We start from the raw sequence: 72,089 nt of genomic DNA on the forward strand, positions 1-72,089 counted from the left end.
TTGTTTTCTTTGGTGGATCATGTTGCAGGTATTTGATCTAGGAAAAATGTCTAATTCAAGGTCACACAATTTCCTTTTGAACTTTCTTCTGGAAGTTTTATAGTCTTATGCATTTTACAAATGTGCTGAGTTGATTTTGTTCTAAGGTGTGAGGTTGAGGGTTAATCGAGTAATTAATTGCATATGGATGCATACTTTTTCCAGGCATTTGTTGAAAAGACTGTCCTTTCTCTACTAATTGCTTTGCACCCTTGTCAAAAGGGATTTGACTATATATGTGAGGGTCTATCTCAGGCTCTGTCTCTGTTCTGATGATCTTTGTGTCTGTCCTGCCACTGACACCACACTGTCCTGTTCACAGCAGCTTTGTAGCAAGTCCTAAAATCCAGAAATCTGAGAAATCCAGTTTTGTTCTTCTCTTTCAAGCGTGTAGTGTCCTGTATTATTTACTTTGCCTTTCCACGTGCATTTCTGATTTGACATGTGTGTGTCTTCTTTAAAAAGTCTGTTGGGGGCAGCCCCGGTGACTCAGAGGTTTAGCTCTGCCTTCAGCCCAGGGCATGATTGAGGAGACCCGGGATCGAGTCCCGCGTTGGCCTCCCTGCATGGAGCCTGCTTCTCCCTCTGCCTGTCCCTCTCTCTCTCTCTCTGGGTGTCTTTCATGATTAAATAAATAAAATCTTTTAAAAAATAAAAAATAAATATAAAAAAATAAAAAGCCTAGTGGGATTTCTGTTGTTATTGCATTAAATCCGTGGATGAAATTGGGTAGAAGTGCCATCTTTACATTCAGCCTCCTATGCCATAAATCCTCCCATTATTTAGATGCTGTTTGATTTGTTTCATCAAATCAATGTCTTTCATTGCCAGCATGCAGACTTGCACATTTACAAATTTATACCTAAATATTTCATTTTTGGGTTCTATCTTTTGTGTATTTGTTTTTAATTTCAAATTCTGATTTTCATCACTCATATAGAGAAATGCATTTGATTTTTGCTTGTTGGCCATAAATCTTACGACCTTCCTATACTCATCTATTAGTGTTAGAGCCTTTTGGTAGATTCTTTGGGATTTTCTACATAGAAATTATGTTATCTTTGAGTGGAGAGAGACGTTTATCTTGTTTTCTCCTTCCTTGCATTTCTTTTGCTTGCTGTGTTGCACCAGCACCTCAAGCACACTCAGCTTGATCCTGATCTTAGGGGAAGCCCTCATTCTGTCACCCTCCAGTAGTTGTTACTGCCAAGGTGCTTCTTTAGGGAAGGAATTCCCTACTATTTCTAGTTTGCTGAGGATGTTTTTCACCATGAATAGATTTTTAATTTTGCTCAATGTCATGAATAGATTATTGTGATAACCTATAACTTTTCTTCTATAGTGTGTTAACATGATTCATCCCATTGATTAATTAAACAGTTTTAACCACTTTTGTCTTTCTGGGATAAAGCTTGGTCATGAAAAGTTTTATATATATATATATATAACTAGACTCAATTTGCTAATATTAAGATTTACCTACATATTAATGAGAAATACTAGTCCATAGTTTTTTTGTGATGTTTTTGTCTCCTTTGATTTGGGGATATTTCTGGCCTCATAAAATGAATTGGGAAATGTTTCTCCCTTATCCTATTGAGTAGGGGAGACTATGTTAAATCAGCATTATTTGTTCCCTAAACATTTGTAGAATTACTCAGTGAAGTCATCTAGAGCTGGACTTTACTGCTTTTTGGTCTTTCTTTCTTCTTCTTTCTTTCTTTCTTTCTTTCTTTCTTTCTTTCTTTCTTTCCCTCTCTCTCTCGATATATATATATATATATATATATATATATATATATATATATATCTTATTGAAGTTCAATTTGCCAACATATAGTATAACACCCAGTGCTTATTCTGTTAAGTTTGTAAGTTTTTAAGCAACAAATTCATTTTTAAATAGATATAGTGCTCTTCAGATGATCTATTTCTTGTTGGGCAAGTTCTGATAGTTTGTTGCTTCATCTAAATTATGGAATTTATGGCTACAAAGGTGTTGTTAGCAATCTTGGTCATATTTTTGACATCTGTGGAGTCTCCAGTGATAACCACTCTTTTCTTGCTGGTATTAGTATTTCTGTCTTATCTTTTCATTTTGTATTTGTGCTAGAGATATTTATATCTTCATATCTTCTATAGACAACATGAAATTTATTCTTGATTTTTAAAAAATCAAATCTGACAATCTCTGCCTTAATTCATACTTACTGTGATCATTGATGTGATTTGATTAAAACCTACTATTTTGGGGACACCTGGGTGGCTCAGTGGTTGAGCATCTGCCTTTGGCTCAGGGTGTGAGCTTAGGGTCCTGGAATTGAGTCCCACATTGGGGTCCCCACAGGAAGCCTTCTTCTCACTCTGCCTGTCTCTGCCTCTCGTGTGTATCTCTCATGAATAAATAAATACAATCTTTAAAAATACATAAATAAATAAAATCTACTGTTTTGCTATTTTCTTTTATTCCATTTATTTTGTTTCTTCCCCCCTTTTTATTGTCTTCTTTTGCGTGTGTGTGTCAATTGAGCACTTATATGAGTCCATCTCATCTCCTATACTGAAGGAATTTTTTATACCTCTCACAAAAACTTTCAATGGTTGCCCTTTGGTGTATATATATATATATATATATATATATATATATATATATATATATATCATTAATGAGCCAGAGTTTACCTTCAAATGATACTGCCCCACTTCCCATGCAGTGGGAGCACCCTATAACTGTGTATTTCCAACCTCTTCTCTCATCTTTTGTGTGATTGCTGTTATATCTCTACTTCTACATTTGTAAGATGCACACTATTGCAAGTTTTGGTTTAGACAATATATCTTTTAAAGTAATTAGAAGTTGGGGGAATGAGTATAATTTCACCATCCCTTGTTCCCCACGACAGTCTTCACTTCACTGTATGGATCTGAGTTTCAGCCTAATATCAAGGGTTTTCCACCTGAAGAGCTTCTTTGGCATATCTGTAGGTCTGCTCAAAATGTCTTTCCCTGGGGCACCTGGGTGGATCAGTAGGTGATGCATCTGCCTTGGGCTCAGGTCCCCATCTCAGGGTCCCAGCATTGAGCCCTGAGTTGGGTTCCCTGCTCAACAGGAAGCCTGCTACTCTTTTTCCCACTCCTCCTGCTTGTGTTCTCTCTCTATGTCAAATAAATAAATAAAATATTTTAAAAATATCTTTCCTCAATTTTTGCTTATTTGAGAAAGTTGCTGTTTCTTCTTTGTTTCAGCAAGGACACTTCTTATGGGCTGTTTTTTCTCTCTTTCAGCACTTTGGAGTGCTTTCCATTGTTTCCTCTTCTCACAGGTTTCTAGTGAGAATTTTGCTGTAAATTGTGTCTATATTCTTCTGTATAGGACCCTTCTTTTTCTCCTCTGGCTGGCTTTAATATTTTCTCTTTGTCTTTGGTTTTCAGCAACTGGAGTACAATCTGCCTAGATGTGGTTTTGTTTGTTCGTTTGTTTGGGTTTTGATATTTAGTTTGGTTGGTGTTCTCTGAGCTTCTTTTCTCTGTCTTTTTTTTTTAAGAGCAGTTTTAGGTTTACAACAAAATTGAGATGGAGTTACAGAAATTCCCTATATATCCCCTGCCCCTTACGTGCACAGCCTTCTCTACTATCAACATCACTCACCAGAGGGGGTATTTGTTACTAAGCCTATACTTATGCTGACACATCATAACTGCCTGAAGTCCATAGTTTATCTTAGGGGTCACTCTTGGTGTTGTACATTCTGTTGGTTTGTACAACTGTGTAAATGCATGTATCCACCATTATAGTGTCACACATAGTAGTTTCACTGACCTAAACACCCTCTGTACTCCACCTGCTTATCCCTTCCACCTTCTCTGAGCTTCTTGGATCTGCATTTTGATGTCTGTCATCATTGTAGTATATTCTTGGCTATCGTTTCTATAAACATTTCTCCTGGGATTCCAATTATGCTTATGTTACAATGTTTGATATCATCTCACAACTCTTGTATGCTCTATTCAGTTTTATTTTCACTCTTCTATTTTTTCCAATGTAGTTAACTTTTTTGACGTGTCTTCAAATTTGGTGATTCTTTGCTCAACTGTGTAGCATCTACCGATCAGCCTGCTGAAGGCATTATTCCTCTCTCTTTATGCATTTTTCCTTTTGAGCATTCTCATTTGATTCTTCCTTAGAGTTTCCACCTCTCTGCGGAAGTAACTAATAATTCATGTTGTCTCTCTTTTCCATTAGAGCCTCCAACATATTATTCATAGTTATTTTACATTCCCTGTCAGATAGTTCCAACACACACATCATATCTGAGTCTACTTCTGATGCTTGCTTTGTCTTCTTTGAGGGTGTCTTGTTTTTCTTGTCCTTTCGTGTGCCTCAGAATTGTTTGTGGAAAGCCATACAGCTTCTGTGGGCATACCTTCTTTTTTGCTAGACCTGTGGATTGGGGCTTTAGGTTACTCCAGTTATGGGTTGGACTGTTTTGAGATTTGTCCTGCTGTGATTACCTTTAAGTGCTTCAAACTGCTGTAGATACGGGCTGTGTTTAGCAATGTGTGTCTGGTTCTGAATTTCAGGTCTTCCTTTTGCCAGTGGGGTTTGCAAGAAAGAGCTTGTAGAAGAGGGATTCCTCCGAATTCCAGAGCTCCCTGTGGCCTGACGCTGTGCTTCCTACAGCACCTTTGCCAGCCTGTGTCTTATTCTTACTGCTCTTCATACTGATGTCCAATTGTGTCTTCCTCGGGGGAGTGTGTGCTCACATCTCCTCTTCCTACAGGCACAATTTCACCTGGAGTTTTGAGATAGTTGGTTGTTCCATGATCTCAGCCATTTGATGGGTGTGGGGAAGAACTGCAAATTTGAGGTCAGCCTGGCTCCTTTTTTGTTGTAGAGGTGGGAACAATGCTCCTTCTCTGTACATCCTGAGCTAGACAGAGGAGTCCATGAATGTGCTCTTTTCTTACTTTTTAAAATGCCTCATATATTTTTGCTGAAAGCAAACAGGAGAGGAAAACCATTTTCATACCTCGAAATGGGCATAGCCTTCCTTCTAATAGGCTGGTAACCCAGAGGTTGAGTTAACTGTTTGAGAACTGGGCTGAGCTGGAGGCTTCTTGTTGCTGTGGTTGCCTTCAGTGCCCACGGGCTTCAAATTCTCCCACAAGTTTGTGTTTTTGGGGGGTGAGTGTTGCTGGGCTTGTTTCCCAGAGGGTTCTGTTATTTATTTATTTATTTATTTATTCATTCATTCATTCATTCATTTTTAAAGATTCTATTTATTTATTCATGAAAGACACAGAGAAAGGCAGAGACATAGGTAGAGGGAGAAGCATGTTCCCTGTGGAGAGCCTGATGTGGGACTTGATCCCAGGACCTTAAGATCACAGCCTGAGCCAAAGGCAGATGCTCAACCCCTGAGCCACCCAGGCATCCCTGTTGTTATTTCAAATGTCTGACCCACCCTCAACTCTTGGTCTCCCATTTGCAATGGAGATTCAAAGAGGGGCACACCCTTGTCCATCCCCAGAAGTATCCTGCTGCTACTGGTTATTTGATGCCCATAAGCTTGGCAGTGGGTGACAGTGAGGACAGTCTCTTTCATTCTGATTAAGCTCCAGACTTAGATACATGTAAGGCCTCACATCTCATTTTCTCTGCAGTTGCCTGTTTCTCCTTAGATTTTGGGACAGCTGGTTGCTTTGCAACTTTTGCTTTTCTATTGATTTAAGAAAACCTGTGCATGTTCAGTCTGTTAGGCTCTGGTCAGCCTCTGCTAGGTCATTGGCTCTCTGCCTCTCAGAAGGGAGAAATTTTGCAGCCACTCTTGAAAGCATCTGCTTTAACATAGCACATGTCATATGTTCCACTGACCAATGGTCATCAGAGGGCCAAACCTGACAACGGGTGGCTGGACCCTCTACCCATAGGATGGCTCTGCAAGTCACATACAGAGAGCAGTGATGCCCCCAGACTCTCTGACATGTGACTTCCCAGGGAAGGAATAAAATACCCAGCAGCCACATTTTCTAGCAACTCACTGCCCTCCCTCATCACTGCCCTGCAAGGACTCATCTCCGTGAATGCAGGGTGGTGCACATTCCTGCAGAGGGACTGCCGGGAGTCCCAGTTTGGAAGCACTGTGAATGGCACTATGTTACCACACAGGCCTCTCCAGACTGCGTCACTGGGATGGAATTGCTGGGTTGAGGACTCATCAGCAATAGGAGATAATGCTAGATCGTCTTTCCCCAGGGCTGGACCCGCAGGCAGCGTAGAGGTTGCCACTGTTCCATGTAGAGGTTGCCACTGTTCCATGTCTACATGAACACAGACCTTCTGTTACACTCATCATGAATGAGTAGCATCAAGAAAAAGAAGACAAAGGCCCTGATTGTCTGGCTTTGCACTGCCTTATGGTGCTGACACTCAGAGGCAGCTTCTGTTTGGGGTGGAGAAGCCCTGGGTCCTCCATCTGCCCCCCTGGCTCCCACGTGTGTTCGAGCTGTGTTTGGACAGGTGTGAGACAGTGCCACTGCGCACAGAGGCTGTGAAGTGCAGCTCTTCTGTCTGTGGAATGGAGCGACAGGACCGCATGTTGTGGGTCTGGAGCAAGCAGGATGACTAAGCTCCTCTGAGCATGTCGGGCTTGGCTTGGGGACCGTGGGCCTCTATGCTCCATGCCTGTGGCTCAGATGGCAGCAGAGCCCAGGGAAGGTGCTGTGGGGCGTCCCTGGCCCTCCAGAGCCTCTTCTCCCGGCTGGTTCCAAGGAGGCGATGCCATTATCATGCCCATTCTCAGGGTGAGGAAAGCATGTTCTAAGGAGGCTTAGGGTTCACTCAGAGAGGCTCGACCAGGATGAAGCAGTTCCGAGGCCCTGGCCTCCCCTACTTTCCCTTTAGCCACGGCTGCGTGGGCAGCAGCAGCAGGTCGGGACAGCACCGAGCTCCCCGCCCCCGCAGGGCAGAGGGGCACCACCGCGCTTAATCTGTCTCGGGGAGATGACCCGTACGTGGAATCTGTCGGGCAACCCAGGGCTCTCCAGCTTAAGGGATGCCCGATTTCACTCCGGGTCAATCATCCCCCAGGCTGCCTGAGGCTTTGGGGCCCAATGAACAAACGCCTGCTCTCTTCCCACGGACTGACTCATCTGGAAGCTTCCATCTGGGCGGTGGGCTGGGCTGACTCTGGGAGGCCACGTGGCACCATCTCACCCGATTCCCTGCACCCCCGATGAGGCCTGTGCCACTCACAGGACGTGCCTGAGCCCTCAGGTTCCTCCAGATAAGGAGGGCCTGTTACACAGGGGCCAGGCGAAGGTGCCCCCAGCGGGGACTCCCTGCGCGTCCTGCCGCTGCGGGTCGGCAGCAGCCCGGGCCGGGAATCTCTCCTGCATTTTACATGACTGCGGGGCCTGTTCCTTGCGCCTGTCTGGTCGCGTCACGTCATGGAGTTTTCTTGGGGCGGCCGGCTGGCTCTGAGCACAGCTGCCGCCCGGGCCTCCTGGCGGAGGTGCCCGGCTTTGGCCTCACGGGGGCAGAGCGGCAGGGCTGTCAGCACAGCCTTTGAATATGGGCACTCGCCCAAATTGTGCCCATGAAGAGGGGCAGCAGTGGGCTTCTCGGCTTCTCTGTCTCTGGAGGCAAACCTATGGGGAAGGGCTGAGAGTCATGCAGGACCATGCGTGTGTGCATGTGAGCATGAGCGTGCACGTGTGTGTACATGCAGACCTGCATATGTCTGCATGTCTGCATGTGCCTGCATGTCTGTATGTCTGTATGTGTGTGCCACGTGTGAATGGGTGTGCATGTGTGTGTACATACATGCCCATGTGTGCCTGCGTATCTGTGCACGTGGATATGTGCTTGTGCTAGGCATGCATGCGTGTGCACGTGTGTACACGCACACGTGCTTGTGCCTACAAGTCTGTGCACATGTATGTGCCCTTGTCCATGCTTGAGACACAGAGAGAGAGATTTTCACAGGTGCCCTCCCAAGCCTAGTAGGGCCCTGATGTGGGAATCATGATGATGAAGGAGGGATGTGGCTCTCGTGGCCACACCCCAGCCTGCCCCACATGGCATCACACAGAGCGCTGTTCTGTTAATGGGGTGTGCGTGACACACCCCACCCCCCGGGTTTCCTATTTCCAAATTATTAGACTTAATGGGTATTTCATTACTCAAGATCTTCAGATATGGTTTGGAATGTGAAGCTTCTGCTCCAGAGCCCTTCAGTGGTTCTGGAAACACAGACCTTGAAGTCCTCAGCCCCACGCTACAGGCCTCCTGTGAGCTTGTCCCGGCTAATCTGAGGCTCCATTTTTCCACCTGTTTGCCTTCCTTGCTCAACAGCCAGGACAAGGACCGTGACACACCCAGTATAGAGCTGCCATACCTGAATACAGGTTTTCTTTCCTCTTTCTGCACACCTGTTTTCTCAAGGAGGGACTTCCGCCCTCTGTTTCTGTGTCCCCCTTGCCATCAGACCCTGCACCTTGCAGACAGCAGACACACAATCTGCACTTGCTGAGTGAAAGACAGCAGGCTTGTCCTTTCCAGGAGGCACAAGATTTCAACAACAGTTCCACCTGCAACGTGACAGGCTCCCAGCCCCCGAACGAAGTGGATACTGCGGAATTCACCCAGCAAAGGAGTTCTGAGCCCAGGACTTTGGGCCAGGCTGTGCAGGGGGCAGGAGTCCTGCTTCTCGAGACTCTTTTGCTCCGATGGTCAGGTCCACGGGCTGTACGTGTAATCCAAAGCATTCGGTAGCGATCTAATTAAATGTTAACACATCATTAAAGTGATTTGCAATAAGCACAGTTAACAGTTTGATAATTCCGTCCTGGCTGACTCCATGCTGAAAACAATCGCTCCCAATCAGCTGTGGGCTGCTGACATCCCCCGGATGTTGAGCGGACACACGTACGGGCTGCCACCTGGGACCTTCCATGGGCTGAGCCCCGGCGCTGGTACCCAGGGTTGCAGAAGGGTCATATGTGGACATGAGATGCTGTGGTGGGATGTGGGGAGCCGTCAATTTCCGGGGCAAACTTTAACTTGCTGGAGTCTGGGTGTCCAGGCGGCAGCCAGCAGGCCTTCTGCGGGATTAAGGAAGCACTGCTCTGCCCTGGTTAACACTCTGTAATGAAGGCGGTCTCCTGGTTGAAGGCTGTGAATCACTGTTTGTTAATGGGATTAATTGCGTTGGAATTAACTCTGCATTTCTGCACACCTGATGATATGGGTGGAGGGATGGGAGCCGTTTCTGTCTGAATATCAACACTGACTGTGGGGGCGGGGGGGGAGGGCAGGGGACAGATGGCCCGGATGAGTGAAGCATGTTTGCTCAGCGGAGCTGACAGCCTTGGAAACACAAAATGGTCTCGTAGCGAAGCTCTACGTGAAGGGGGGTATAGTGATCATCCTCGCAGACCAAAAGGAGCCCACCAAACATCATGGACAGTTAGAACTGGTGGTCCAAACTCAGCTGGGAAACTGAGGAATGGCAGAAGGCAGGAACATTGGTGCCAGGGTGGGGGCTGGAGCCAGGAAGCCCTGTGGCCGGTAGGCAGGTCAGTCCAGGCTATGAGTCAGGAGGGCTGGGCTGCTCTGAGCCTCAGTACCCTCATCTGTGGTAACTTGGCCTCCGGGCCTGGAGGGAGGATTGCATTAAGTGGGGAGTTTCAAGTGCATGCACAGGGCCTGGCATGTGGTCCCTCCATCTTCCCTCATCCTGTGACCAGGCCTGGCTGCAAAGCTCCAAATGCCTGGAAATGATATCAAAAGCTTGTATCCAACCAGACTTTCTTTATCCTTCGGTGGCTGGAGCCCTGGCAAGCCCACTTTGGCTCCTCGATAATTCACCGAGCACAACCATGTGCCAGGCCCTCAAACAAAAAGGACATTGATGACACCTTCCTGGCTGCATTCCTCTCTCACCTCCTGCTCCTCACTCTAACTCAGTTACAGAAGTCATGCAGAAACTCTGCCCATATTGCAGGCTCTGTCCTACTAGTTCTGTACACAAGTCACTCCCACAGTGGAATGCTGTCCACTCTCACCCCTCCAGCTCCTAACTCATCCATCCTCTGGGTCCAGGGGTAAACACTGCCTCCCTCCAAGACCTTTCTTATGCCTCTCCAACTTTTACTTGTTAAATACATGTCCCATCACTAGACTGTAAGCCACTGCAGAGTGCTTTCTAGCCAGCAGTCCTGGGGCAGCTTCCTTATCTGGACAACAGTGTGATAATAGCTCCTACCTCATAAAGTTCTTTTAAGGATGAAAAGATAGTCTTTTCAGGATGAAATAACACAATGCCCGAGAAGCCCACAGCACAGTGCCTGGCACCTACCCAGTGCCTGGTGATCATAGCCTTGTCATTCTTACAATAACTTACTTATCAGCCTAACAATTCTTGGCAGGGAGTGGAGCTGCCAGGTTCTCATGTGAGGCCTGCCCTGGCATCCCATTGCAACAAATGGACACAGGCTCCCTCATGGGGACAGCGGCTGACATGGGAAGAGTGGTGGGGAGGCTAGAGCAGAGTGATGGAAGTATTTGTGGGGTGTGCAGTCACATGATCTGGATCTCAGGTCATGAAGCAGAGCATATGTGTATGTATTTGAGGGGCTGGGAGGCAGCTGGGGATGGGACATTCCAGGTAAAGTAAACTGCTCAAGTGAAGACACAGAGGCCAGCTTTGCACATTCTGGTGTGTCTGGTGCATAATGTACAAAGAAGGGTAGCATCTCCGGCAATACTTGAGAGGTGGATAAGGACTAATGGGTGTGAATTTGAGATCTCTGCTTGGAGGGGGGACTTCGTCCCATGTAGGATATATGGCTTGCAAAAGGTTTTATCTGGTCCAAGAATCTTATACTTTTACTTAGACTATTTACTCCATTTACATTTAATGTAAGCACTGACACAGATTGTAACTATCACCTAACATTTGTTCCTTTTCTCTCTTTTCTTGCCTCCTTTGAATTAGTCTTTTCTTTCTTTCTTTTTTTTTACATAATTATTATCCCATTTCCATCTACTAACTTAGTATTTGTGGCAGCCTAGAGCTTAAAACACATTCATGATGATTGAATAGAAACCATGTTTTTCACCACTGCCTGATGATCTGAGAACCTGAGAGCACGTTAAGTGCATTTATTCTTCCCATCTTCTGCGTTATCATTGTCCTGCTCTTTATTTGTGTATTTTAAATCCCATAATGTATCATTACTGTTGTTCTGAACAGCTGATACTCACCTGCATTTATGAATGTGTTTAACTTTCTTCACTCTTCATTCCTGCCTGCTTTCATGTGCTTTAGCCAGATGGCTTTCCTGTTCCTGGTTGTGTCCTTTTCAGTATTTTTTTGACTGTCAGTGACAGAGAAAGCCACCTTTTTTATTCTTCTAAACATGTATCTCACACTCATTGTAAAGGATACTCTGTCTGGGTATAGAATCCAAGGTGGGCAGATAATTTCCGCCAGTGTTCTGAGGGGTCCGTTTTGCTGTGTCCCAGCCCAAATGGCCTGTGGAGAACCCTCATAACTGTTACTCCGAAGGTGATGTGTGTGACATATTTCCTCCCTCCAGATGCTCTCCAGATTTTCTCTTTGCTTCCCAGAGATTTTACTCTGATGCACCCAAGCATATTGGTTTTTTGGTTTTGGTTTTATTGTTTTTTTAAAAAAAATCTCTTTTGCTTGGGGTTGGTGGGAAGACCCTTTTGAATTTGTGGTTTATTTCTTTAAATTATTTTGGAAAACTCTAGGTCACTATTTCTTCAAACTTTCTTCTGCCCATATTCTCTCTCTTTTCTCTTTCTGGGGTTCTGATTACAAATATATTAAATATTTGTAGATAAAGATTAAAGATTTGTAGTAGTGTGTGTAACTATCATAAATAAATTTAAAAAAATTAAAAAAAATAATTTTTTTATTTATTTATGATAGTCACACAAAGAGAGAGAGAGAGAGAGGCAGAGACACAGGCAGAGGGAGAAGCAGGCTCCATGCACCGGGAGCCCGATGTGGGATTTGATCCCGGGTCTCCAGGATCACGTCCTGGGCCAAAGGCAGGCGCCAAACTGCTGCACCACCCAAGGATCCCAAAGATTTTTAAAATTTGTTTGAGAGAGAGAGAGCATGAGTGGGAGGCAGAGGCAGAGGGAAAGGGAAAAGCAGATTCCCCACTGAGCAGGGAGCCTGATGCAGGATTAGATCTCAGGACCCTGAGATCATGACCTGAACCGAAGTCAGATGCTTAACCCACTGCGCCACCCAGGTGCCCCTTATTTACTCTTTCCTGACCTTCCATTTTATAAATCCCACCTTCTGCTGTGTCTATGCTACTATAAAAGCCATCTATTGAGTTATTAATTTCAGATTTTTTTCATCTCTAGGCTTTTTCATTTTTTTAGTCTCAAATCCTCTGTTGAAATCCCCCTTTTTTAAAAAATGGATTTCCTCCCTAATTTACTCTCTTTGAGCATATACTAATGATCATCATTTAAACTGCTTTCCAGCTAATTCCAGAACGTGGATAAACAGTGAGTCCATCTCCATTCTCTGTTTCATCCCTTTTGGCTTTCTTTCCTGTGGCTTTATCTCTTGGTATCCTAATAATTTTTCATTTATTGGCAGATATTGTATATACAAATTCTAGGGGATCCCTGGGTGGCTCAGCGGTTTAGTGCCTGCCTTTGGCCCGGGGCGCGATCCTGGAGTCCCGGGATCGAGTCCCACGTCGGGCTCCTGGCGTGGAGCCCGCTTCTCCCTCTGCCTGCATCTCTGCCTCTTTCTCCTCTCTCTATGACTATCATGAATAAACAATAAAAAAAATTACACAAATTCTAGTGGCTCAGGTGACTTTATTTCCTACTTTAGTGTCCCTTGTTTCCTCTGTTTGGCAGACGAAGTGTGGGGCTAACCCCCTAAGGGGCAGGTGCGTGTTAGTCTGGGTGGCTCAGCCTCCCTCTAGCTCCCCCCATTCCTCCAGGGCAGCCCTCCAGATATTCAGCAGAGAGCTTGTTGTGCTCATTAACTCTCATCCTGGCACATCTTTTTCTCCTTAGCCCCATAAGACTGAGGAAAATTCTGTCCTGTTCTTCAGAAGTGTTAGCCTAGCTTTCGAACCTCCCTGCCCACTCACTCAGGCAGTGTCAGAAGTTGGCAAAATCTTGAGGAAAAAGTTGTCCGTGTCTTTGAAACCCCAAACCTCCAGTTTTGTCACTTCAGCAAATCACCAGAAGCTCTAGTGGGTCCTCTGACTGTCCCCCTCCCCACAGGACCGCTTTCCTGGGACAGACCCGTTTGCTCAGCTTCCTATCCTGGCCTGGAATCAGTGAATGCCACGGGGAAAAGTGGGGTGAGCTCATGTTCTGCCGCCATCTGAGAAGCACTGTTTCATCCTGGGAGGATACCTTCCTCACCACAAACCCCCCCCCCGCCCCATGCGGAGACTGCCATCGATGGGGCTCAAACAAGGAAACTGCACCAACTTTTGGGGGGGGCATTTTCTTTATTTACATAATTTACACACCCTTTCACAAGAATTACATGATTTGATCCTCCCAGCGACATTGGAAATGCTTGTCTGTGAAGATTGCACCCTCCTCCCCCAGGGCTACCTTCCAAAGTCCACCTTCTCAGGACGACTCCCCCATCAGGCTTCATCCCCATGCCTTGTCACAACCCAATACAGTATTTATGTCACCGACTTCTTGTATTGTGTTTGCCTACCCTGGGAAATAAAAGTTCCACAGGGCGGGGGATGTTACTGGTCTTGTTCATTGCTGAACACCGTGCCCACTTCAGGACCACGCACATAATACATGCTCAATAAACACTTGGTGATTGAGTGATTAGTGAGAATCCGATTTAACAGATAAGAAAACCAGGGACAACTGTCAAAGATCTAAATGAATGAGGTCTCCCTCACAGGTGCCAGGGTTCAGACAGTACATCTTTTGGGGAGAAACAGCTCAGCCCACAGCAATGGCAAGAAGAGCTGTCAGCTTTTTCCTGCAACTCCCCTCCCTTGCCCAGCTGTGCACTCCTGGAGTTCAGTCCCTGTCAGACTCCTTTGTGCGCCCTGCCCAGGACACACATTTGCTTGCTTCCTTGTCCACTGAGCACCGTCCATTGCACCAACGACTCCAAAAGGATGAGGCTGCTGAGGGCCTGGTGGGGAGGCAGATGCATACACCCGTCATAGGTAAGAGCTGGTGGGTGCCAAGCCCCCCTTGGGGACAGGTGCACCCCCATGGTTCCAGCAGAGTCTGGAAACATGAAGGGGAATTCCCCAGAGAGTGGGAGTGGAGGGACAAGCCCCAGGAGCCCGCACACCTCCTCACAGGGAAAGGCATGTGCAGGCAGAGGCTGGAGCTGAGAGAGGCTGGATCCCGGAGACTGGCGGGGGTCAGATCACAGTGGGGATCACATTTCCAGCCCCTGCCCAGGCCAAGGAAGCCTCCCTGATGGGGGGGTGGGGGGGTGGGAGTGATGCCAGCACCTTCGGAGAGAATCGTGCTGTGCACGGAGGACCGGGGAGGGCGGCGCCAGCCAGCGGGTGGGCTGGGCTGAGGGATGCGCCCTGGTGTTGGAGCAGGTATTGATCTGCTGTGGCTGGGGCAGGAGGGGGCCCGATTGATGGATGAAGCACTTGAGTCCCTCGGCACGCAGGCACAGCGCACCCACATCAGGCCACTGGCGCCAAAATGGTCTAGAGAGCCCATCACAGACGGCGGCGTGCGGCGCGCACTGCAACAGCAATTACAGAGACAGTCATTAATTAAATAAGACCTGCTTTCTGTAGCCACACGCAGGAAGACATGCTGCTCATTCATCTGTTTGCTCACTCACGTTTCCCGGGCTCAGAGCATGCAGGAGATGGCAGGAGGCAGGGTCCCACAGCCCCTCGGCCCCTGCAGGACCCACTACACTGAGCCTGGCTCCCTCGTGGGCAGGGTGGGCTGCAGCTCCTTGCTGGGTGGCTGTGTGCGTGAGCGAGGTGATGCAGGCATAGCGTCCTCCCCAGGGGCTGGCGCAGCGGTCCCGGATCCATGCAGATCCACTCATCCCCCGTGGAGGACCCCGGCCCACCCAGAGCAGCCCCGAGACGTGACTCTCAGCCCTGTCAGGCACAGAGCCCGGAGCCGGGCACCAAGGGGTCGTGCTGGACTCGGCCGGTGAGGATGGTGCGGGGAGACGTGGCACAGGTACCTCCAAGTCCTCGATCTGTGGGGCCCAGGCGGCACTGGTGACAGCTCTCCCTAAAACTCTCGTGTGCTGGCTGAGTCCTCTCTGCTCCAACCGCCCAGTCCTGGCCTTGTTCCTTGTTCCTCTCTGAACTCCAGGCATCACAGGAAGGACACATCGGCCCGGGGACTCTGCCAGGGGGGCCTTTCCCATTCAGCTCACTTATCAGCTGGGAGGGTCCCCTCCAAGGCACAGACAAGCTTGAGGTGCTGCTCTGCCCCTCAGCCCTCGGGCAGTGCTCTTCTGGCCCTTTCTGGCTTTCTTAACCTCCACCTGCCCTTAAGTGCTGGTCCAAGGACACAGTCACCTGTCCCTAAATGCTGGTCCAGGGGCACGGTCACTTGCCCTTAAGTGTAGGTCTAAGGGGCATAGTAATCTGCCCCTAGGTGCTGGTCCAGGGAATGGTCACCTGCCCCTAGGTGCTGGTACAGGGACACAGTCCCCTGCCCCTCCTATAAACACCTTCCTATAACATCCTTCTCTTCTCCCTCCCACTTTTATACCTATGATGGCTAGAAATGCTTAGGAATTTTAAAAATTGCTTTTTACAAAACTATTTGTCTCTATTTTTTTTTAAAAGCTGCGAGATCCTGATATGTGTTTGAAAACTTGGAAAAGCAAAGGTAAATTAAATCCTAAATTCAGTTTCCGTAGGTGAGATGACCAAAGGCAGCTTTGGAGATGTTGCCGGAGTTGCTGGCAGCATGCGGGTCAGTGCTGGGTCTTATCAGCTGACACTGGACACACCAAACTGATGCTTGGATGTAACAGCAAATATAACAGGAAAATTTACATAGTACCTTTGATCTAGGTCTCAGAGATATTTTGGAAGATAAGACTATTGACAGAAATCTATGAGATACTGGACCATCATCACCCTAGAATCAACTCTGATAAAAGGAAGGTGGGTGGAAGCAAGGATCTCTGCAGGTCTGTTGTAGAAACCATGCATCTGGGGGCTAAGGCTGGTCAAGGGAAAGATGCCCTCCGCTTGCCAGCATCTCAGGGGCCAGGGCCCGGCTTCTGCTGACGTCATGGACCACAGCTCCCTGGGCCTCTCACCAGCAAGCCTCTCCTCTGGCACGCCTCCAGCTCTGCCCAGCACCCTCACTGCACATGGCACTGAGTCGGTCACCCTGGAGGGTGTGGGGCAGCGACAGGAATGCCTGCAGCTCACCCTGCATGGGTGTCCAGGGTGAGCTGCCACCAGCTGGGCCCTGGGTTTGGTGGAGAGCAAGGGAGGGTGGCTTTGGCAGAACTTCTGTGCTGTTAGAGGGAGAAGACCAGCAATGAGCAAGCAAAGAAGACACCCTGGTCGATGAGCTGAGGAGGGAGCAGGAGCTGAGGCCAGGGCGTGTCGCGGAGGAGGGGCCTGGGAGCTCCCGGGTGTGGCAGGCATGGCACAGGCCCTGAGGTTAGACCAGCAGTCACGAGCGGGGCTCAGAGCCCAGGCTCCCAGTGCAGCTTCCAGGGCCCAGCACCCCGCAGCCACCCTCCTCTGGCACACTGGGCATGTGGCTGCTCCCGGGCCCAGGTGAGAATGCGGGCAGGTGGCAAGGGGCTGGAAGGTGGGAAGCATCCCTGTCACACCTGAGCATGGCTCCTCCTCACACTTACACCTGCCTGAGTTCCCATCCCAGCGAGATGCAGGCCCCGGCGGGCAGGTATGGCCCCTGTGGCCTGCCACTCGCCTTGCCTGCCTCGTTTGAGGCACTGTGGCAGTGATGCCACCGTTCTACAGCCTGGTTTTTATCAGCTGTGAAATAGGGCAAGACTCCCTGGGATTGTTGGGAAGATGGGGTCAAACTATGCCCAGTGCAGGGCTCGTAGCAGCCCAGCCAGAGCGTGCACTAAATGCATGAATACAAGCATGCATGTGGCTCCAAGCCCCCAGCCAAGAAACAGGGGATCCAGGAGCCCACTGAGGGCCTGGTGGCCCAGATGACCCTCTCGGCCACCCCGACTGCCTGCAGGCTTGAGGGGAGCTTGTCCTCTCCGCTGGCAGGCAGGCAGGCAGTGCAGCTGGGGGGGTTGGCGACAGAGACCGCTGTGAGCTCGCACCTGATTAGCCGAGCTCTGATTGCCCTCCCTGAACACCATTACAGCAATTAGGAGCTGAGCGCTCCACTTAACGGCCTGAGTGAAATCGCAGCGCTGGGCGGGTGCGGGCTGGAGAGTGTCTCGCCAGCCTGGAGCCCCCAACTCATCTGGGCCCCGGCGTAAATCCAGAGGGGCACCTGGGTCTGACCTGCAGCCTGGTGGGGCTCAAGGGGCTCAAGGGGCTCAGCCAGAGGTCAGGGATGGCAGGAGAGGTGCTGGCGGACCACCATCTCACATGCAGGGGAAGGACCTCGGGGCACCGTGGGACACCTCGCAAGGTGTGTCCACTGCATGCCTGACCTCACAGGTGAGACCCCAGGCTGGGCTTCAGTGCCTGCTGTATTAGCTCGGCCTCCATAGCACATCTCCACAGGCTGGAGGTGCAAATGGTGGAAATCTACCTTCTCCCTGTTCTGGAGGCTGGGGGTCCAGGACCCAGGGTGGGCAGGTCGGTTCTCCAAAGCCTCCCTGCTTGGCGGGTTAGACAGCCGTCTCTCCTGTGTCCTCGCATGGTCGTCCCTCTGTGTGTGGGGGCCGTGATCTCTTCTTGTAAGGACACCAGCTGGTTGGCTCTGCACCCACCCTGGTGTCATCATTTGGCCTTAGTCACTGATATGAAGGCTCTATGTCCAAACAGAGTCACATTTGGAAGTATTAAGGGCTATAACATATAAGTTTGGGGGTGGGAGGGACATAATTCAGCCCATGACACCTATCGTACTGGACTCCACAGCTAATAAATAGTGGATGTGGGGTTTGGACTCAGGCCTTTGGCCTGGGATCCTGGATTCCTTCCGGGCCACTGCAGAGCCGTATAGGCCAAGGTGGCCCCACGTGGGGGTTCCTGCATCGCGACCTGCTCTCAGAGACTTCTGGATGTGTCAGAGATGCTGGCCTCTTCCGGATACTCGGGGAGCACTGTCCTGTGAGTCTCTCACACTCCTGCCTGCACAATAATATTTGCTGGCTTGACGTGATGGGGAAGCGAGGACATGCTGTGGTCTCCCAGAGCAGGGGAAGAACCCGGGACCCTCTCACTGGGCCACCACCAGAGCTGCTTGCAGTCCCACCAGGCTCAGGACCCACCTACTTTTCTGTGGTCCTACAGAAAAGGACCTACATGGTGACATTTTTTCCCTGGGAAGCATTGTAAGCTTTTTCTTGAAACGTTCCTGGAATCACTCTCCGGTGGCTTCAGGAAGCATTCTCTTGAGCATCTGTCACTGTGAGAAATATGCGAATGTCCGCAAGCCCTGCCCCGTAGCCCGGGCAGCACCAGGAAATCACCTCTTTAGGAAAGGACATAATTATGTACAGCTATTTTCGGCTGCAGGATTTACTCTGCTATTAACTTTCTGAAACGTGTCTAGACAATATGTAAGAGCACTGGACAAGACAAATTCATTAGTTGGCCTGAATAATTTAGATAGGTTTGGGAAGCAAATGAGCACCAAGGTGTTCCCTCACGGTCTCTGCACATATGGATTTTCCTTTAAGAGCCAGAACATAAATGAATAACAGCCTGATTGTCCTTAATGATGCAGGCATGTCAGATAGCCACTCATTAAGGAAAGCACGCCTTTTCCCCCTGGACAAATTTGTTGGTTAAGTTCTAGAAGTAGCCCATCGCACTGGTCAGAGAGAATCATTTGGATCGTGGATCGCAGGAGCAATCTGACCCTGGAGGCGCTCTCTGGAGGAGCTGCTCTGTTTTGGAAACTGTCTGGGGCAGAGTCACAGAATCCACTCCACGCAGCCCACCACTGCCCATCAGCAGGTCCTAATGAGTGAATGGGGAAGAAGGTGCCTCTTTTAATGGGATAGCGAGTCTTCAGCTACGGAAAGAGCCTTTCCTCCGGCAAAAGTCAGAAACGCTGATGGTGCCAGCTGTCTGTGTGTCTCTGTGTCTTCTGAGCCTGCACCAGGGGCCTCGGTCACACCAGGGACCATTCTCACACACACCTATAGCTCTCTGCCTGAACACCCACATCTTCTGCCCATGGACTCTTGCTGCCCCGGGAGTAAATTCAGCACCTCTTAGGGCAGGCCAGCAATACCAGAGGATTCATTTCCAAGAGCAGCCTACAGTCAGCAGTGGGTTGAGTGAATGCCCCATGCAGGACAATCCTGGGTTGTCCCGTATATCCCTCTTGGGTCCTCGGCAAGGCTGAGTCTATGTTCACGGCAGTGACTCCCTCCTCAACATGGCTTTCTCCGTCCCCTCCCTTCCCAGCCTCACTTCTACGTACCCACAGCAGACTTCTTGGGATCACCTCCCAAAGAAAGTCCTTGCCCATCCACACATGGCCAAGTTCCAAGTCTATGAGCAGAGACCCAATCAGGGTGCCACTGTGTGGCCAGGGGCACGTGCCCTCCCCTGCTCCCCCCAAGGGGCTGGAGCCATATGATGGGATGTGCACTGCAGAGAAGAAAATGCAAGCCTGATTAGTCTGGCTTCTCCAGAGGAACAGAGCCAGCCAGGTGGAGATATGTGGAAATGTATCATAAGGACCGACTTATCCGGCTATGGAGGCTGAGAAGTCCTGGGGTTTCAGTAGGTCAACTAGAAGCCCCGAGAGCCATGGCTCTGTTCCCATCCAGAGCGGGGAAGACTGCCATCCATGTCCCATGGGCACATGGGTGGCTTCTAGTTCTGAGGGGTCTCCAGGTCACTGGAGGGCACCCTGGCCATGGACGGCCACCGCTATCTCCAGTCCACCCATTTAAGCATCAACCCCACCTGGAAACACCGTCACAGACACACCCACCATCATGCTTGACCAGAATGTTCAGGCATCCCTGGCCCAGTCGAGTTGATGCATAAAAGTAACCATAACCAGCAATTCACAGGGGTTAGCGATCTGAGTTTTTCCATTGCCACGTAGCCTGAGCTGTCCTCAGGGTCTAGGGATCAGGATGCAGACATCTGGGGTAGGGTGCTGTTATGCTGCCCCACACCTCCCTCCCAGGTTTCCGGTGCTCTTGCTAAGCCTGGCTGCCTCCAGCAGGTGCATCAGTTCTGCTCCATTGGGCCCAGTGTGGTCCGCACACGGGTGAGCTATTGGCATATTTGTGTCCAAGAACAGTGTCAGCCACACCAGCTCGGGCCACTTTCTCTCTGTTCCCAAGGCTCGGTGTCCTCATCTGTAAAATAGGCACAGAACACCCACTTCACAGGCTTGGGTGAAGGTTGAGAAAATGTATGAGGCTCACAGGAGAGGCCCCCTCCCTCTGCACACATTGAAGACCCTGCAGGGGTCCTTCTAGAACCTCCTCTCTGGGCTCCAGGTAGTCGGTCTGGTGCAGTCTGGGCATTCCCCCAGCCACTGGCTGCCCATAGAGGGCATGAGGTCAAAGCAGAATGTCTAGAGAGCTGGCCAGGGGAGCTTGCCATTGTTAAAGAATCATTAAAACAAAGGCTTCATAGACATAATGAATTGAATAACATACGTGGATCATAAAATCCAAACAGCGACGATGTGATTTTAATGAAGCAAGGAAGTCGTAGCAAAGGTCAAAGGGACCGGCATAGCCCCATGTGACCTGCTGTAACAAAGGCTCCCGAACATCTTGCCCCTCGTGCAGAGGGTCCCACTTTTGTACCCAGCCTCCTAGCAGCCAGAGCAAGGGCCCCTGTACACGCACGACACAAACACGCTGTGATCTGGGAAAGGCCTTTCTGGGAGCAGCACAGCTCTTCCTGGTGCCAGGGTTGGCCCAGCCCATCGAGGAAGGGGCGCGGGGGGCGGGGGGAGGCTCCAGGTAGGGTGGGGCGCACCCTGAGTGCAGAGCCCAGTTGCTGCATCTCTGGGCCTGGCCCAGGGACCTGCCCCAGCCTCTGCTACCCCTGCTCACCTTCCCACCTGCTGTGGTGTGGCCACCGCAGAGCTGCTTCCCGAGCAACGTCTTCCCTTTAGAAACGGGCGGGATTGTGCCACATGGACACAGAGTGTGCTGCCTTCTCCTACAGGCATGACTTTGCTGCCAGGCTGGACCTCTCTCCCTAAAGCCAGACTCACCAGTGTTCACATCTGCTATGGGCTGAACTGTGTTCCCTGGAATTCATCTGTGGAAGTCCTTGTCCCAGCTCCTCAGATGTGACTGTATTTGGAGATCAGGTCTCTAAAGAGGCGATCAAAGTAAAATGAGGTCACTACGGTCCTGGTCCATTATGATGAGCGTCCTTAGAGGAGATTAGGAGACAGACATGCACACAGGGACAGCCATGTGAGGACATGGGGGCCAGCGGGAGGGGGAGGATGGTGTCGATAAGCCAGGCAGAGACATTAGGTCAAACAACCTGCCCACGCCTGGATCCTGGACTCCCAGCCTCCCGAAGCTCAGGAACTACTTGGTTAAGCTGCTGGTCTGTGGCTTCGCCATGGTGGCCGAGTTGGCCAGTGCTGGACCTAAACCCCTGGCCCACCTGGATGGACCACCTGCAGGAGCCACCTGCATGGGCCACTGCATGGACCACCTGGATGAGACACCTGGATTGGCCACCTGTATGGGCCACCTGCATGGGCTACCTGCATGGGCCACCTGCATGGAACACCTGGATGGGCCACCTGGATGGGCCATCTGCATGGGTCACCTGGATGTCTAACAGCATCTCAGCCCAGCTGCTCTGACTCAGCATGTTCGGCACCCAGCTGATGTCGCCCACCCAGAGACATTCCCCCAAAGCCCCTTCATCGCTTCCCTTGCTCTGGCCCAAACTTGATGCTACTGTTGTCCTGCCCACCTCCAGTCTGTCAGCGAATCCTGCTGGGTCCACCCTCACATCACTGGCAGGTCTGCTCCTTGTCCCCTGGTCTGGCCCCCACAGCGTCCTGACCAGCAGTCCCCAGCCCAGCGCCCCAGGATGCAGCCTTACTACCGTCATAGAGGGTAGACAATGCCAGTGGGGTTTGGCCTGCAGGATCAGGGGTGCTGCTCACGCAAACCCAGTCCAGGCTCTGCCCTCCGGTCAGGGTGAGCACTCCTGGCCATGGTCAGCCAGGCTCAGCCACCACACTGCCCACCCACCCCCACCCTTCTCTGCTCCAGCCCCTGGCCCTGAGGCAGCCCTATAGACCTTCGTGCTGGCCGGTCTGCTCCAGGAAGGCCCTTCTAGAACATTCTATGTGGCTCCCCCAGTTCTGTCATGTCTTCCTCTCCTGGATGCCCCCCTGACCGCTGTGTCACAGCTGCAGCTGGTGTCCCGGACTGCTCAGGCTCTTTCTATGCTCTTGCCCCTGTGCTTGTTTCCTCCATGGCTCCCATCCTCTTCCAATGGACGCCTGATGTCGGCAGTCTTTGTATTTATTACCTGTCTCCCGCCCCACCCCCCACAAAGTGGGAGCTCCCGAGGGCAGGGATGTGCATCCACTCTGCTCATCGGGAGGTGCTAAGCACTTTGTCTAGGTGTTGGACAAACACTTGCTTGAATAAATTCATCTGCATTGTTCAAAAGAGAGGAAACCATCATGCACACAAGGAGCAAATATAAAGAATGCCGGGCCGGGAAAGCAAGCCCGCCAGTGTACTGCAGGCGGCCTTGTTGGGAACTTCTTACAGCCCAGCTCCGCTTGGGGCCTTCCCTGTTCCCATCTAATCCTGCGATTCTCCTGGGGCATACGGGGGGGGGGGCAGGTACGTTTTCACCCCCCTTTACAGACCAGGAGACTAAGATCCAGCGAGGTGAAACCTCTTACCCCAGGCCATGTAGTGGTCCAGGGAGGAGAGAGTTTAAATACTGCAGTCCGGCCACCTCCCCACTCTCCCCACCGTGGGGGACGTGGGGAGAACCCCAAATCTCCATGCAGGGAGCACCTCACAGAGCTCAGGTGAATGTGACAGGCTCTCCCCACCCACAGCCTTCCGGCTAGCCCCGCTCCTCCCTGGGGCACGATGCATCTCCTTCAGGAAGCCTTCTCTGCTTACCACCCCTCCAGCAACCTGGCACAGTCCCTCCCCCGAGCTCCAGGCCACAGGTAAGACCAGCACCCTCTGCGCTCCCACACTCCCGCCCTGAGGGCTGCAGGCAGGAAAGGACTCTGTCAGCCCATGTGAGTGGTGGGACCCAGGCCCGCCTTGTCCAGCAATGACGGCTCTGCAGAGGCGGTCAGGGGGGTTAAGCCGGCAGCTGACTTTCTGTGACTCATGGAGAGGGGAGGCCCACATTCATGGCCTTTGGGAAAGTCCCCATGTGCAGTGTCTCTCTGCCGAGCAGCCCCAGCAGCAGGAAGTTACAGCCTCTTGGCCTAATTACTTCCAGGAAGTGGCTGAGCCGCACTCAGGCCCGAATCCCGTCTCCTGAAAGGCGAGGCTGCTGGGACAGGCCCCTGGGCCTCTGGCTCTGCAGCTACCTCTGTGAGCATGACCCCTACCCCACCCCAGAGCAGGGAACGGCATGTCACGGCTCAAAGAGTGTCTCCCCACAAAGGAGGTATCCAAGTCCTGGCCCTGCAGCTGTGAGGGCCACCTTGCTTGTAAACAGGGTCTTTGTAGATGCGATTAGTTAAGAGAAGGTCATCGTGGAGCAGGGTGGGCCCTGCATCCCATGACTGGTGCCCCTACAAGTGGAGGAGGGGACCCACAGGCACAAAGAAGTAGGCCAGGTGACAACAGAGGTGGAGATCCAGTGGGACATCTACAGGCCTGGAGCTGAGACAGCCCTGGAGGGAACCAGCCCTGCCGACACCCGCATCAGACTCCTGCCTCCGGACTGTGAGAGCATGTGGGCCGGTGTTCGTTCTAGAAGGGCAGCAGGCTCCCACACAAGGTCCCACACAAGGTCCCACACAGCAGTCAGGACTGCCAGTATCCTGCATCTTTTCTGTAAAAAGCAAGTAAGAAAATAAATGTAGGGATAACCTACATTCATTCATTCAGCAAATGTAACTGAACAGTAATTTATCAGAAATTATTTTAGACTTTGGGATCATGATGAGGACCACACAGCTTACACACCGCACAGCACACAGCGCACACTCTCACACACACTGCTTCTGGTCTGAGTGGGCTGTGCTGGCACAGTCTAACAGGAGTCCTGGCAAAGGAGGCGCAGGGTCCAAGGAGCCCAGACAAGGCACCTCATCAGTCTAAGTGCATCAAGGGAAGGCTTCCTGGAGGAAGTGATGCACCCAAAGAGGCAAAACATTTTGTGACACAGAAACATCAGCTTCAAAACCTTTTCAATATAGATTGCTAACATCACCCAGTTCTCTCTTGAGTAAAACAGCACAGTGTTCAGGAGCTGTTCAGTTCTGGGACCTCCAGACAATGAACACCCGGGCATCACCCTGGGGGGATGGGCCTGGGAGCTGAGGAGGAGGTGGGCAGAGCAGACCATCCTGGGGTGGGGGGTGTGAGTCAGGGGGTCCTTTGCAGGGCTGCGTGTTGCCCATACAACCCCTCATCTTTGACGGAGCGCCAGCCCATGGCAGCACAGCGGGGATGAAGAGGGTCCCAGGGAGGGTGGGGTCCCCCCATTTGCAGAGGAGACCTCGGGGCTGCAGGAGCGGCACTGGGCTGGGCTCTGGAGAGGGCTTGCAGAGGGAGCTGCGGCCTGTGCCCCGGGGATGGGGATGGGGGTCCCTGCAGGCTCCAGGACCCCTTCCTGTCACATAGACCTGGCACCAGGAAGCCCGGAGCCCTGCCTAACCCATCGGAGACCCCGTGGCAAGGGGCGGGCTGCACACATTTCCAGGTCCCCAGTGTGCCGTACACCATGGCTCGTCACCTGTCCCCTGACCCAGCCTCAAGGGACTCGGAACACGGAGCTGCTCTGGGGCGCCTGCCCCCGCGTGTGCCGCCGTGTGGTCTGCACACTGGCCTCCCCAGGCTGGCTGTCTTTGAGGTTTTACTTTGACAAATTTCAGACTTAAGGAAAGTTGCAAGGAAAGTACAAAGAATTCCTGTACACCTTTCATTCAGATTCCCCAAATGTTAACACTTGCCATATTTGCTTTATCTGCCCGCTTCTCCCGCCCTTCCTCCCTCCCCTCTCTCTCACACACTCACAGACATGCACCTTCTCACCCGTGCACGCACACACATATAAGTGTGTGCACACATCCTCACATAATACGCACTTGCCCGTGCACACACATACACAACACATACATACAGGCGTGTGTACACACACGTTCACACAATACACACTTACCCACTCACATACATGGACACGCTCACGTACATGCACACATATATACATGTGCGCACACGTGCACACAATGCACCCGCACATGTACATAGAGGCTTCCACACATGCTCACACACATATACACACACACACTCGTCCACTTTCCCCAGGATTCTCTCATGTGTGTGGTCACCGTGCTACAGGAGAGTCAGTGTGGGGAGGGGATGGGCGAGGGCAGCAGTCCCACAGGCCGGGACCCCTGGCCGCGGGCTGCTGAGACTGCGAGCGGCCGTGGTTGAGGCCAGGATGTCCCGTGGACGGCAGAGCTGTCTTGGCTCACGCACGCAGAGCTGTCCCAGCCAGCCTGGGCCCTACTCCTCCCGTTGCTGGGGACAGTAACAGAATGGGATGGTGACAAGAGTGGCTGTGCTGTCGGACTCCGGCTCTGTTCTTCATCCTTCATCCACGCTAACCCTCTCACACACCCCATGGTGAAGACTGACTTCACCTAGCTTGGGGACAGGCCGCCCAGCCCCGCGTCCAGGTGGTGACCATCATGCTGACCACACCACCCGCAGTGCCCGCTGCTGCTGCTGTGCCCACTACACCCACCCCCCAGCTGGGCCCACCACCCACCCCTTCTGTCTCCCATGCCCCGGGAAGCCTGGGGGGGATACATGCATGCACAGAGGGGGACACAGAACCCAGTTGCCAGCTTGGACCCCATGCCTGGCCTCAGGCTCCAGGGCCAGCTCTTCATGTGAGAACGAGCAGGGTGGGGAATTCTTGGGCAGAGCACTTACCATGGGGGGTCCTGGGACAGTCTGGACCCCTGTCATGCCCTGGGTCAGGGCCTAGCTGTCCTCCCACGCTGCCTTGTGCTGCTTTGGGCCGCAGAAAGTTGGCTCGTAAGTTCCAATTATTTAAATCAGGAAACGTAACCAAAATAAAATAGATTAGAAGAGAAGAGGGGAGGGGAAGGCAGGGAGTGTGACATGGGGAGGGTGCCGTCATGCTCTTTGGGGTGCCATCTGAGCCTCCCACCCCCACCCTAGGTCTCCAAGCACACCTGGGGGACGCCTGTGTTCCCGAGGCCGAGGGGGCAGTGGGGGCTGGTTGGTGCCCAGAGCTAGGGGCTGGGAGGAGGGGGTCTTCCGAGGGTCTCCTGTCTGGTCTGTGTCCCGAGTGGGTGGTGTTGGGGTACACCTGTGGGCCGGGGTGCGCGGGTGTTTTGCAGCAGTGCTGGGGGATGGGTCACAGGGAACCAAGCTCCTGCCCACCCCCTGGCCTGGCCTCTCCTGTGTCTGCCCTGGGGCGGGTGATGAGAGGTGGCTTTGAAAGGGAAGTGGTGGCCCGGCCGAAGCTGTGGGGGAGGGCAGGGGTCCTGGGAACACTTAGGCCCTTATCGCTGATCAAAGCCGGGAGGTGCCGCCCGACAGGCGAGGTGTGGCCCCACCTGGCTCTCATTAGGGCGGCAGCCTGGTTCCAGCCGGGGTCTGCTCTTGCTCACAGGCCCTCCCAGACAGACAGACCGCCGCATGGCAGCCCTTCCACCGCACCTGGCGGCCACACCGGCGGGCCAAGCCGCGGGCACTGGGGCGGTAGGGAGGCCAGCCCGCCCGCCGGCACCCGCCCTGCTCAGGCCCTGGCCTGCGCTGTCCTTCCCCTCTTCCCTCTTCCCATCCGTGGGGCCCACTCCTGGTCACCTCCAGAGGAAACCTGTCTGTGCTGCAAGGCTGAAATTAAGCTTCATTTCTACGTGCTTCTGGATGCCCAGGCACATCGGGGCACCCCTGTAGGGCCTGGCTGCAGCTTCCCCGCCCCACGCTGCCCATGGATAAGGCTCCTCGTCTGGGCACCAGCCCCATGACTGCTCCTCTGGGACTCGGGGGCTTCCGTCCCCATCAGCCCGAGATGTGATTCCCATAAGCCGTCACAGCCTCCTTGGGCACCGGGACACCCCTCCTGTTTCTGCCCGCCTCCTCCCTGGCCCGAGGCCCCTGCACCCTCGCCACACCCGACCTGGCACGGGGTCCTCTTTGGGCTGCGAGTTGATGCAGCAAGTGTACTGCTGTCCGTGCCACCTGCTGGGGCGGGGCTTCGGGGCCCATCCAGGACAGAAGTTCCAAACCCACCCTGAGCCCTTTGCCCCCAGGTTCTCCTGCAGGTCATTCTGTAGGACTGAAATGGGGCCCCCCCACCCACAGCAGACCGAGGGGGACTTTGGGGCCGTGAGAACTGTACAGGGACTCCGGACTGTTACGCAGGTCCTGGCTTTGCTCGCTCACCTCCCTGGTCTCCACCCACCCTTCTAGAATGATCCACTGGCAGCCCTGGCAGGCCCATCCACCTTCTCCTCATCGGAGCCTGGATGGACACGTGGGACTCAGCTGTCCCCAGGGGCTGCCTGGCGCTCCTCTGGGTTCTCTCATCCACAGCACACTCTCCAGAACATTCTCCAGGGTGAGCTCCAATGAGGTGGGCAGGATTTGCCTGGGATTTTAGCCCCAGCTGGACCTGCTGATTGATCTAGGGCCAGTGGCTCGGCCTCTCTGGGCTTGGAGTAGTCTGTGCATTCAGAGGGAATCACAGCTGGAGGCAAGCTGCTGACGATAAAGCTCTGTGTGTGGATGTGAACGGCTGTTATTCCCTTCCATGGGGATTTGAGTCTGAGGAACGGGCAGGGTCAGAGAACCCCCTGGGAGCGTGCTGGGGCCAGGTGTGATGGTCACCTGGCTCTGGGACGCACACCCTCTTGTCTGTCTTCCTGCCTCCATGGGCACTCAGTCTCCTTTGCGGGACCCCAGGGTCTCCCAGCTCCAGCCTCAGCCCACGCGGGTGGCCCCTTTTCTGCCATCCTGCGGCTCCCGGTGTCCTACACGCATCCTGGCTCCTCTGCCAATGCCCCGGCCTGGGCCCCCCTGGGCTGGAGACCCACAGGCCCGCCCCTGGCTCAGGGTTCCCATGGGGTTACTGGAGCGCCTCAACTCATCCCATCCCCATCCGTCCCCTCCCACTGCCTCTTCAGCCAGGCCTGGGGGCCCTAGGACAAGCTATGTCCTGGGGCTGCACTCCTCATCCCCTCCTCTCTGCTCCAGGACTCACTTGGGTCTGTTCCCCCTCCTGCTCTCTGCCTCCTTGTCCTCCTCTGGTTCTCTCAGAAACATTCTAGAACAATGATGCAGCCCCCAATTTAGTGTGGCCTTGGACCCTCCTTCTAAAGTCCCTCCCCTTGAGGTTGCTTATAGCCTGATTCCTATAAGAAGGGAGGCTTGGGTGACCCCTTAGGGTGGATCCATTGGCTTGGCCCCCAGAGGGATGCCCCAGGGAACCCCCAAGAAGAGGGCTGACCGGAGCATCCCTGCATGTCCCTGGTCCCCTCTTCCATGGCTGGAATGGCCTTCACAGGGAGGGGTGAAACTCAAAGGGGGAAACTGAGGCACAAATGGGCATCTCAGGGGGTGTGCTCCACCTTGCTCCTCATGTGACCCATGTGGGGGCATCAGGTGGTAACTACACACACCAGAGGTCAGATCTGCTTTGGCCCTGCCACACACCCCTCCTGTAGGCCCAGCTGCCCCCTAGGGAGGCCGCCTGGGGCAGGGCTGGCCCTCACCTCGGGGCACCAGTGGTGTGTGGGAAGTCTGAGGAGGAGCTCTGCAGTTTGCCCCATGGGACCCAGGCAGGTACCCCACACTGCCCCTGGCCCAGCCTGCATCTTTCTGTGAAATGAGAGGCATCATTGTACTCTGCCCAATCTGAGAGTTTGCTGACAAGAAAGCAGGTGGCCAGAGGGTCTGGGGACTGGCCCAGGTCTCTGGGCAGGTGGGCCTTGGCCCGGGCTGTCATCTGAAGGCTGACCTGGGTCAGATGGTGGTGGTCCCGCTGGTCCAGCAGGCCTGGCAGGTCCGACAGGCCATCTCTTCTCCCCAGCTCCTGTCTGTCTGTCCCCTTCCCGCAGGGAGCCTCTGGCTCCAGGCTGGCTGACTGGACACCTCTCGGCATAGTAACTGCCTCTCAACACCCCTCATCTGAGTCCTCCCCGGGGCACAGCAGGTAGAAAAGCTTCAAGGTCAAGTGTGGCCCCTCCATTCACAAAAAGAGGACTGGTGGGTGGGCGTGGCTGAGCCCCGAGCAGGTGCACGCCTGGCGAGGATAACGCAGGGGTGGCGTTAACCACAGGGGACCTGGGCTGTGGCTACACTGGGCGGGGGTGAGGGGGGTGGCTCCTGTTCCCAGCACGTGATCAGGATAATCCAGCTGCTGTCAGGCCTGCAGTGGGCTCCACCCATCACCCTCAGTCTCCTCCACGACGTCTAATCGTCACCCTTGGGTGACAGCTGAGGAAATGCACCCCTGTGTGTTCTCCATTCTGGTGTGGGGACCCTCGGCGGAGGGGGGAGTGTCGAGGAGAAGTCGGGGGTGGCCGAGAACACACGTGGGCCAGAAGGAGATGCTCAGCCTCCTTCCTCCAAGCCCGTGGACTCTGGCAATGGATGCGGGAAGATGAGAAGCACCCACCACTGGCCGCCGTTTCCACAGAATGTGCATTTTAGCCTTTCTGTCTAGACGCTTTCTGACACAGAACTTTCCACAATCACAACTGTGATACCCATACCACGGCTCAGCTTTTCAGCGCTCTTCCTACTGTTTAAATACATTGCCTCGCAGTTGTAACCTCGGATGGCGAGTGAGGATGCTCTCAAGTACGAAGGCTCTTCCCATCGTTGTGTGCGCGGGTGGAGAGTGCTAATGAAGCGGGTTGTCTTCCGCGTTCTACATGACATTCTTCAACTGCATTCCTTGGGGGTGGGTGCTGTGGATCAGTGTTAGCACCCCGAGAAAGCGTGAAGTAAACACCGCATCCGAAAGCGAAGCCCAAATAATAAAATGAAATAACATGGGTAATTGACCAAGTCACCCTATTTTCTTCACAAAAATGGAGAAGCAGCCCAAAAGGCATTGTCGCATGCTGAAAAGTGTTGACGCCAGGGTTTTTTCAGCCTCCTCTCCTTTGGGTTTCTGGGCCATGGAGTTGGGGGCTGCACCAGGCGACAAGCGCTCATCTCGCAGGCAGCGAGCAGCGCAGGCACCGCTCGGAGCCCCTCGCACGCAGTGCTTGTCAAGAAATTGGAACAAATGTTTAGTATTAAAGGGGTCTAAGTTATGGGGGAATTTCATATGTTATGATTTATGCATCCGTCATTCCAATCACCTTAATAAGAAAAATGTTGGTTTTCAATTGCCACTGAGAAGTATCTGGTCTCCTTTAAATGAAGATTAACCGCGCGGAGTGACGTCTCGGCTCTGCAGGCAAAGCTAACACTTTCCTTATTATGTAACTGATAATTCGGACAAGATTTAATCAAACAATCCATTTCTAATACCCATTTGGTATTAGATTTCTGTTTTGAATTTGCCTCTATTCGTGCAATATCCACAGAGACTATCTGTCTTCTGGGAAATGTTTTTAAGTTCCACATTTTCAACTTATACATAAGAGATAATCCAATAAGGGAAGTTAAACCAGTGGAAGCTGGTACAATGATCAGAGTATTTCTTCCAGGAGGTAAGGAGAAAGAGATATACAAATCTGTTATAAGCAAATAATAAATATATTAAATATACTTGTCATATATTTAGATTTTTATTAATATAATTTTATTATTATATTTTGTATGATGGTAGATTTGGGTCAAAAAAGTCATTTTTTTTAATTCTCTCATTTCTCTAGATTTTTGTGAAACAAAACACATCTCTGTTCAGATGTGTAATAATGTTGCAGTCCAAATGTAACCATATTTGGCTGTTTCATAGGTTCAGTGATAATCTACTTGGCCCCACTTTGGGCCAATCCTGATTAGACACCAATTCTCAAACACTGACGATGCAGGTGTGGATCTGCGGGTGATGCGGGCCAGCGCAGGGGCCACATGGCAGGCTCACTCCATCTGGATGTAGGCGTCGGTAGAGGCCTGACAGTTGTCTGCTCGGTGAGGCAGGACCCATGGGCTCTGCTGTTCAGAGCAGGACTGTCTGGGCTGGCTCTGGGGAAGGAGGAATTGGTCAGGAGTAATCACCAGTCCCAACTCCAGAGAAGCTTCAAGCCTTTTCCGCAGGCTCCACTGCTCAATCCTTAGTTTTGAAGATTCCATATTCCTTCATCTATTTATTGATAACTGTTTGCCCAGAGTTGGCTGTGCACTAGGCACTGGTCCCGGGAGTTCTGGGTGGCAGTAAAGAGCATTTTGGGAAAGCCTATGACATTTCAGGGGAGGGGCATTTTTAAATGCAATACATATCAATCTGCTTTTTAAGTCATTTTGAATATGTTGAGTTAATTATGCAGTCACCGATTCATCTTCCTGGTTTTCTCCATCCATTCAAAAATATCTGTCGAGTGACAGACATTAATAAAAATACAGAGCTGCTTCAAATCACTATCATTTCCTGACAAGTCTGTATGTCTAGACACAATCTCTGGGCTTGAATTTCAAGGTGGAAGCCTTGGTTAGGGTCCTTTTTAGGAATCTCCCAGCGACAAAGACAAATGAGTGGTTGATTTTTATGGATAGCGAATATTCAGCACAGGTTCCAGAACATCTGGCCTATATGCTGTATGTCCTGAACACTCCGAGTGATGAAGGAGCACCTCTGGGTTTTTAAAGTGGTTTCTCTCCCCTGTGAAAATTTCACAAAAACTGGAGCCACTGAAACAGAATCATATCTTGGCCCAACTGGGTGCAGAGACTGAATAAGAGACATCCCTGTAGATCTTCCAGCCTCTTCCCATCCAAAAAGCTCTGGACCACCTTTCCCAGCATGGGGAGAGGATTGCTCTTATTTGGAAGATCTGTGTCTCTGGGTTTGGGGGAAACGCGTTTCTATCCCTTTCTGCTTGACCTGATGGGAGTATCTGTGGCCAGCCCCCTGTGCCCACACCGATTCACAGGCATTATGTTCATAGTTTTCACTCCCTAATTTGTTTTGACCTGGAGACCAGCTGGAATGAATTTTGAAGTCATTCAGTGACACAGTTTCTCAAGCGTCAGGGTTCACGCATTGCCAGATTTTATGGGGATACTAATCATTCCTGGTTCACGGACCCATCCTATTGATTTTGGGAGAATCCTGCGTATTTGAGGCTTCTCTTCCAACAGAGTAGAGAGAAGGAAGGGTGAGCAGGGGAAGTGTGGACCCAGGGGAAGGCAGTGGGTCACCACAGAGGGTGTTGGATGATCACTTGATCTGTTTAAGTCTTAGTTTCCTCATCTAAGGGAAAAATAGTATATGCAGCATTATACCTTACAGGAGTATCATGACATTCCATTGAGATGATAAACATAAAAGTTCTATGAAAACACTAAATTCTACAAATGGGAGGGATGATCATTAATGAATTAACACCTATATTTACTTGACCTATTGAATACCTACTATGTCCCAGATTGGATCATAGGAAACAGGAGTTTCAAGCTTAGGGAAAAGTAAAGTGAATGTGGATACCTTGGGATTTTCACTTCTGGCCATGATGGAAAAGCTGACACCACATCTGCCCTCCCAGTGTAAACAGCTACAGAATGACACAGGGTGGGTGAAGTTGGTGTACTTAGGCAGGGGCAATAGGCAGAGCCAGCTTGTGGCTCCCAAGAGAAGGAAAACAATGGGGGATTCCATACTTCCCTCTCATTAACTAATCAAACTCACGGACAAAAGTTCAGTAAGATACAGAAGATCTGAACATTATCACCCTCCCCTTGACCTCACTGACTTTGTACCCAAAAACTGCAGGATACACCTTTTCTAGTGCACAGGGGTTGTTTACTGGGATAAACCACACCTAAGATGAAAGATAAGTCTCCATAAATCTCAGAAAATTGAAGTCTCACAGAGTATGCTCTCTGACCATAGCAGAATTAAATAAGAAATAAAAAACAAGATATTTAGAAAAGCCCCCAAATATCTGGAAATTAACAGTCAAATCACCCATGGGCCAAGGAATAATTCACCAAGAAAATTAGAAAATATTTTAACACAAATAACATAACATCTTGGAATTTGTGAGATTATAGCTAAAAATACTTGCAGTGGAATATATTTCTTTAAATATCTCCACTAGACAGGAAAAATTGTTTAAAATCAGTAATTTATGTTTATACTAAGAAGTCAAAAAAAAAGAAGAGGAAGGTAAATGCAAAGTAGGTGGAATTAAGGAAATATTAAAGGTAAGAACAGAAATAATGAAATAAAAATGAAACAAAATTATAAGGCAAAAATTTGTTCCTTAAAACATTAAATAATAAACTCTTAGAAAGGCCAATCAAGAAAAAAAAGGAATTTTTTTTACCAATGTAGAAAATGAAGATAAAATATCACTACAGATCCCAAAGTCAGTAAAAAGGTAATAAGCAAATATAAACAAACTGAGTAAGGTGGTAGAAGGAAATTTCGGAGGTGTAGATTGTGGTGATGGTTTCACAGGTGTATGCTTATGTCCAGATTCTTTAAATATATATATTAGTTATGTAAAGCTTTTTGTCTATCAAAATTTTTAAAAATAAAATAAAGCAAAAATACCACCCCACAACTGTATGCCAATAAATTTGATAACTTAGATAAATAGACAAGTTCCTTGAAAACTATGTTATCAAACTGACTCAAGAAGAAATAGAAATTCTTAATAGCTCTATTGCTACCAAAAAATTCAATTGGTTACCAAATACCTTCCTACAAATGAAATTCCAGGTCCAGATGGCTTATCAAATTCTTAAGAAATAATGCCAATATATCACAAAATTCCAGAAAATAAAAGAGAAGAAAGGAATGCTTACAACTCAATTTTTGGAGGCCAGAATTGTCCTGATATCAAAACCAGACAAAGGAATTACAAGAAAAGAAAACCAGACCAATATCTTTCATGAGGATGAACCAGAACATATCTTTCATAGAACAATCTTTTATGATACTCAAAAAAAATATTAGAGAGATTGAATTCAACTCTACACAAGATGACCAGTGGGGCTTGTTCCAGGAATGCAAAGTTGAATCAAGATTTGAAAGTCCATTAATGTAGTCTCTATAGTAGCAGAATAAGGAGAAAAATCACATGGTCATTTTAACAGAGAAAACAAAGTCATTCTGTAGGATCCATTCTTCAAAACTCATTCATGATAAGAACTCTCAGCATACTAAGATGGGAAGATATCGTCCTCAGTTTCGTGAAGGGCATGCATGAACACCTACAGACGATGTCATCCTTGATGGTGGGTGGCTGGGTGCATCCCCTGAGCTTGGGAACAAAAGATGATGTCTACTCCACTACTCCCACCTGTGATTGTACAGGAAGCCTACCCAACTCAGTAAGGGAAGAAATAAATAAAAATAAATAAACAAAAAGCATTTGTGTTGGAAGGGAAGACGTAAACTCTCTTTATTTGCAGCAGCATGTTTGTCTACATAGGAAATCCTAAGAAATCTTAAAAAAAAACTGCTTGACTTAAAGAGTGAATTCTACAAGCTTGCAAGATACAAGGTCAATTTACAAAAATCAATAGTATTTCTTCAAACAAGCAATGGCTTGGAAGTTGATATCTTCTTCAAAATTGGAAATAAAAATAAAATAATTGTAAGTACCATTTGAATTAATATAAAAGTAGGCATAAATTTAATGAAAAGTTTGTTAGACCTCTACACAAAAACTCAAAATATTTATTTTTTAAGATTTATTTATTTTACAGAGAGGGGAGGGGCAGAGGGAGGAGAGAGAGAATCCTTAAGCAAACTCTCTGCTGAGCATAGAGCCTGATGCAGGACTTGATCCCAGGACCCTGAGATCATGACCTGAGCTGAAATCAAGAGTTGGGCGCCCAACAGACTGAGCCACCCAGGTGCTGCCCAAAAATTCAAAACATTTCTGAGTGACATTAGAGAAGATCTACATAAATGAAGAGACATAACATATTCATGGATTGGAACATTCAATGTTGTTGTCTCTTTCCCCTTCATTGACCTATAGCAGGCAAACTATGACCCTTAGGCTGGTTGCCTGTTTCTGTAGGTAAAGTGTTATCTAAATACAGTCATGCCCATTAGTTCATATATTATCTATGCGTGTTTTGAACTTCAGTGGCAGAGTTGACCATTTGTAGGAAAGACAGCATAATCCTCAAAGCCTAAAATATTTACTCTCTGTCAAGAAAGTTTTCCCACCCTGATGTGTAGGTTTAATGCAATCCCAATCAAAATTCCAAGCCCTGTTGTTCACTGTAGTATTGGTTTTACTTTGTCATGATAGTTAACATGTATGAGCTCTTCTGTGTTTTTTGAGTGTGTAAAACTTAACTCAATGCTACTCTCATCTTTTTATTTAACTATAATGTCTCCAATCCCAAGGATTTTAAAATTTTAATCATCCTTTATCAGATTTTTTTCAAAAAGTTATCTTGCCCACAAGAAGGATCATAAATGCCATATTTTTAAAAAATTCTTGCCTATTTGCATATTGACATTGCCTAGGTTTTGCCTTTACACCAAGGGCCATCTTGGCTGGGTATAGAACCACTGAGCCACATCTCTTCCTCTTAGACCCTGCCAGTCATTGCCCTGCTCTCTTCTGGCATCGCACGCTGCCTTTGCTATAACTTCTTTTATCTACAGTTGGCTTGACATGGTCATGAAGTATTTCTTTCCAAGATGGACTTATGGCTGCTCTATGCCCTGAATTATCTCATGCTTGGGACTGTCAGACTGCTGCCTTTATGCTGGAGCAAGTTTATACCATCTGCTTTTTTTTTTAACATTACAATCTTTTCTTCACAAGTTCCTTCCCCCGGAGATTTGTGTTGTGGCATTGAGTGGTGCTACAGAGTCTTTTGATAACAGTCTAACTTGTTTTGGCAGCCTGGCTGTCTGAAGACATCTCTTTACCTTTGGAACTCAATAATTTGACCAAGATGTGTGTCAGTGTGACCCATTCTCTATCACTTCAGCCTGGAGAATGATTGGGAGCTCAGTCTGCAAACTAGTCTTTCCCTCATTTCAGGAAAATATACTCTTGTTCTATCTTATACCTAATATCTAATATCTTGTGTCTAGTTTTGTTCCACTGATGGGGTCTCTTGTTCTGTAGGACAGTTTCATCCCTCTATTATCCTTCATTTTGACCATTTTCTCAAATCCACACAAACCATTAAAAAAGATAAGTAAGCCCTAGAACACTTTGTGTCTTTTGAGACCCTGACCCCCTTGCTCTCAAGGGGGTTCCTCCTAGATGTCCCATAATATGGCTTCCACCTTGCCAAAGTGTGGTCAGGAGCCAAGTCACGACGCTCTGCAGTGTGTGTCTCCCTTGGCTACTTCCATGGAAACATTCAGTAGGCCCATAAAGTGACTGCCCAGGTGCCACCAGTGAGCTTCAACCAGTTTTCCTCTTTTGTGTGTGTTGTTCATGGCACTTACAGGCTGGAAAGGGGAAACCCAAGTCCTCATCCCTGTCCCCAATCATTACCTGGGTATCTGAAGAGCATGGACAGTGGGTTGCAGGGAGGTCAGCTGACTAGGACACAACGCTTCCAGTAAGAAGTGATGATGCCACAGAGATGGAGAGGGGGCACTGGGCAGTGGAATGGTGGCCTTGCCTGAGTGATGGGCAGGAGGGCCAGGTGGGGTGTGTGTGATGCTAAGCTGATGGTTGGTTATACCCTGCCCTGGAAGCATCTCCTTGGCTGTCCCTTGGATCTGCTATTTACTTAACTCTGCATGCGTCTGTGTCCTGCTTCCCAGTGGTGCTGCCAGCTTCTGGTGGGCAGGACAGGCTGTCAGGTCTGCTTTTCCTGCAGGCCCCAGCCTGGGTCTCATCACCAATTAGTGCAGGGCATGCCCTGCAGACTGGCTTTGGCTCCCATCTCTGACTGCTCAGCCCTCGGTCCCGACACAGCCCTGGGGTAAGGGCACTTCCCAGAAATGGACGGCCTGTGTGCTTCTAATTAGACCTCTTGCTGCTTGCCAAGCTCTGTGCCCATCCCTTGGCCTCCAGCTGTCTGCTTTCTCTTCATTCTACATCATAGAGAACTGAGCTCCTGTGGGCTGGGAGATGGGGGCATAGACCTCTCAGGGGCTGAGAAGACTGATTCTTAATCCCACTATCAGCTTGGCATAAACCACATACTTCTGTGTTAACTATTCTGGGATAGCTGTCATAAGAGGGATGACTCAAAATCATAATTATTTGCAACATTGATATTCTTTCCCTGCCCAGCATTTGCCTGGCACCTGCTCCATGCCAGGCTCAGGTATGATGGATCAGAGATGGATGAGACCAGTCTCCCATCATTAAACACACAACCCATGTGGTGACATGGCCTCTCAGGGGCAGCGAGTCCTGCTGCACAGAGGGGATGGGGACAAGTGAGGGAACACAGTCCTGCACATGGTCCACCCACTGTGGAGTGTGGGGTTCAGGCCCCACTCCCTGTAGGAAGCCCTATCTCTATCAGGCAGGTCTTTGGCTGCAAGCAGCAGATACCAAGGCTGGGTAGCTTAGTAACTGAAGCATACGGGAGCTTCCTAGAAGACCATGGAGGAACCCATGGGACTGAAGGGACGGCTGAAAGTCAGGGCCTTGGGGAGGGGCCCAGACCCATGGGTGCTCTTTCCTCCCAGTGTCCCCAAGCCAGTTTCTGGGAGTGAGTCTGACTTCACACCTGTCCCTTGGCCCCGTGGGTACAGAAAGACAAGGTGGACCCTGGGAAGAGGGCAGAAGGCCCTTGGTCTGCCTGGCCCCTGGCCGCTTGCAGAGCCTACAGTGCGGAGAGACCCCAACCTGGGGTGACCTCAGAGCTCAGCATCTCGTCCCTTCATCTTGTTAGGTATCGTCCCACTAAGAAAGGCTCCAGCCAATTCCAAGCTTTCTCCCCAGCCTAGTGGGGACTGTCCGAGGACGGGGCAGTGTGGCTCACAGCCTTGCCCCAAGCCCGGCACAGGAGGGCCTCCACAAATGCCTGTTTACTCAACAATTAGTATTAACTTCTAACTGGCATTAATCTGTGCAGTGCAGGGACAAGTAAATTGAGTCTCTGAGCTGAGAGAATTAGGAAATCAGTGAGCCCTGATTTGCTTCCCACAGGGTGCTGTGCGGGCCTGGGCCAGCGGCCTGCTTGCCCATGCCTCGGTTTCCTCCTCTGTAAAGTAGAGATGATAATGCTACAAGTGTGTTTCACAGGGCGGTTGTGAAGGCTCCCATTGTCCTGAGCCGCAGCTGAATTCGGCAGCAGACAGTCCTCCCCTTCAAGCATTTGCAGGGTCATTGTGCTCTTACTGGCTTGTGGCTCCACGGGGCAACCTGAGTGAAGTCCACGTGCCCGGCCTGGGCCCGGGCTGGCAGTCCGGGGCTGGGAGGGTGGAGGGTAGTCTCGGGGGGACTGCACCTGGGAACTCTTCCCTTGGGGACCAGGCACTGGGCCAGCCTCAGCATCTCCCGCACACCCGTACAGATCACCAGACAGGGGGCTTCAAACAACAGACATCGACTCTCCCACAATTCTGGCTGCCAGAGTCTACATCAAGGTGTCAGCGGGGCCATGCTCCCCCCAGAGGCTCCAGGGAACAGTCCTTCTGCCCCTTCCCACTTCTGGGGGTAGAGGCGATCCTGGGCTGGTGGCCGCAGTTCGCCATCTCGCCCTCCCCTCTACACGGCCCCTGTCATTCTGCATCTTACAAGGACACCAGTCCCGGACTCACACCCTGCTCCCATCCTTACCTTCACTACATCTACAAGACCCAGCTTCCAAACAGGGTCACAGCCTGACCTTCCAGGTGGACTTGAACTGGGGATGTGACTCACTGCACTACGGCTCCTAACACTCCGAGCTGCCGATGGAACGTTCCCCATCCCCCCACCCCCTTCACTTCCTCAGAGCTTGAGGGCCTGCCCTTCTGCCCGGGGAACGCCAAGTCCTGTCTGCCAGATGCCACACCCATCCTGGGACCTGACCCTGGCCGTGCCACCTCCTGAGAGGTGGAACGTTCCAGATTATGCCAAGCACCAAGTGCCCAGAGATGGGACAGGTGAGGTGACAGTGACAATGCCACTTCGGCCCACGCCCAGGGCTGGGTATGAAGTGTGTTCTCGGCACAGCCCCAATCCCAGTGGCCCTGGGGATTGACAGGGGGTGGGGGGTGGGTGGAGGGGTGGACACGGCCTCAGGAGAGTGCTCTTCCCGGCAGAGGTGCACTGGGCAGGGGTCGGGACAGTGGGCTCCCAGCACCCCTTCTGCCTCGAGGCTGTGTTCATGTGCAGGGGTGTTCCTGTCAGCTCAGCCTCCATGACGAAATATCACAGCTGGGACTCACGGCAGCCGCTCTCTTCTTACCATCTGGGGGCTCATGGCCAAGACCAAGGTGTCCGCAGGCTGGACTCCGGGGACGGTCTACGCCCAGTTTGTAGAAGGATCCCTTCCTGCCGTGTGCTCACACGCCAGAGACAGGGGGAGACCTCTGATAAGACCAGCAGTCCATGGGATCAGGGCTCTCCCGTAGGATCCCATGGCCTTAATGACCTCCTCCAGGCCCTGTCTCCTGGGCTGGGGCTTCCACTTGCGGGGACACCATCCAGTCCATACAGGGGGTGGATCCCGGGGTCCAAGGCAGCCCTTTGCCAGAATGGGGGGGTGGGTGAAAGCTGTCAGGACTGACAACCCGGTTTCACTAGGGTCCCAGCCAGTGTCCACGGTGACAGGTGGGTCCCTTCTACACCCTCCTTGGGTTGGCTGCCACATGCTCACAGGTGGGTCCCCATAGCGGCTTCTGTTGAGGGCCGCAGACCCTTATGCCAGGGTCTCATCGAATCCTTGATACCACCGGACCAGGGAAGCGCTCCTGTCTCCATTGAGCAGCCACAGACACGGAGGCTCAGAGGGGCAAGTGGCTGTGTCCCCAACTGGCCCGCCCCCTCCTGCAGCTTTGGCTCTGGTCCTGCTCCAGCACTCTGATGACTCCGGGACTCCTGGGACCCAAGAGACTCCAGGCTGTTGCCCCCCAGACCTCCTCCTTGCTTTGAAGCCAGACCCCTCCCGGTGGTGGCTCTGCGGCTTCAGGAATTTCCTTGTGTGGCTGGTCTGCACCTCTCAGCAGCCTGTGGGGAGGAAGCCAGTGGGCCCAGCAGGCTTGGCAGGTGGGTGTCCTTGGCTCTCAGCCCCTCCTGGCACCAGATCCTACCCAGCACTCGGCAAAATCGCTTCCTTGACCCCCCCAGAAGAGCAGTGGACCCCCGTGAGGCCAGGATATGCTCCCCACCTCCTGCCTGCAGGCACCATTAGGCCTAACGGCTCGGTGCTGCTTTGAAGGACACAGCCCTGTCCCCCGGCGCTGACCCTGATGGCAGCCAGGCCGTCCCCGACCTGTCATCAGTAATCGAGGGTAAATTAATATTTACTGAGCAGAGTCCCAAGCAGAGAGCTGGGCATGAGAAGCCAGGGGGGCGCGCGGGTCGAGAACCTGAGGCCCCCCTCCTGGCTTTCAACTCCGTGAGGCTGCAGACCCCCAGCGGAAACCCGATCCTCAGCTAATTGCCGGGGCGGCCTTTCTCAGAACTCTCCTGCCCCGTCTCCTGCTCCAAGTGCTTCAGTGCCCTCTCTCCTCCTCCCGGGATGCACTCATGCACATCAAAGGGAGGCAGATGAGCCTCTTCACACCCCATTTCCCTCAGAAGGCCCCCCCCACCGCTGGGCCAGAGCAGCACCCCTGGTGGAGAGAGGCTTCTAGTTCCCACTCTCCCACCACCAAGGCCTTCGGTGAGGGAGACATTGCTTCTCCTTTTTTCTGACCAGGACACTGAAGCTCAGAGAGGTTAAGCAAGCGGCCCGAGGTCACACAGCTGGGTTTGTGGCAGAACTTTGCTTTGAAACCAGACTCTAGGTGTGTCCTGGTCAGAACACACAAATGGACAAAGCACCACAAATGAGGGGTGGAAAGCAATAGAAATAGAAATAGCAATAGAAAGTTCTCTCTCACAGCCTGGAGGCCAGAGTCTGAAATCAGGGTGTCGGCAGGTACCTGCGCCTCTGAGACAGGGTAGGATGCTTCTGTGCTTTTGTCCCAGCCGTCCTGGGCCTGCATCCTTGCCTCCACTGTCACATGGCCTTCTCCTGAGCGTATCTGTGTCCAAACTTCTCTCTTTTCGTGAAGACACCTGTCACTGGACGTAGGGCCCACTTGCTCCGGGATGACCTCATTTTAACTTAATTACTTCTGCAAAGACCAAATCCAAGTAAGATCACCTTCTCAGTTGTCAGGGTGAGGTCTTGCACAGGTCTCCACCTTCAGCTTACTGGGAGAGTCGCCTTTACTTTGTGTGGGACTTTCATTTCCTTAAAGAGAGTGATGGTGAGGATGGCGAGCTGAGAGGATGAAGTGCCTTAGGCTCCTGCTCGCAGCCCTGGGAAGCAGCCTCGGTGGGCTTCGCCATCGTCAGGGTCCTGCCTTTGCCGTGCCCGGGACAGTGGGCTGAGGTGGAAATAGCGAGTGACATCTGGCATGGCCCCGTTAGGACGCCGTCTCGGGGGTCTGCTCCTCACACTCTGTGCAAGGTGGGTGGCATCAGACCCTTTGAGCCACGGCATCACAGGCCAGGGGTTAAGTGGTCGCCCCAGGGCACGGGAGTCCTCGGTGGAAGGCCGGACAGGAACAGGGGTCACCTGACCCCAGGCCCAGAGCTCTTTCCAAAAGCAAATTTGGCAGAAAGCTGCCCGATCCGGGAAATTGTTTCAGAAGCCACTAGAAGACTGCGTTGGCTGAGGATCTGCTACATAAGTTTGACAGAGCCGGCACCTCTGGTTTATGGGAGGCTGGAGCAGAGGCTGGGGTGGGGGCACTGAGAGAGGAAGATTGGGGCTGAGGACCCCGGCGTGGCCCAAGCTGGGGGAGCACGAGGAGGAGGGCACTTGAATGAGCAGGGTAGTCCGGGGAGGGAGACCCTTGGAAAGTGATGAGCACCCGTCCCTGGAGACACTCAGGCAGGACGTGCCCTGCAGCAGGGCATTTGGGCTGAGCATCCCATGGGGTCCCCTCCAGCCCTGACGACTGGTGATCCTGTGAAAGGTGGTTGGGTTGAGGGGCACAGGCTGGGGGGGCCAGGGGCAGAGACCCAGCCCCCCGCTCCAGGATCTCTCCCAGGGCACAGAGGATGGGCCCCGAGCCCCAGGCCAGGTCTCTCTGGCACTCCTGGTACGCACGCATCAGCGCTGTGCCATGGGGACCCCAAGCTGGCAGGGATCTGTACAGGGGCTGCAGGGATCTGAGATCACAGGACCTCCAGGACTAGAGGGAGTAGTGAAAGTCAGAGGACAACCCTCTCTACAGATCAGCACACCGAGGCCGCACTGTGGCCGGGCTGGCAAGTGAAGGAGCCAGTGTCCTGGTCCGGCTGCCTCTGGAGACACCGTCTGGGGTTTTGTTATTGTCATTCTGTAAAGAAATTAGCTTGAGCATTATGGGGAAAACAGAACAATTGAACCCAAAGTACATCAAGTGCTGAGGCAGAAAGAGGTTGGGAGGGGGGTGGGGTCCGGGCTTTCTGATGATGCTCCTGGACTCCCAGGCTCATCGGGGCGGTTTGGGGCATCCAGCCCCATGGGGGGCTCCGGGGCTGGGCTCCTGGGGTTGGTGGTGGTACTAGAGCCTGTCGTGCTGAGTCTGCTTCTCCCATCACCCTCGGCCAGGGGACATTCTCTCCTACGGTTTCCCGGGCTCCCAGACGAAGGAAGAGCTCTGCACCAGCGAGGCAGTGAGCACTGTCCAGTTGAGCCAGTGCTCAGTCGCCTCCCCACCCACCCTGGTCACCAGCACTGCCAGACCCCCAAGGTGGCTCTGACATGTGCTCAGGAGGCACCCGAGGAGCACTGCCCCTCAGTCCAGGGTAAGTTCATTCTACAACCTGAGAAGCTGCTGATGCCCCAGAGCAACGTATCACTTAGACTCTGCAAAGTATCAGCGACCCCTCCGTCCACAGGGCCGGCTTTCCTTAAGACACAGCTCCAAACCCCCCTTCCTCCAGGAAGACCTCTGGATTACTCCCAGCTCAAGGGAGCTCCTGTCCTCTTAGGATACATGGCCCTGGATCTCGCCTCCCCCAACACCTGCCCTCTGCCACCTGGCTTCAGCCCCACCCTGCCACACCTGTGCTCCAGTCCCCAGAAGAGCCGAGGGGGGCAGCCGCCTTGTTCTCGGAAGGAAGGGCTGGTTGTCAGTGAGCTACTGCTACGTGCCAACTCCTTGGAGGCCTGTCTCCCAAATGCTAGGGATTCTGGGGCATCCAGTGGGCTCAGCTTCTGGGAGATTCCACGCTGTCCTCTGCCCAGCATCTGCCTGGGCCTTCCCCTCTGCATCTCTTACTCCCCACTGGCCCTCACCCCTGGAGGCACCTTCCACTCACTTGGCTGTCACTGCCACTCACCCGCCAATTTCCAGGGGCTCTGTGGCTCCTGGGCCCGGAGACTCTCGGAGCACCTGCGGGCTCTGAGGACCCACCCAGTGGGATGAGGAGCCGGACAGCGCTGTGCCCAAGCCTCCCATGGAGGCTACATCCACTTGCCTCTGCTCACGGATGCAAGGCCTCCGTCCTGCCCTTCCAGCTGTGCCCCTCCAGCTCTGCACATGCCTTCCCACCTCCCGGGGTCTTCCCATCTGCTCTCTCCTGACACTGAGCTGGAGCTACTGAACCAGCTTCTAGGTCTTGGTTCTGCTCAGAGCTAACTGGGGACACTGGCCATGTCCCTCTCTGACACTCACAGTGGCCTGGAAAGTTCCCGCATTTCCCCTGGATTTGGGGGTGCAGAAGCCAGGGTTGGTCTTGTAAATCCAGCAGCAGGCCAGGAGGCAGGAGGGGAGGCTGAGGCCAGCTCTGCCTCCTTCGCGCCCTCAAGGAATAACCTTGAAGACCCTCCTTTCCTCCTGGGACTTCAGTTTCCTCCCTGAGAAATGAGGACCTGGGGCCAGAGCAGGGTCGCCCAGCAGAGGTCCTGGGACGCTGGCGCAGCCCTGCTCAAGAGGGACAAAGGGTCTTAGACTTCCAATCTGGGGCGACTTTACTCCATAGCATTTTTCTTCACACTCACCCAGAAGAGGACAAGCAAATGAACCAACAGGAGGTGGAAATGAACAAAATTAGAACACTTAACACGAGATCTAACAAATATTCTCTTAACAAATGTTTGTGAGCACAAGACTGAGTTGTTGGCTACAGGTGCTATGTTGTGTGGCAGATCCCTGGACCGCATCTGTCTTCAGTACCTGAACCGTTTACCCAGCGGAGGGCAGCTGCCCCTCCCCTGGACCTGCCCCCTGCACCCCCGGCTGCCCCTCCCCTGGACCTACCCCCCCAGGGCCCCCAGATGCCCAGCTGCCCATCCCCTGGACCTGCCCCCTGCACCCCTGGCTGTCCCCCCCGGACCTGCCCCCCAGGTACCCCCAGCTGCCCCTCCTCTGGACCTGTCCCCAGGTCTCAGCTGTCCCCCTTCCCAGGGACTGCCCCCTGCAACCTCAGCTGCCTCTTCCCTTGGCTTGCCCCCAGAACCCCCAGCCGCCCCCCCCCCAGCTATCATGTGTTCTCTAACTGCTCCATATCCCTCTCACAAATACTACGCAGTAGTATTTGTCTTTATGTGACGTGTCTTTCACTCAGCAGTGTCCTGCAGATCCCGATGGTGTCACAAGTGATGGAATTCCCTTTTTAAGGCTAAATAATCCTCCATTATCTGGGGGGACACATTGTGTTTGCAAACTCACCTGTCAATGGACACTTGGGTTCCTTCCCATCTTGGCTGCTGTGAACGATGCCGCTGGGAACGTGGGGGTGCAGGCATCCCTCTGAGACCTTGCTTTCCATTATTTTGGGAAAATGCCCAGACGTGGAGCTGCTGGGTCATGTGGCGATGCTATTTATGATATTTAGAGGAAGGGCCATGCTGTCTGCCCCAGCGGCCGCACCGTTCTACGTTCCCACACACAGTGTTCGAGCGTTGCCATGTCTGGAAGAGCTGAACACATCTAGGGATTGTTTGTGCAGGAAGGGGGGGCTGGACTTGTCCCCAGACCCTCACCACCCTGACGCCTGTGTTCATAGGGCACCTCTACTTCCCCCTCCCCAGACCTGGGGCTGCAGCCTACCCCCCCCCCAGCAGTCTGGGGTACAGGGTCCTGAGTCCAGGAGGAGAGGCAGTGGGGCAATTGCTGGAGGCTGGGGAGGGAAGGATACAGGGGACACAGGGGCCCTTGTGGCCACGGGCACCATCGTGTCCCTCACTCCCTCCCTCCAACTCTCCTCCCTCCTTCCCTCCTTCTCTCCCTCCCTCCCTCCCTCCTCCCTCCCTCTCTCCTTCCCTGCTCTCTCACTCCTTCTATCCCTTCTCCCTCCCCCTCTCCCTCTCCCTCTCTCTCTTTTTGGGGGTAAAATGGCAACATTCTTATTCCTCAAAAGCATGTCTGACCTGGAGTCTAGCAGGAGCCCTCTAAAGTGGGATTTCCTGCCTCCCCTCCCTCCCCACCCCAGGACACCCCCACTTCATCCCCCTGAATTAGGACAAGGCAGTTTCGAGGCCCCCACTTATTGATGAACTTCTTAATCCCCAGGACATGCAGGACAAAACTTCCCTTTCTTGAGGTTCTAGAATGTGGGGTGGGGTGGGGGCTGAGGGCATCTCAGGGACCTGGGATGAGCCCAGACTTCCCTTCCCATCCGGGGAGGAGTCCCCTCTACCGTCGTGTCTCTCTCTCTCATGCACACACACATTGCTACTCTTTTTATTTTAAGGAAACTTCTGCGAGAGATGATGCTGCCATGCGATGGGACTACAGGGGGCAGGATCACGTTGGATCCCCGCTGGCCTCTCCACCCCCCACCCCCCCACCCCGGCAGGCAGCCACATCGAGGTGCCAGGGAGGTGCCGGGGACCCCTCCCAGCACAGCCAGACTCCCGCCACGGAGGGGGGCCTGGGAACGCAGGGGCTCCGCTTTCTGAGGTGAAAGCCCACGTGTCTCGAACTCGCCGCCCCCACCCCAAGCTCGGCCAAGCCAGTCTCCTGCGCAGAAGGAGGAATTCGATCAAATGTTAATCCTCTCCACATGTAGAATATTCCAGATAGCCTCGAGCTTGTAGTGCCTTTTGAACTTGTGAACAGAAATTGATTCAAGGTGACGAATTTGTAATCAGTTTATGATTGATGGGCCGCGTTTCCAGAAAGGCAGCTCCGTGTCCCTTCCTCCTTCCCGGGAAGCAAATGTGTTCCACTGCATCTGCCCCCATCCCAGGACCCGGAGGACCAGCAGAAAGAAAATAAAGTCAACTGCAATATTTAACTTGTGTTAGAACAGATGCCACTTAATTAAGGGATCAGGGGAAGGAAGTGCTAAAATAGAGCTTTTGGCTACTCCCCCTCCCTGTCTGGACAGAGGGCAGATCGGATGTTAAACTATTAGCGTGATTAGGTGAATAATGACTTTGGACCTAATTTCACGGGATTGGAAAGAGAGCAGGACAGGCTGAAAACAGAAACATCTGTTTGAATATTCTAATTTCAAAGGGTAATTGCGGAGCGCTTACACCCTTTTCTCTTCTCCTCTTCCTTCCTTTTCTTTCTTTCTTGGTTTTAATCGCCACAGCCTTGAAGTGACTGGAGTTCAGGCCTCGCAGAGTTCAGCTGGAAGGTTCTCAGGGCAGGAGTGCAGGGAGGCGCCCAGCACAGGAAAGCGAGGGGTGGGTGGGGGATGAGAGGTGCAGGGCGCAGGCGGCCGCGGGAACCTGCCCCGGGTCGGGGTGGCTCGGAGCCTCTGCAGGGCCACAGACCCCCGCACCCCACGTGGTCTGAGAATGGGCACCCCCCCAACAACCCTTCGGGGGGTTCACAGGCCTCTTGAACCCAGGGCACCATTTCCAGCCCCGCTTCCTGCAGCCCACTGGCTCCTCCTCCCGTCTCCCCCAGAGCTGCTGGGGAAACAGCTCCCCAAACCACAAACACCAACACCAACCCCACAAAGCAAACCTTTATTTGGAGCATCCACCAGTGTCTGTGATGTAAAGACCCGTCTGGGCCCAGGTTCACTGGTGTCACTGAGCTGAGGGCACTAGGGAGACGGTGGGCGCGTTGGGCCCCCGCTGGCCGCTCCCAGGCCCTGGCTCATGCCGCTGCCTCTGAGACTTTGTCCTCACCTTCCCCACTCAGAGCACGCTTCCCGGACCGTCCCAGCCTGAGAAGGGTCTGCTGGCTCCTCAAGGGCAGGCTGGGGGTACAGGTTGTGTCAGGGCCTCCTTGGGTAGACTTGTGCCTGCTCCATCTCTGCTCCGCAAGCCTGGAGCCCCATGTCCCCGTGGGACAGCGTGTCCTGATTTCCACGCCACCTGCATCAACCCCGGGGACACCATGCTTTTCCTCCCCGTTCTCCATCTAGACCCACTCAGCAGCCATGCTTGAGTGACCCCTCTGTGCTGGATGTCAGAGCAACACAGGGCTGACCTGGCTCCTGGCCTCATGGACCTCACCATGGAGTGGATGGAGGGGCACTCCAGGAGCCTCCCCTGGGGGACAGCAGGAAGGGGCTTTCCTGGGCCTGAGCAGGAAGTGGGGATAGCCAAGGATCCTTGGGAGAAGGGAGATTGTGCAGGCCTAATCATGGTGGGGTTATCACAGGCTCCCAGGTGGACCAGCGTGGAAGGCAGAGCAAGAGGATGGCATGCATGATGGCAGATGTGGGGCTTGTGCAAAGGCCCTGGGGTGAGCTCTCGTCGGCACTAAAATCATTCCCTTATGGGGCAGGTGAAGGGGTGAGGCTGGCCAAGTCACCACTAGCGTGCAGGAGGCACTGGACTTTGTCCTCAGGATGACATAGAAACCCCAAAGGGGCTTAAGGAGGTTGGGGGGACATTCTTTGACATTTGAAATCAAAGTTTATTTTTGCAAAGATCCAGATACATCCAGGTACAGAATTCCAAAGGGCAATGAGGAGGGTGAACTTCTTCCTCCCAAGCTGTAGATGCCACCCTTCGGATTCCCTAAAGGCTGGGCCTCTCAACTTCCCCTGGGTCTCTGTCCAGAGACGGGCCCGGTGTGTCAGAGTACATCTGTGTAAATGCAGCCTGTCTGGTCTCTCGTCCTGGTTCCACACCTGGCTCTCCTGCCCTTACACACCGCGTGTGTGTTCATGTGTGGGAACATGTGGTTGCATGGCACGTCATGCACAATCGTGTCTGAGAGGCCACTGCAGGACTGGATGGAGGCCCCACGGTGGACTCCACTGACCTTGGCCAGGCCCTAGGGGATGGGGACATGGGCCAGCTCACTCCCCAAGTGCCTGCCTACTGACTTTCCGTGCAAATGTGAGCAGGGTTCAGGATCCCACTTTGGCCAGGGAGAGAAGGGCAGAAGAAACACAGGACCATGTGGGGCTGCTTATGGTAATGGGCTGGGGGCAGTGAGGGGGGCTTGTGGCGGGGAGAAAATGAACTGATGAGCATCATCCCCACAGCCGTGCAATCGTCTCCTAGGCTCACGGACCCCCCACCCCCAGGCCCAACACAGAGCAAGCCTGCAGCCACGGCAGGGGCACCCCAGGGCGTGCCTGAGCCCCTCCTCTGGCTCACCCTCCTTCCACCCTTGATGCATGTCCGCCCAGCACGGTCTTTACCCTGGGCCCTGGGAGCTTCTCCCACAGTCACCCTGCTCTGTGCCGGGCTTGGTGCTGAACGAGGCCAAAGGGGAAAGCGCCTCTGGAGATGCTCTTTGGGCTTTAGCACCTGAGAAGCACTGAGGTGGATGCCCTTTCTGTTCCAGGCAAGGCTTTCAGGTACTGAGAGGCAGGAGGGTCACCCTCAGGCTTGTTTCAGCTTCTTCTTTTTTTTTTTTATTTTTTTGTTTGTTTCAGCTTCTAAAAGTTCAGTATTTGTTTTTAAGATTCTATTTACTTACTTACTTACTTACTTACTTACTTACTTACTTACTTGAGAGAGAAAGGGAAAATCTCAAGCAGTCTCGGTGCTGAGCACAGAGCCCAATGCGAGATTCGATCTCACAACCCCTAAGATCACGATCTGAGCTGAAATCAAGAGTCGGATGCTCCACCGACTGAGCCCCCCAGGCGCCCCTAGAAGGTCAGCAAGTATTATGTGAGCACCTACTATGTGCCCAACTCTGTGCTGGACCCTGAGCAGAGATGAACAGAAAATGCAGTCTCCACCCTCTGGAGCAAAAGCTCCCAGAGGCAGGAACTAGTGTGCAGGAGGCCGAGAGGCATGGTGGCAAATGGACCCAGGGAAGGTCCAGATGTCAGAAGCAGTGGCCATGGACAGGTCACTTCTCCCTGTGTCCTCATAGCAGCAGCAGGAAGATCTCTGAGACCTTCCAGCTACAGGAGGGGGACACGGTGAAAGTGTGCATGCCAGGGAATGGAGGGATAGGGTGAGAGACACCCTGTTCCTACTCAGTGGGCAAGCACTCATGGGGTCCTGGAGGTGAGGCCCTCAAGGACATGTGGAGTGGGAGACAGAGAGAGGCAAGAAGCCTCCAAATAAGTCAGGGGCACCTTTGACAAACCAGGAGCGGCGCTAAGTGCCTCAAGACTGCTTTTCAGTCATCTGAAAAATTTTTGTTGTTTTTTTTCAAGATTGACTTATTTATTTGAGAGAGAGAGAGAGAGAAGGCAGGGGGAGGGGCAGATGGAGACAGAGAAACCCAAGCAGACTCCATGCTGAGCGCAGAGCCTGATACAGGGCTCAATCTCACAACCCTGAGATCATGACCTGAGCTGAAACCAAGAATTGGACACTTAACTGACGGAACCACCAAGACGCCCCCAAAACTTTTGTTTTTATTTTACTTTATTTTTTATTTTTTAAAGATTTTATTTATTTATTCATGAGAGACTCACAGAGAGAGGCAGAGACGCAGGCAGAGGGAGAAGCAGGCTCTCTGCAGGGAACTTGATGTGGGACTCAATTCCAGGCCTCTGGGATCACGATCTGAGCTGAAGGCAGATGTTCAACCACTGAGCCACCCAGGCATCCCCAAAACTTTTGTTTTTAAACAGAAGGACAGGTGCAGCCCCTAGAAACAACATACAGTTTCCATGTGACCCAGGAAATCACTCCTGGGGATGCACACAAGAGAAATGAAAGACGGGAAACTTGTACACAAGGTATTGCAAGAGCAGCACTCACAGTAGCCAAGGAGTAGCAACAATCCAAATGCCCAGCAGTGATGCAGGGACGCAGGGCCGGGGCGAGTTCGGGCCACGGAATACCGCCTGCCCATGGAAATAAATGGGGTACGGATATTTGCTACCACGTGGATGAACCTCAAAAACTTTATGCTCAGTGAAAGAAGCCAGTTGCCAAAGGCCATGTTGTATGATTCACATAAGTGAACACACAAAGTGCCCAGAACAGGGAAGCCTGGAGAGATCAGATCAATGGCTGTTAGGGGTGGACGTAGGAAGGACGGAGAAGTAATCACTGAAGGGAAGGGGTTTCTTGGAGGTGAGTGTCCTGCTGGAGGCAACCACCCGCCCCACGGTGCCCACCTGCACTGGCCCCTGCCCCAGTGTCAGCCCGGTGAGAGTCACGGTCTGTGCACTTCATGCCAGGCCTAGCACTATGACCAACACATCCTGGGAAAGTGAACAAGCAAGTGAATGTGGGGATCCCAGAGGACTTGGCCTGTAGCAGACCTGGAGGGCTTCCTGGCAGAGGAGGTGCTTGCCCTGTGCCCTGGTGAAGCAGATCAGGGGATAGTCCAAGTCATCACCCTAATAGGAGGAAACAGGGAGAAGACAAGTGACTCTGGGAAGACCACCTGCACCCCCCTGCACCCCCCACCTGCAACACGTCTCCAGTTGGTCATCTGCCTGAGATATGCTGAGTATGTGGCGCTGCCCTGGAGGGAAGGACATGAGTCTAGGACATCTCGTAAGGGATCCTATGCCCACCCTACCCCAGGGCTGTAGCTGATTAAGCTAGCCATTGATTTTTTCTTTTTTTAAATTGGATTATAAATGGTTTAGAAAAAAATGTTTCCCTTCCTTCATTTAGAAAGTGTCTGCATTAACAGAGTGGAGGACCATGGAGGGCCACAGGTGGGGACCGCAGCCGTGGTGAGGCAAGAAGATCCCTCTGTGTGGAGCATGTGAGTGCATGTGTATGTGGTGTGCGAGTGTGTGCAAATGTACATGTGTGCACCTGTGTGAACATATGTGTGCACATGTGAGCACACAGGCATGGATTATGTATATGACGTGAGTGTGTGTGTTAGAGCATAAGTATAGGTGTGAGTGTGTACATGTGTCTATGCATTGCTCTTACATGTGCATGTGTGTGTGTGTGTGTGTGTGTGTGTGTGTGTGTGTGCAGCAGACAGCTCCTGAGTGCGTCGACTCCTTTCTTCCTCCTTGGGTACCTCTTCTTGAGCTCCTCGGGACTCTCGCATATGGTTGTGTGCAGGTGTTAGCAACACTGCCGATATGGGCGCAGCCTTCCGCAGAGCCTGGGTGTCCACATCTGGCATCTCACAAGAGCCTCAAGCCGTCCTCTCTGGTAAGCTATGTGAATGCTATATCCCTCCAACAATTATGGAGAAGACAGCCAGCGCTCAGAGAGGGCAGATCACCCTCCTGATGTCCCACAGCAGCAGGTGGCAGGTGGGCCAGGAGCCAACAGACCTCGGATGCCTGGGCTCTCCCCCATCCTGTCGCTCACACAGGTGTGGGAACTTTCCCTTGGCCCCAGCTCGCCTCACAACCAGAGGTCGAAGCAGCTCTGGTGGGAGGGGAATCCTCCCCCCAATCCTCCACCCCGCCCACAGCTTGCCTGGGCTGCTGTCTACCAGGCCCTGAAGTCCCTTTGAAGTTGGCCCTTGAAATCTGATGAGGCTTGACCCACCTCTGGATGCATCTCCCTTCCAGGGCGCGGTGCTGGTGTGGTTGGCCCTGCCTTCAGGAAACAGCCAGCACCTTCCAGGTGGGGTTCCTGGGCCCACGAGCTTCACGGAGTCCCTCGAGGCCAGAGTCGGCCCCAGCCAGCTGCAAGTGCTCTGGGAAGTAGCCTGTGGCACTCTCAGGCAGTCTCAGCTCCGTGCAGACACAGGCAGGCCTAGCCACTCTGCCACCCGCTGATCCCTCTCTGACAGCCCCCCCTCTGCCCCCGCCACCTTGCCAACCTGGCTGCTGGCCCTGGTGCCCCCCTAGCTTGCACAGGGGTCACCTGTGAGACCTGGTCTTGGGAGAGCCCTCTGAGGTGCTTCACTCCATGGACCCTCCCTTCACATATAAATGTTCTCCCTTCCTTTCCAAAAGCATCCCTTGGTCCTCTTCTTCCACCTAGCTGGCTGCTCCTCACTTTCCCATCCTCTGCCTGCCCATCACATGGGGCAGTTCCTCAGGGCTCCATCCCTCTCCTCTTCCCTACTGCTCACCTGGGGCCATCTCCTCCCCCTCAAGACATCATCTCAGTGAGCTCCAGCTATCTGCCGGGCACTTCTACCTGGATGGCCCACTGGCCCTGCAAATTCATCAAGGCTGAGACAGAATTTCCTTCCTTCCTCTCTAACTCTCCAGATCTGCTGCTTCCCCAGCCCCCTAGATGGCATCGCCAACCCCATCTTGCTCCCTTCCAACCCTCCCTGAGCACCTACTGCCTCCATCTAATCAGCAACAAGTCCTGTGGCCCCATCCCCTCTTCCACAGCTCTTGGTCACCATCTTTTTCTTCCCATCTTTTCTGCCCCTGTCCATGGCAGTACCCCCTTCCCTGCTTCCATATGGTCCTCTGTAATCCATTCTCCAGGCATGGAGATCCATTCTGGCTATGATGGAGAAGCTTGTAGTAGACTGACATCTAACTGAGAACTACTAGAAAAAAATTTTTTTTAATGTTTGGAGACATCAGAGTGTCTCCCAGGCTACTAAGACTTGAGATGGCAAGATTTCAGATAGAAATCTTGAAAAGATTTCAGTCTTGAAAAGACTGCCTGATGCTTGGCAGTTTTCCCTTTGAGACACTTGCCAAATCCTTAAGTTTCTCAAGGGGAAAAAATTAAAAAAAGATAGCTGCAGATAATCAGAGTAGAGTTTTAGCGTTACCATCCTAGAGAGATAAAATCTGATGTTCAAGGTCAGCAGAAGAGTAGGGATCCCAGAAAACACCTTTAAGTTCTCACTTGGAATGCCTGGTGGGATGCAGTCTGGAAGTGAGGGTGAGATGGAGAGAAAAATAATATTTGCAAACACTGTAATCCAGCCTTGAGGCAGCTCTTTACCCAACTGGTTGAAGTCAGTTGCCTCCCTTTCTAATCACCCATCAGAGGATGCAGTAAACCCTCTCTGGAGGAATATAACACCATCCAGAACCTCTTCAATGTGTTATTCACAATGCCTCACATTCAGTTCAAAGTTACCAAGCAAAATGAGAAGCAGGGTCAAGAGAGAAAACAGACAATAGAAGCAGGCCCATGACGACCCAGGGGTTGCAGTTACAGTCTTGCATTTAATAACTGTGACCAATATGTTCAAGAAAATCATTGACAAGGTGAATAAATTTAGCACAGAAAAGAAATCCATAAAGACTGTTCAATAGAATTTGAAGAACCAAAAAGTGTAAACACTGAACTCAGCTGATGGGCTCACCAGCATAGTGGGCAGAGCAGAAGACAGCGATAATAAACTGGAAGCTGGAGATGTAGAACATGTTCAGCCTAAGACAGGAAGACAGGAAGGAAAGGGGTGGGAATCACAGACAAAAGCAAACAACAGCCACATTGGGGTGAGATGGAGGGGCCAAACAGAAAAGCACTGGAGTCCTGGAAGAGGAAGGCAGGGAGAGGAAGCTAGACTGGAAGAAATAACAGCTGGGATTTTTCCAAAATGGAAGAAAACTACTGATTCAAGAACTTCTAAAAGTCCTTAGAAGGACAAATGAAAAGAAAGCCTCACACACACAGAACTGGTGATCAGAAAATATAGAGAGAAAGTATAAAATGTGGCCAGAGAAAGAAGACACAGTGACTTTGGAAGAACAATAAAAAATATTGAAAGCAAAAAAAAATTTTGAAAGCTGACTTTTCAACAAAAGCATCATCTTTAAAGTGATAAAGGGAATAACCCTGCAAACTCAGAATAATACTATACTTAGCAAAATATCCTTCCCAAGTGAGGTGAGGTAAAGTCATTTCCTAATAAACCAGATTTGAGAGAATCCACCATTGGCAGACCTGCACAAGAAGAAATATTGAAGAGGGGGTCTTTGGGCCAAAGAAACAAGCACAGAAATACAGAAAGGAATGGAAAGCTACAGAAAGGGATCTAAATATAGAGTATATAAACAATACCCATTAAAAATATATGTAGAATTAAAGTGAGTATCAACAGTAATACGTAAAGCGGGACAAGGATGAATGGAGTTAGTATGTTCTCCTAGCATGTCGTAGCATTGTCTGGGGAGGGGGTGAATGTATAGTTTGAATTTGACTTTGATAAATCAGGAGCACAATAAAGAAGAGGAAAAAAACATAAAACAGGAACAAGCAGAAAACAAACTGGGATATGATAAGATATAAATGCCTTAATAATTACACTAAATAAAATAGGCTAATATGCCAAAGACAAAGGTTGGCAGACCATATTCAAGCACATAAGCTGTAGAAAAGACACATGTTACAATATAAGGATACAGAAAAATTTTAAGGATGGAAAAATAAATACTACACAAACACTACCCTCTCCAAAAGCTGGCATAGCTACACTACTATCAGGTAGCACAGTCTTTAGGACAAGATTTGTTACTAAGGATAAATGCATAATGATTAAATCGTTCCACTAGGAATCTAAAATAATTCGTGTGCGTAACAATACAACTTCAAAATACAATGAGCCCAAACGGACAGTACCAAATGCACTACAGACCAACTTCAGTCACGGTAGGCATCTGGGACCCTACGGTGTTGACATCTCATTCACACATTGGCTCTGAAGGCCTCCATGGTCCAGCCCTAGTCACCTGTGATCTGGTCTTACAGCTCACTCCCCAACTACTCTATCGCAGCCACACTGGCCTCTAAACATCTCAAGAACATGCAGGGCACCATCGTACCCCAGGATCTTTGCCCTGGTGGCTTGTTCTGCCTGTAACACTCTACCTAGGTGCCTCCTTTGACCACTTGAAGTCTTGGCTCAATGTGACCCTACGTTCCACCCCCAGGTCTCAGGGCAGGGGATGGGTAAGGGTGTGGGTGCTTGGCTGTCCCAAGTGAGGGACACATCTGGCAACTGGTTCAGGATCCCAGGATCCTGACGGCTGTGGGGTCTATGCTGAGGATGCTGGGGGATCCCAGGTGGGCAGGGGACAGGTGAGCAACCCCCCCCCCCACACTCCAAGGGACAGAGGAAGGGCTCTTTCCTGAAGCATGCTGCTGGGTGGACACAGGCAGGGCCCTGGGCTGGGGCAGGTGAGATCAGCTGGCTTATCTGGGGCTGGGAAACAGCAGGAAGCCCCTAATCTCTGTTGGGACCTCTGACACCTTGGTAAACAGTCCACCCTTCTACATTCACTCAGGGCACATAGGGGGTTAAGGCGTCCCCGTTTTACAGGTGAGAAAACCAAGGCTGGACAGTCTGAGGATTAAATCTGTGGTTGAACAGTGGTCGGCGTTGGAGACAGAAGGTGGGCCCAGTGATGTCTAACTCCCAAACCATCCTCTTCTACTATACTGCGCTGAGGGCCACAGAGCATCCTTGGCCTTGCCCTCCCTCTGTGCCCAGATGTACCCTTCATCTGGATGTTCTTCCTCCATCCCTTGTTTGGGTGGTCCTTAGCCCCCGTCCATCCTTTCAGACTCAGATCATAGGTCTGGGAAACTGACCCCCAAGGAGGGGCCTCCCAAGCCCCCACTGTGCTTCCAGATGCTCCGGGCCTGGTCAGTGGAGCTGCAACCCAGGGCACATTTGCCTGCAGTCCTGCTCTGGACTTTGTGCCCCAAGAGTCAGCACCAGCCCCTGGCTCAGCACACAGTAGGTCCTAGCAAACACCTTTGAAATGAAGGAGTCTTTTATTTATTTTTAAAAATATTTTATTTAATTTGAGAGAGAGAGAGAGAGAAAGAGAGAGCATGCAGAGGGAGCAGGAGACGTAGTGGTGGAGGGAGAGGGAGAGGCAGACTCCCAATTTAGCAGGGCGCCTGATGTCGGGGCTCCATCCCAGGATCCCGGGATCATGACCTGAACCGAAGGCAGGAGCTCAACCAGCTGAGCCACCCAGATGCCCCTAAATGAGTCTTTTAAAATTCAAAATTCAGTTTCTTTCCGCTCATTATGGGTAGATGAACCCAGCCACATGCTTCTTAGCGCATTCTCTGCACACACACAAGTGCTTGCTCACACACACAAAGCTAACGTCTGCTTGTAAGCATTTCCTTCTAACCAGCACGAGTGTCTTCTTTGTCCATGACAGCAACTGGGTTTGTTGGTTTGGCTGTCGTCCGTGTCCTGGGTGTGAGGCAGGAGTTAGTCCCTGGAACCTTAGGCTGCTGCCAAAGTATGTTCCCTTGTGCACCTCGGGGAGTCCTTCCCGGGGGCAGAGCTGTGCCACCCGAGGGCCCCGCCTCCTGAGCACCCACTGGGTGAGGGGCCTGCCCACGGCCACAAGCTGGTCAGAGATGGAGCTGGCTGGGGTAGGCTTCCTAATAAACAGTGTCCGCTCCCAATGTCTGCACCTGAGAAAATTCATGCAGTTATCGGAACGGGAAAATGAATATAATCTCTTCAGTAAGAGAATTTTTCTGTTGTTAATGTTTTTTAATTCTAGAAATTATAGAATATGCTGAAAGTATTTTCTGGGCAGATATTGTGAGAAAGGCAAGATGACCATCCCTCCCCTTACAAGGCGGAGAGGAGCAGGTTACCTGAGGCCTGTCGGAGAGTGCGCCGCATAGTGGTCGCGTGGGGAGCGCAGGCCGCGGGGGAGAGAACAAAAGGTACAGAAAGCAGCCGTGTGCTGGGCTTTCAAAGAGCCCTTTGAGAAGACAGAGAAAGGAAAAAAAATCTCCCACTGAATTCCTCCACTTTTCCTCTTAATTTTCTCCCCTGTTGCTGTCTTTCTGTGTGTGTGTTTTGTAGTGACGCACAGGTGCATCAAAGAGCATGGGGGCCGAGAGAGGGGTGGGGGCCGAGAGAGCCCAGGAGCGGAGGGGATCTGTGCGCACAGTGCACCCCAGGCCCTTCCTCTTTCCCACCCGTCTGAGAGCACCCCCTTTGCCCGTGCTCCTCCCAGGACACTTGCGCACAGCGGGAAGGACACACACTAAATTGCGGTCTCCCCCACGCTGTTCAGGTTCTCGCTCAACCACGGAACCGACCATGTCCCTGGACATGGTCGCCTCTCTGAGCCTCAGTTTCCTTCTCAGTGATGTGGGCTCAGGCCCCCACTCCCTGGGCTGTTCATGAGACACAGGCAGGGCTGTCCCCGGACAGTGCCCCGTAGCGCGGGCACGGCCGGGTGGCCTCTCCAGAGAGGTCAGGAGGCTCCTTTGGCGAGGGCAGAGCACGTGGATCACGGAGACACAGCAGAGTCCTCTACATAAATATCTTCCTGATGGACACATCAGTCCTCGCAGATGACTGTTTTCGAACCCAGAGCTCTGACACTTGACTGTCAGGAGGTCCATGAATCTGAGAACTGCAGGCTGATGTGCAAGCTCCAGACCACCCGTGCCCACACAGGGGCTTGGAGAAGTCGAGCTGGAAGAGGGTGGCTCTGCTTGCTCCACTGACACAGCTCTGGGGTGTATGCCTTAGGGGAAGTCCTGGAGGGAGGGAGGCAGGGCAGGCGGGTGACTCCAACCTGGCCCCCGCTGTCATGCCACCTTGGAGGTATATCCCACCCGACAAACTCTGAACTCCATGTGGTTGGTCATGCTGACCTTCACTCAATGTTTCACTGGACCTTTCTGTGACACAGGACATTGGAAACTGCTCCCACTTCCTTTTATAAGAATATTTTATTTGAGAAAGAAAGAGAGCAAGGGAGAGAGAGAGCATGGGCTCAGGGGGTGGGGACAGAAAGAGAGGGAGAGGCAGCCTTCCTACTGAGCAGAAAGCCTGATGTGGGGCTCAGTCCCAGGACCTTGAGATCATGACCCAAGCTGAAGGCAGACGCTTTGCTGACTGAGCCACCCAGGCGCACTCTTCTTCCACTTCTAATACAGCTTTCCTCTGTCTCTTGATACCCAGTTCCCTCCCTATCATCCTCTTTCTTTCCCCTCTCCCCCTCCCCCCACCATTCCCCACCCCTACCATCCCCCCTTCCCACCATCCCCTCCCCCACCATCTCCCTTACTCATCATCTCCCCTTCCCCATCATCTCTCCTTCTCCATCGTCTCCTTTCTCCACCATGTCCCCTTCCCCATTATCCCTCCTCTCCATCATGTCCTCTTCCCCATCGTCTTCCCTTCTCCATTTCCCCTACAGGACCCTCCTCCACTGCCCACCACAGTTACCACTCCTCAAGGACCTGTTCCCTGCTCCCTGGATCCCTCATTCTGTGTCCTGTTCATGGAATCCATCAAGCCCATGACTCAGCTGCCACGTCTTAATGGTGGTTCTAAGCCTGTGTCTCAATCCAGGGCTCTGTCATGGACTCCAGGTGCCTATATGCCACAGACCATAGTTATCTATGTGGGAGTTCCAGGAACACTGCAGATTCACCTCTGACCCAAGTGCTTTCCCCACCTACCAGCCCACTTGTTGAGTCCACTCCTCCTCCAGGGCCCCCCTCTCATCTCCCCATACACACTCTGTCCACTCACCCCACCTGAAAACTGGCACAAAGAGGCACCATTCAATTCCCCCACAACCTTGTTATTGCCAGATGGATGGCTGCAGCATCTTGTAGGACCAGTGTGTGAGGGAGAAACTTAGAAACACTGATGTAAAGAATCTGAACCCATCAAGTCCAAACTTTAAATTTATAGTAAAGGACACTAGCCCAGCTTGAGACAGCGACTTGACCAAGTTGACCCCATGGTGGATGCACTTTTCTTTATACCGCTATCATGTGCCAGATGCTATGGGTGATTGTATCAACCAACTGGCTTAAATAACAGACATTTCATTGCTCACAGTTCTGGGCGCTGAAAGTCCAAACCAGCGCTGACTCGTTTCCTGGTGAGAACCTGCTTCCTGGCTTGCAGATAGCCGCCCTGTCTCTGTGTCTTCACACGTATGCCTTCACCAGAGGGAGCTCTGGTGTCTCTTCTTACGAGGGCATGAATCCCATCATAAGACCCACCTTCATGACCTCATCTAAATCTAATTACCTCCCACAAGCCCTCCAAATGCCATTTCATGGGAGGCTAGGACTTCAACATAGAAATTTGGGGAACACAAACATTCAGTTCCTAGCAGTGATGGTGGATACTGAGGTGAACAAGAGAGATAAGGGCCCTCAATCAGAGAGCTGATATCCTGGAGACTTCCTACAGAGAGAAGGCAGTTTGGCCAGGATTCCAAGTCTGATTCCAAGTTCTATTTCTTCTCATGATACCACATTGTCATCGCACATGACTCTTAGGTCATTATCTTGTTTGACTCTGGGAGGGGAGCAGGGAAAATCTTCTCATTTCTCTTATGTATATAAGAATATCTTGGCACCTTCCCTAGAGCCAAAGCAGGGTGGAATGCACCCATTCATCCACCACCCACTCATCTACCCAGTCAGCCACCCATCCACCATCTTTCCATCTATCCATCCATCCAACTATCCATCCATATATTCATCCATCTCTCCACCCATCCATTCCTCCATCCACTCATCCCTCCATTCATCCATCTATCATCTGTCCATCCATCCACCCATTTATTCACCCCTCCCTCTCTCCATCCATCCATCTACCCTGCCATTATCCATTCATTCATCCATCCATGGATATATCCAACCAAGATTCCCTGAACAACCATCAAGGTCAAGACCTTCACCATCCTTCACCAAGTTAGTGCCCACCCTCGGAATTTCATTTGTTGCTTTGCCAAACCTCCCAGAGGGTGTTTGTGCCCTCCACACACCATCAGGCTGCTCATGGCCATGATGGCCATGCACAGGCCCTGCAGAACCATCTGGAAATACTGTCCACCCAACAGCACCTTTGCCGACAACCCACAGCAGATTTTCCAGCATTCGGGGGATTCCCAGGACCCCCTCTTACTCTCAGGGCTGAGTGGGTGGGTGTTCCCACCACAGGGAAGGGGAGGAGGGCATGCCTTTCCTTCCCGCCTATTGCTTCATCTGCCGGGGCCTGAAAATTGATCTTCCATAAAAGAGGACCCAGGCGAACTCAAAATGGGAAACAGACCCTGGGCAGCTAGGGAGCGGCTGGCCCAGACAGCCCGGGATCAAAGCAGGCTAGGTTGTCCACGAGCCCCAGCACGGTGTCTGGTTATCAAATTTGCACTTGGCAGTGTCTCTCTGCTCACTCTTCTAGAGAAAGGGAAGACCCAGCCAAGCCCAGATGATGCCCCTGGCATGGAGAGGCCAGAATGAAGCCCAAGCTGACATTCTACTGCTTCTTGCACAGGCATTGCTGCAATGTCCTTGTTCTTTAAGTGCCAGCTGTATGCGCAACACTTTATATTCAGCAAGTGTAGTCTGTACTACAACTTGGGTGAGCAGGTGCTATCAGCATCTATACTTCACCCATCAGGAGACCAAGCAGCGACCCAAGTTCCCTAGGGCCAAGACGTGGCAAAGCTAGGTAGGACATGGACCTCTAAAGCCAGTGGCCTTCTGAGATCTGTTGCTGCTTCTTGATGTGGCTCCATATCCTCCCAAGTCAGGAAATGAGAGTCTGGGTGCCTTTGCGGGACAAAGGCCTTTGACAGGAATAGAGCCCAAAGAGTGCCCATGGTCTGCTGGGAAGGTGAAAGGGAATAAAGAAGGAGAAAGCAGAACACCAGGTGCATGCACTTTCCACAGGTCTCTGTATCAGCTACTTCTGCTGCATAAGAAACCACTCCAAACTCACCAGGAAATGACAATAATCATTTATTGCTCATGTGTCTGTGCTCAACCGGGGGCAAGTGGGGGACCTTGTGGACCCTAGCCAACATTAGCTGAGACAGCCAGGAGGACTCCCTCTGCTCTGCACCTCTGTCATCCTCCAGCAGGCCAGTCAGGGCATGTTCTCAAGGTGAAGCCAGGGGAGCACGAGGGAAGCAGAAACACATAGGGCTTCTGAAGGCTGAGACTCAGAACTGGCACAGCATCACTTCTACCTCATTCTGCTGGCTGATGGGGGCCCCAGTGGCGAGCACTACTGAGTCACCTGGCAAAGACAGGGGGAGAGGACACAGTCACGCTTCACCCATCAGGGGTTCATGGGTCCCATGGCCTGCAAACTGCTGGAGTTGCCTTTGTCTCCTGCCACTGCCGGACACCAGACCCCACCACTGCATCTCAGCCAGAGATGCTCCAGCCCCCTCCTCACCTCCATCTTGTCTGTTCACTAGAAGGTCCGCTGTGTTCACCCACGTGGTGTCCACGCCTGGCTCGGCCACTGACCCTTGCGGGGACCCCTGGCCTTGGTCACTTGATCAAGCACGACCCCAAGGGGCCCCCAAGGTCTGCACAGCACACAGTTGCTTTGCCACTGTCACTTCATGGCCTCCCCGCCCCCGCCGGGGCTGGGGCTCAGCTAGCGCCTGCTGACCGGCCTAGTGATAGCTACAGCAGCAAGAGTAATGGTGCTGCCTTGGGCTTCACCTCTGCCGAGCTCGGCCTCGTCCATTATCGGCCGAGGGTGCTTGTCATCACACTGCAGGCGCAAATCAGAATCAAATGTGCTGCCTGAGACAGTGAGAACGCTCCATTTCACATTTGCAAAAAATCTGGGAGGGGGCAAAGCTCTCTTCTGTCAACTTGAAAGGGAAGGAGAGGCAGCAAGGAGAGGAAGACGCTGTGATAATTCTTGAAAACTTTGTTTTTCATTTTCCCCTCCTGGCTCCTTGGGCTCCACGAGAGGACAGGCCAAATCCCACAAGAAAGCGGGCTCGGTCAGGGCCTAAGCAAAGCCACGTGTCTTTGTAGCTCTTTAGATGTCTTGAAATGTTTTTCAAACGTCCTGGCCCCCAAACTCTCCAATCTGTTTGCTGGAGAGCGCCTCCCCGCAGAGGCTGCAGGGGCTCGTCTGTGGATGCGAGGCAGCCGGCCACATGCCTTCCCCAGACCGCTGCTTCCCCAGTGAGTCTGGGGCCACGGAGGCGGCTCCATCCACCAGTGGCCCTGGGGCGCTTCACTCCTGGAGCTTAGGTCAGCCTTCCCGAGGAAGAGGCAGGCGTCCCACAGCCTGCCTGCCTGCCTGCCAGGCTGCAGGGCCTCTCTGGAGGGGCCGGCACCTCTTCCCATGGGGCGCTTACTCACCCTAGTGCTCCTTCTTGCCCCCCATCTCCTCCCCCAGGACAAGAGGCTTCCTGCTTGCTCACAGGATCCTTTCCCCCCCCCAGGCAGGCCCATCGGTTGCTTTATTTAGGAGTCAGACATCACAGAGTGAGGCACAAGGGTCCCTCAGTCCCCAGGGGAGCCTGGACTCACACTGACCACAGCACCGGAGAATTTCCCTTTGCTCATCCTTACCCTCCCCCCACCCCAGAGGCATCGCTGGACTTCTGTGACCTGTGCCTTCCACGTGGATTTGGACAATAGGGAGCCCCAGAGGGGATCAGAGAGACGGGAAGAGCCAGGTCAGGGTTCTCAGTGCTCTGAGTGTCCTGTAACCGAGGGTCACACCGTCTTCTTCTTGTCCCTCCCCTGTCTCCTCCTCCTCCCCACCCCCTCGCCCATGCTGCAATGACCGTCCTCCCCTATCCCATTAGGACAGAGGTGGCAACAGTTTAGTGGCTGCTAACCCTGGCACTAAACCTTCCCACAGTCTTCTACACCCACCCCTTTGTCCTTTGGCCCCCTCTAGCTATCCTGGTTTAAGTGCATCATTGGATCATGTTGTCCCTTGATGACACACGTGTCCCTAAGGATACTGTATCTTGGAGAGTGCACAGGGGGCTGGGCTCAACCACTACCCCTGTGGAGACCAAGCACAGTGGTCAGACCCTGATTCAGTGAGCCTCAGTGAGGGGAGGGGCTGTGAACCAAAACCAGCCAGGACCTCTGCACCTATCATCTTTGTTAGTCTCCACAATGGCCGACTGATGGGCCTCAGTGTTTATTCTGTGAACAAATAAAGAAACACACAGACAGAAAAGTTTCCAAGCTGTGCAGGTTGCATGTAGCCAGGTAGGCTGACCAAGGTGAAGAGTACACCCTTAGCAGTTGAGGGAGCTGTGGTGGGGAGCTAGGCTGCTCAGGAGCAGAAAAGCAAGGGTCAGGGTGAGAATCCTAGCTCTGCCCCACCTGCAGTGTGACCTTGGGCAGGTGTCTGAATGTCTCTGTGCTTCATCCTCTTTCCCTGCACAGCAGAACAGAGAAGCCCTGCCCAGCCTTCTTTCTGTACCAGGATGCTATGCAAGTCAAGTGAGGAAATGATTTGTAGATGCTCAGACTCTGCCTGGGATCATCATTGATGCCATTACTCATGATTGTCAGTAGCTGACCTGGGATTCCAGGTCCTCATCACCCCCAAGTGCTATCATGAGCTCATGGAAGACACACAGGCCCCTTCTCAGTCTGCCCCCTATCAATGGCCCTAACTGCAGCGTCCCCCTGCCCACTGTGCTTCCTGCACAATAAATTCATCACTGACCATATAACTAAGTGGGAGAGCTATGACTACACAACTTCTAGAAGAAAATTAAAGAAGAAACACAAACTCAGATACACAAGTTCTTAATAGGGTGCAAAACAACATAGAAAAGAAAAAACAATCCACTGGGCTTTATCAAACTTCTGCTTTACAAAAGAAGCTTTTAAAGAAAATAAAAAACACAAGCTGCTGATTGGGAAAAAAGATTCGAAGCATATCTATCTGGTAAAGAAACTTATATCCAGAATATGTATTAAGAAAAAAAAAACCCTCTGAGTAATCTGTAAGATAACCAAACAAAAATGGGCAAGAGGTTTGAACAGACACTAAACTGCCTATTAGTGGCCAACAAGCACATGATATATAGTGCAACGTTGTTAATCCTTAGGAGAGCACACACTAAACACAACCGAGATGCCAGGACACTCCCACTAGGATGGCTGAAATAGAAAAGGTTGGCAATACCAAGTGTTGGCAGGGATGTGGCACAACTGGGTCTCTAACACTCTGCTGGAGGGGTTGCAGATAGCATAGCCTCCTCAGAACCAGCCGGGCAGTTTCTTATAAAGTTAAACAGATATTTACCCTGTGATCCAGCAGTTCCACTCCTATTTATTTACATATGAGACATGAAATCATGTGTCCACACAAAGACCTATCCACAGATGTTGGTAGCAGGGCCCAATGGTGGCCAGATGTGTGTGTGTGTGTGTGTGTGTTTAATCATTATGCACTCATGAATCTAAACATTTAATGCATGGTGGGTTCCTACAGTTAATATTTGCATTATCCTTAGAGCAGCTCAGATTGTCCAAGTTTGGTTGGTAAAGGCCTCATCTCATTGGCTTCTGAGAGTCTTTTTTGTTTGTTTCAATGTCGTTTTTAATGTTTTTGTTACAAAACCTAAGATTTACCATTCTTAAGTGTGCAGTTTAATGGCATTTAGTGCATTCACACTGTTGAACAGCTGTCCCCACCATCGGCCTCCAGAATTTTCCATCACCTTTTCCAAACAGAAACTCTGTCCCCACCATCGGCCTCCAGAATTTTCCATCACCTTTTCCAAACAGAAACTCTGTCCCCATTCAACACTGACCCTTCACCACCCAGCATCCTCTCAGCTCTGGCACAGTCATTCTGTTTCTTATCCATGAATCTGACTGCCCTAGGAAGCACATCTATACAAGCAGAATCACACAGCATCTATCCTTTTGGGACAGGCTTATTTCATGAGCATAATGTCCTCAGGGTGCATCCATGGATAACAGGTATCAGGATGGCCTTTCTGTTTAAGGCTAAATATTATCACTTTTTGTGGATAGTCCATGTTTTGTTCATCCATCCACCCATCAGTGGACACTTGGTTTGTTTGCCCCCTTTGGCTACAGTGAATAATGCTGCTATGAACATAGGAGTGCAGATATCTATTTGAGACCCTGATTTCAATTCTTTTCTGTTATCCGCAGAAGTGGAATTCCTTATGTAGGATAGTACTTACATGAGGTACTTAGAACAGTCAAAATTGCGGAGATGGAGAAAAGCAGAATGGAGGCTGCCAGGGGCTGAGGCTGGGGACACATTCGGGGTGTGGCTTCCATGGGGATGAGGAATTCTGAGCTGGGTGGCCACGAGACACGGTGACTATACTGACTACAGTGAGCTGTGCATCTAAAAAATGGTGAAGACGGTAAATTTATGTTATACGTATTTTACCACAATAAAAAGCAAATAAAGCATCTGAAAATAAAAAGAAAAGGAACAGAATTGCTGGACCATGTGGTGATTCTGCATTTAACTGTTTCTGTGGCAGCTGCACCAGCTCATGTTCCCAGCAGCACGTGGGGTTCCCGTTTGCCTGTGTCCTCGCCAACACTTGATATTTTCTGGGTTTGCATGATAACCATCTTAGTGGGTGTGAAGGGGCTCCCAAGTCTTTCTGAGGTGACCTTCACTGTCTTGACACCTTCCTTGCCAGTGGACTTGACAAGACAATCGAGGCTGCACTTTTCCTGCCCCAGACCTGGAATCAGCCACTTTCTTGAGGAGCCTTGGTTTCTTTCAGTGGCAAATGATACTTCAAGACCTTATTCAGGGCATGAGAGTAAAGAGTGGCTCACTGCTACCTGTGTGGCCATTGCTTCTATGCCTTTTCAGTGGGCAGAGGTTAGGAAATTTTCTGTTTAAGATAGAGTAGCTTGTGGGATTATTCTGACACTGTGACTTCAAAACTGCAGCTGGAGGGTTTTTTATCTAATCCTTCCTGTCTTGCATCTATGTCTCCTTCTCCTCATGCTAGGAATTCTGACTTTTGCCAACACAAGGAATACATTTTAAAAAAATATTGTATTTTTTTATTTGACAGAGAGAAAGAGAGAGAGAGATCACAATCAGGGGATCAGCAGAGGGAGAGGGAGAAGCAGACTCCCTGCTGAGCAGGGAGCCTGATGCAGAACTCAATCCCAGGACCCTAGGATCATGAACTGAGCTGAAGGCAGATGCTTCACCCACTGAGCCACCCAAGACCCTATACCCTAAAGACCTCTTGTCTCAAGTATTTTTAAAAATAATTTTTTTATTTATTCATGAGAGACGCAGGGGAAGAGGCAGAAACACAGGCAGAGGGAGAAGCAGGCTCCATGCAGGGAGCCCGATGTGGAACTTGATCCCAGGACTCCAGGATCACGCCCTGGGCTGAAGGCGGGCACTAAACCACTGAGCCACCCAGGGATTCCCTCGAGTATTTATACACAGACACATCTCAGCATTGGTTATTCTGCTTAAACTTTCCCAGGAAGGAAGCATGAGTGTATCTGAATCTTAGAGAGTCAGGCTGGTCAAGGTAGGTCTACTGGTTCCACAACTGTAACACAACTTTGTTTGTGTCTTCACGAGTGGCTCACACAGGTGCCTGGCATGTTCTGCAGTGTCCTGGCTTGGTCTTCCCCTCCCGCCACTGTCCCTTCCCCGATGAGGGGGCTCCTTTCCCCTAGTGTCTCCCCAGGGGGATGCTCTGTCTGAGGAGTGTCCACTGTGCGTGGATGTCGAGGGCCCTGCCTCCCCAGCCCATTAGATCTTCCTGAGGATGGTGCATCAGAGCAAGCAAACCTCACTCAGTTTCAGTGGCTGCTCTCAAATGTTTCCACCACTCCTGCAAGCAACTGTTGAGGGCTTGTCCTGTTCTTTGATTGATTTATTTCACTGAGCATAATACCCTCTAGTCCCATCCTTGTCATTGCAAATGGAAAGATTTCATTTTTTTCGATGGCTGAGTAATATTCACATCTTCTTTATCCATTCATCTGTCGATGGACATCTGGGCTCTTTCCATAGTTTGGCTACTGTGAATGTTGCTGCTATAAACATTGGGGTGCAGGCACCCTTTCGAATCACTACATTTGTATTTTCAGCATAAATACCTGGTACTGCAATTACTGGGTCATAAGGTAGCTCTATTTTTAACTTCTTGAGGAACCTCCATGCTGTCTTCTAGAGCAGCTGTACTACCTTGCCTTCCCACTAACAGTGTAAGAGGGTTCTCCTTTTGAGGGAGAGTCTTAGGCAGACTCCATGCTGATTGTAGAGCCCAACACAAGGCTTGATCTCACAGCCTTGAGATCATGACCTGAACGGAAACCAAGAGTTGGATGCTCAGCCAACTGAGCCACCCAGGAGCCCCTGTAGTAATATTTATTATATCAAGCAAAAATATTTTCTAACAATCAAGCCATTCTGTAAATACTGGTTGAGCTCCTACACTGTGCCAGGCTGCTTTCAGGCAGTGTGGACACAGCAGTGGACTTGCCCCCAGAAGGGAAGACAGACTACAGCCAAATGGGAATTTCAAGTAGAGTAGCTCCTAGGAATGAAGTCAAGGGGTCCTGGCGAGGATGGGGAACACCATGGGGACATAGGAAGCTAGGGAAGGTCTCAACCAGGACAGGGTATTTGGGTTGAGAGCTAACTAACTCGTGGCCTGGAAAAGAAGGCTCCAGCCCGAGGTTACAGGAGGTACAAGCTCCCAGAAGAGGGCAAATGAATGGTGGGTATAATGTTAAGGACAAAGAGGAGAATGACAGAAGTGCCATCAGAGAGGAGGTGTTGCCAGAGAACAACAGGCTTGTGGGTGAGCAGGGAAAGGACTTTGCATCTTGCTCTGGGAAGAAGGGAGCCATATATTGTTTAACACCAGAGCTATGATTTGGCTTGTGTTGCAGGATGGTTCTTTGGCCACTCTATGGAGAAAGAGTTCTAGGGCAGCAACGACAGAAGCCAGCAGGTGAGCTAGGAGGCTGCAGCAGTGGCCAAGAGGGGAACCCTAGTGGGATGGGTGGGGGCAGGTGTTCTCAGAAAGATGTCAGTCTTTCCCCCATGGAGCCCCACAGCACTTCTGTGAGGGTTCACCAATTGGGAGTTTGAGGTTTATGAGGGACACTACCAGACAAGAGAGACCAGATCCAAGGGCGTGGACAAGGGGGTGGAAAAACTGTTATGTTATAGTATGTGTCCAACACATTTTGTTGAAATCATTGGACGTGTAGGATTTTAGTTCTGACTCAATGCTAATGTGAATCCACAATTGGACTTGCAGTTTCCCAAATGCTTCTGATACATGATCCTATTTTATCTTGCTACAATGCTCCCAAAGCAACCAAGACATGTTCTATTTATCCCTGCTCTACAGATAAGGAAACTGAGGCACAAGAGTCCCTTTCTCTTTAAAACCTCACTCAACGTCACCTGTGGAAGAAACAGGCCTTTGGCCTGGGAGTAGACACTGAAAGTCAATTTATTCAAAATGAGTAAAGCCAACCTACAGTTCCTTCGTGGCCTCTGTGGGTGGAACTAGACTGGCACACAGTAGGTGGCTGACAATATTTTTGAGTGAAAGTATGACCAGGGCTGGGATACTGGCTACATCACTTCCCCTGTACCTACTTGGAGCTCTGAGCCTTCTTCTTTCTGTGACATCTATTTCTGTATCTGCTGGCCTCCCCCACACCACACACACCACGAGCTCCTGCAGGCAGGGACAAGGCTCTTCTATTCCTTCACTGCCCACACTACAGAACACTGTGCCTGGTAACAGTGCGTGTTTGGTGAAGGAGCATGGGCTGAGTGAAGGGAGCTGTTAGAGGTGGGAGCTGGAAGCACAAGAGGCCTGGGGAGGTCCTAGGGACAGGTTAGGTAGGGCAGAGGCTGGTCGGCCCTTGGGGAGGAGGAATGGCCGGCGCCCGGAGTCAGCACCAGGGACAGCTCCCAGCCCCGCTGCCCTGGCGGGTCCCCAGCCCGTTGGCCTCCCACCAAGACGCACCTCTCGCTTAGATGGGGCCCCAGAATGTGCCAGACGGAGCACACCCTTTCTTCAGAGGGCATAGATTCAGGCAGCAAGTTCTGACCCTTTGGGGCGATGGGGTGAGTGCAAGGAATAGGAGGTGGTTAATATCTGAGACAGGGAAGGCAGAGAGGAGTCGGTGAAGGCATCTTAGTCCCGTGTATCTGAGCGTGGGGCGGGCAGCACCAGGCCCAGTCCCTGGCAGGGGCTCCTCCAACACCAGAAGAACCCTGGTCTGGGGGCAGGAGACCTGATCTCAGACCGACCCTATGAGGGCTGCATCACGTCTGTGGAGTCAAAGTGCCATCAGGGAATCAGGGAGGTGGGCCTCCTGTGCCCTCTCGAGCTGTAGCACCATGAGCTTATCCTCTCTCTCCCTCTGTTCAACCACCTGCACAGGTGGACCTAGGCCTTGACCTTGACTGAGAAGGTCACGGGTGCGGTGGGGGTGAAGCTTTCTGTCTGGGGGGTGGGGGTGAAGAGGGGCTACAGACAAGCTTGAGCAAGGAGGAGGCTGGGATCCGGCTCTGCCTCTCGCCAGCATAGAGACTTCAGGCTAGATCACTTCTGATCAGGGTGATTCAGTTACAGAAAGGACATAATCACACCTACTTGGCCCCTGCACGGGAAGGGCCTGGCAGAGAAACCAGTGCCACCCCCTCCTTGCCGTCCACACTGGCCATGATCTGTGTCTGAGTGCCAGTGCCAGGAGATGAGGGGGTGGCTCTGGGATGTATTCCCTTCATCATCCCCTGACTGTCACAATGCACCCTCTTCCCAGAAAACCTTCTAAATTTAGGCGAGCGTCTATTGTTTCTGATGAGAAAGGTGATGCCGGTAAGCAGAATAGTTCATAGCCCGGCAGGAACAGCCCAGGTGGGTGTGAGCAGAGCACCGAGCCACTAATTCCTCCTCATCATCCCCACAATCAATGGCTGACAAGTTGTTTCTGGAACATGTTTTTTTGAGCAAGGTCACTGTCTCTTTCTTCTGAGAGTGTCAGCTGCAGGCAGACAGCAGGCCTCTGCCTCTTCCACACAGGAAACACTGCTTCCACCTAGGGGTTTGGTGGGAGGGCTGTGGGCCTGGGATTCAGGGGACCCCTGGTGGCCCATCTGTCCACTGGGGTACAGCCTGGACTATGTCTGGTCTCCCTTCCTGCTCTGGCCTTCTGGATCCTAGGATTCTCTTCCTCCCTCACAGGAGGGAGGTCAGTCCAGAAACATGTGATTTCAAGGACAGCTGTCATTCAGGGTATGTGGTCTATGCCTAGTGATTTACAACAAATCCTGAGAGTAGAAGCTCTCCTGCCATTCCACAGATGCTCATCCTGCCAATCCACAGATAAGGCTCAGTCAACCAGTGTGCCCGGGTCACAGGGGACAGCGTAGAGCTGGGGTCAAACTCAGACCTGTTCGACTCCAAAAGTCTACTTTTGCCCTGACCCCTCCCCTGCCCTCTTCATAAGCTCCTACCTGGCAATAGGCCCTATTGTAGTGTTGGGGACACAGTGAAGAATCAGAAATGGCTCTGTCTCAAGGGGCTCATGGAACAGAGGGACAGATGGACTCCATTAATAAGATCAATACCTCAGAAAGGAGACAGTTGGGGTAGTGAGTTCCAAAGCCAGATCCACCTGGACCTTCAGAATGTGACTTTCTTCGGAAACAGTTTTTTTTTTTTTTTTTGCAGATTTAATTAAGGTAAGGATTGTGACATGACATCATCCTGAATTAGGATGGGTCTTAAATCTGATGATAAGTGTCCTTAAAGGAAAAAGAGAGGACACAGAGACACACAGAGGAGAGGCCACGTGAAGGCAGAGGTTGGAGTGTTGTGACCACACACCCAGGAGCATCTGGAGCCCCCAGGAGTTGAAAGAGGCAGCCCCCAGTTTTTGGTCATTGGTTACAGCTGCCCTGGGAGCCTCATCAGCTGGGACAGGAGTGTGTGGAGTCAGCAGGTCCTGGAGGTTGAACAGTTCACTGTGGTCCTGCAAGGAGGAGCCCCCCTCCTTCCAGACCTGTCCCTCGTCTGTGAAAGAACAGAGGCAGAAGGGAAATGAGAGTCCCATGGTGTCCTGCATGCCAAGTGCTCAAAGTTGAGGAACTTCAGAACCTCACCCAGTCTCATGAAACAGACTGCCACCCCCCAAGTGAGGCCCGGCTGGTGGAGACATCCTCCTCACATTGTCCCAATGTTCCGTGGGGCTCTCCCATTGCATATAGTTGAGCTGCCCCTGCCTACTGGCTCCTGCCCCATCTCCCTGCTCCTCCTCAGCAGCTGCACCAGGAGAGGGGGGAGGCACTGCCTCTCATGTGTCTCCTCCTGCCACTCTGGGCCCTCCCCAGGCAGCTCCGCTGGCCACTCTCCAACTCCACCACCCTGGACAAGGCCCCTGCTATCCTCTGTGTTACAGCCCAGTGACTGCTCTGTGTTCACGGGATGTGCC

The sequence above is a fragment of the Nyctereutes procyonoides genome, unplaced genomic scaffold, assembly GCF_905146905.1.
Source record: "Nyctereutes procyonoides isolate TBG_1078 unplaced genomic scaffold, NYPRO_anot_genome, whole genome shotgun sequence".
NCBI lineage: Eukaryota > Metazoa > Chordata > Mammalia > Carnivora > Canidae > Nyctereutes > Nyctereutes procyonoides.